This window comes from Cynocephalus volans, chromosome 13 (assembly GCF_027409185.1).
Source record: "Cynocephalus volans isolate mCynVol1 chromosome 13, mCynVol1.pri, whole genome shotgun sequence".
NCBI lineage: Eukaryota > Metazoa > Chordata > Mammalia > Dermoptera > Cynocephalidae > Cynocephalus > Cynocephalus volans.
This window is the reverse complement of record NC_084472.1, coordinates 52,595,261-52,656,208: the sequence shown is the minus strand read 5'-3', so window position 1 is coordinate 52,656,208 and position 60,948 is coordinate 52,595,261. Positions and strand designations below refer to the sequence as shown.

The 60,948-nt window shown below is 42.0% G+C and overlaps 1 protein-coding gene across 1 annotated transcript; it reads left to right on the top strand.

The window, feature by feature from the left end:
• Positions 1-5,363: 5,363 nt before the first annotated feature.
• Positions 5,364-41,763, top strand: FECH (ferrochelatase). The gene is made up of 11 exons (XM_063076973.1): positions 5,364-5,586; positions 10,661-10,775; positions 17,313-17,432; positions 18,714-18,862; positions 24,716-24,850; positions 27,411-27,517; positions 30,758-30,856; positions 33,997-34,104; positions 34,530-34,694; positions 37,323-37,382; positions 37,797-41,763. The coding sequence occupies exons 1-11, from the start codon at positions 5,367-5,369 to the stop codon at positions 37,929-37,931; spliced, it is 1,413 nt and encodes a 470-aa protein (XP_062933043.1). The 5' UTR covers positions 5,364-5,366; the 3' UTR covers positions 37,932-41,763.
• The last annotated feature ends 19,185 nt before the right edge of the window (positions 41,764-60,948 follow it).

Genomic DNA, 60,948 nt, shown 5'->3' with positions numbered 1-60,948 from the left:
AGGTCCAGGTCCTTAGCATATTCAGGCTTGGCTCCCAGCTTCTCTCCTCCTCCCTCCTGTAACCCATGTGGTAGCCAAGTGAATGTTCTGTTCCCGGTTATCGTGGGCTCTTTCGCCTCCATAGTATCTGCCCATACTCAGCATATTCCAGGCCTACCTTCTTGTAAGTTCTATTACCACCTTCATGAAAAAGCTTTCCTTTATCCTCTTTTTCACCGAAAATCCTTTTTTGCTTTCATCAGGGAAACTTATCACCACTTGTTCCCCCCACAATATATGGACAAATATAATATTCTGCCCCCCCCCCTCCAAATCTTATCCGAATGAGAAAGTAATATCTCTGGGCATCAGAATTGGAGGAGAGCTAGTAGAGAGGGTCTCAAAGCCAGGGCTGTTAGCTTAGGGATGGGGGCTAGGAGGAGAACTGAACCAAGAGAAAGCCACTGAGGGTTTTTTTTTTTTTAAGTTTTATTAAAGTATAACATTCATACAGAAAAGGGTGTACATCATAAGTGTGCAACTCCATGAATTTCCACAAACTGAACACATCATGTATCCCTGGAATCCCCCCGCAGGAACAGGAAGGTGGAGCTAGGGCCAGACCCCTGCACGAAATGAGGTCCTCAAGCCCAGAGAAGGACAAGGAAGCTGGCCATCTTCCCAGGGCTCTGGGTAGGGAATAAAAGCTTGGGAAGAGTCAACTCCTCAGGCTGTGAATTTATACACCTGCAAAGAGCAGGACTACCAAGCTGGGAAATGAACACAATCCCCATCTAAGAGTGGTGAGACCCCTGGATCCAGCAGAAGCAAACCAGAAGGGCCCTTAGAGACACTTTCACCACCCAAGGAGCAGAGAACTCCCTGGAAAAAACCTTTCTTGCTGAGTATGAGCTCAAAAAAAATCTCAACTTGGGAGGAAATGAATGCATTTAGTCACGCAGTATGTGTCTCAATACTGGCTTAGGGGCTGACCAGTCAGCTCAGTTGATTAGAATGTAGCTTTATGACACCAAGATCACGGGTTTGGATCCCGGTACCGGCCAGCCAGCAAAAAAAAAAAAAAAAAAAAAAAAAAAAATATATATATATATATATATATATATATATATATATATATATATATATATATATATATATATATATATACTGGCTCAGGAGCTCCAGTTTATTTTACACACTGCAGACAAAAAATCTTCTGAAACAGAAATGTGTATCACTCTGCTAGAGGGAGATCACTTGAAATACATAGCCTTTCATTACCTACAGCGTTCTACATCAATCAGCCCAGGCTTCTTGGCCCCCTCCCACCCATGCACTCTACTCAAACCACATGGCCTCCTTGCTGCTCCTGAATAGCCTTGATAAGGGTTGAATTATGTCACTTCAAAAGATATGTTGACATCCAAACCCCTGGGTACCTGTAAATGTGACCTTATTTGGAAAATAGGGTCTTTGCAGATGGAATCAAGTTAAGATGAGATCATTAGGGTCCAATATGACTGGTGTCTCATAAGGGGAAGACAGCATGTGCGGATGGAGGTAAGATGGATTGATGCGATGCAAGCCAGGGAGTGCCGAGGCTTGCAGCCACCACCAGAAGCTGGAGGAGACAAGGAAGGATCCTCTCCTACAGGGTTCAGAGAGAGCAAGGCCCTGCTGGCACCTTGATTTTGGACTGCTAGCCTTCAGAACTGGACAACACACTTTTATATGTGGTTTGTGGTACTTTGTTACAGCATACCTAGGAAATTAATACAAGCCTCAAATGTGTTCCAGCACCTGCTGGTCCCTCTGCTGACAAAGCCCTTCCCCAGACAACCTCTGTCACTCCCAGAAGGTCCCTGCTAGATGCCGCCTTTGCAGAGAGCTCATGTCTGACCGCACCACCAAAACCAGCAGTTCTGGCTTCTCTTCATTCCTTTGCCTCCTTTATTTCTCTTCATGGTCCCAGCCATACCTGACATTATGTTTTATTTCTTGTGCTTATTGTCTGCCTTGCCTTTTAGAACATATACTCCATGAGAGTAGAAACCATCCAGTTCATTGCTGTATGCCCAGTGCCTGTCATGTGCCTGACATAGAGTGGACTCTGCACGTTTGTTTCATAAACAAATGAGCTACTTGAGAGTATAATTTACTTTTCCACTTTTTCACTCTTTTATCCTCCACATTACCTGATATACCACTTCGCACATAGTAGACGGTGACTACGTGGAGATGGATTAATAAGCCCGTCACCACCAGTGGGCTTGAGGCTCTGAATGGTTAAGAAGGTAAGTCAAAATGCATGTCATGTTGGCCTGGATTTGGTGGTCTTGTAAAATGGATGTGGGGACAATCGATCAGATTTCTCTGAGTAATCATGATAGCTTGCTATTTGTCACACACAGCCACTGTTTCTCTTGCACTGAATCCCCCTTCATCTCCCCCTCCCCTTGTTCTTTTTCTGATTAAGGAGACAGAGTTGAGTAATCTAAATCTAGTTTGTGTAGCTCAGGGGTGACAATCATGGCAAATAATAAATTAGGGCATTCTCCCCCTCCTCCCTGAAGCATTGAGCCGAAACAAACAAGTTCGTTTCATTGAGGACAACAGGGCTGAACTCAGTTTGTCTGACAGGTGAGGGCTTTATTCACTAATTAAGTCATCCAGGCTCAGACAAACCCTCTCCCTCGTGGTGGGGGTGTCGCTTATCTGAGTTGGCCCAGAGATGGTGCCTTTTTAGCTTTCTGTTTGCTAATGGAATTGGTATATAATTTTGTTAAAAATACATAAGCCAGAAAAAATGCATTTATATATATAAATCATACAGTTCTGCAAATTTCTTTAGCCTTTCAAGGATTTTTCTGGTATACTCATATTTAGAGTTCCCAATTTCTGAGTTAAGAACTGTGTTTCCTATAGGTTTTGAAATGGACCAATATAAAACACATTTTACCTACTTTCATTTCATAAGAACATAAAGATTTACTTGTTGGAAAGCTGTTATATTTCATGTTTGTAAGAAATAAGCCATAGAGTAGAAATAACAATGTTATGGTACTCTCTGTTGGGGAAAAATAATGAAGTTCTGTTTCACTTATAACCTTAATATGTGTATGAGGAGGTTTTATACAAGAGGAATTTTGAATGAGATTTTAAAAGTCAGTAAAACTGAAAGTACAGGGCCGGCTAGTTAGCTCATTTGGTTAGAGCACGGTGCTGATAACACCAAGGTCAAAGGTTCAGATCCCTGCACTGGCCAGCTAACAACAACAACAACAAAAAAAGTACAAGGTGCAAATAAAATGAATGAAATGGTGCAAATTCATTTTTTAAAATGTTATTATGTTCATATATTTAACAAAGCATGGGGCTGGCCGGTTTGCTCAGGGTTCCATCCCTGTACTGGCCAGCCGTCACAAAACAAACAAACAAACAAACACAAATAAATAAATAAAAAATAAAGCATGTTTTGCTAGTTCCTTTCTCCTTCCTGGTCAGATACAAATTTAACAGTTTTAACTGTTAATTTTGTACTAGTGAGATTTGGCATCTTTATGCCTTGTCATTAACCATCAGTGTTTCCCTGGGAGGGGCCAGCAGCTCCTGTTATCTCCACCTTGCAAGAGGGCAGCACCCAGGATGGAAGGCGTGACTTATCCAGGGCCTCCCAGAGGTGACCCAGAACAGCCTACATAGCTGAGACATCTAAAACCCCTGGCCTTTTCTAATTCTCTGGCTTTGTCTACACTTCTTCCAGCACAGAATTTCAAAATGTGGAGCCTTTTTTATGTAGTTTATTTAGAAGGAATGGATTTAGGCTTTAGGTGGAGAATATATTATCCATAAAGATCACTTGTTTAAAGGTCAACTTAAAACATATAATTTTGGTTATCAGAGTAGAGAATTAGCAAAATGTATAGGAAGGCAGTTTAAGACTTGGAGCAAATTTTACTATCACTTTCTCAGGGAACATTTCCTGCTCGGATTTGAAGATCATCTAGGTAATACGAAAGCCAGTTCATTTAATTTGACATTTTACATTTGAGTTATAGCTATAAGAAGGACAAACTTTAATAATAAATAAACTAATTCAATCAAGAGCACAAATTTTACCTACAGAAAACTTGATTTCATCTCAATCTAGACTCCACCTTTCCTGAATGTTCCACACAGCTTGCGCCCTTACTTCTTTAGGCCTTTGCCCAAATGTCAGTGAGGACTTCTCTGACCCAACTGTTTCAAACTGCATCAGCACCCCGCTCCCCAAACCCAACTCCCTTACCTTCTTGCTTCATTCTTCTCTCTAACAAATTCATTGTCCAAAGTACTACATATTATGATTATTTTCTGTCTCCCCTGACCCCCATGTAAGCCCCTTGTCTGCTCTGTTCACTGTTGTTTTCCCAGTGCACACAGTAAGTGCTCAATATTTGTTAAATGAATGAATGATGCCTGAGACCTTTCTGTACCATGGGCTAGTCTACTCCACGAAGCACTGAACATATATGGGCAGTGGGCTGGCAGAGGTGTAGGACTGTAGGAATGGCTAGAAACAAGAGGGCACTCCTGGCCTCCTTGTGCGAGGTTGGGGGCGGGCAGCTAAATTGGGAAGGTGCATCTATATGCTACTACAAACCTCGCCACACCATCTCTCCAAGAAATGCATTTGCCAAGCTGGCCTTCACTTTTCCTAATGCGCTCACGTTAGCAGTAAAATCAAACTCTGCTACACAGAGACGCTGCAGAGAAACTGAATAATTGCATGAGTGTCTAATATAAAATATCCCTTTTTCTATTCTGCTTTTTCTTTTTGCAGCTGGCCAGTATGGGGATCCAAACCCATGACCTTGGTGTTATAAGGCTGCGCTCTAAACAAATGAACTAACTGGACAGCTCCCTTTTTCTGTTTTGAAAGCAACGCAACACAAAACAGCGTCTGTACAGTTGTGCTGTGACTAGGCAGGCAAACTGGAGAACTGAAGCAAAAACATCCTCATATTTAAGTAACAGTAATGGAAATGTCTAAAAAGTCCTTTGCTGAGTCATGGTTGCCGTTCCTGCCCTGGCCAGGTTGGCAGATGCAACCAGGGCATCTATCCAGAGCAACCAGGAGCTTTAGTGTACTGACCTGGGGTGACGGTGGAGAGGGGGCCACCAGCTCAGCCCTTGCTTATGAAGGGAGCGGCCTCTAGCCGGGGCTGGCTCTCCGTGAGGGGCGTGTCTTCTCTTGGCCCGCCCTCTAGACCACGCCCCACCCTGGCAGCGAATGAGCGAGCGCGCCGCTAGGGCTCAAGGGCGGGCCCGGGCCGGGGCGGGGTCTTCTCGAAGGGCGTGTCTTCGTCTGGCCACGCCCCCGAGATCCCGCCCCGGCCCGGCGGCAAATGAGAGGCGCGCCTCCAGGGCTTCGGCGGCCGCTGCGCGAGATCGGGCGGCCTGGGGCTTCGAGCGTCCCCCGGCTCGGCGCTATCCCGGCAGAGATACCTGAGCGCTCCGCCGCGGTTGGAACCCAGGTCCGGGCCGACGCTGTTCCGGGAATGCTTTCAGTTTGCACAAACATGGCTGCGGCCCTGCGAACTGCGGGTGCCCTGCTCCGCGATCGGCGTAAGTGGGGCTGTCGCGGCCACCGCCGAGGCCGGGGTCCCTGCGGCGCGGGGGCAGCGGGCAGCTCTCGCCGGGGAGCCCCGGGCTGGGGAGTTACGGGACGGCGGTGGGCTGCGCGCCATGGGGCGAGGGGCGTCGCGGCGAAGGGACCGGAACGGGCCGTCCCATGGGAGGAGCGAGGGGACCACATAGGGCATCTGAGGGCACCGGGAAGCGCGGGATCACAGCTGGGCCGTGAGCAGTGGCTCAATTTCTTGGAGCCTTAGCTATTGTCATCTGTAATAACAAGATTGTTGTGGGGCTCACGGGAGGGAAGGTATGTTACTATGGGCATCTGTCCTGCGGTTTCCTCCCTGCTGATGGAGTTAACAGGGCGCCCACTGTTGCTGTGCCCTAGCCCACGGCATCACTCCGTGCTCACTTTTTTTTTTTTTTTTGTCCTTTTCTGTGACCGCGCTCAGCCAGTGAGCGAACCGGCCATCCCTATATAGGATCCGAACCCGCGGAGGGAGCGCTGCTGCGCTCCCAGCGCCGCACTCTTCCGAGTGAGCCACGGGGTCGGCCCCCGTGCTTACTTTTTGGCAGCAGGACCCACTGCAGGGCAGCCCGGACTAGCGTTTACTAGAGATATTTGGAGAACAAACGAGACCCATTAACAACTTCACGCGTAAATGCAAACCATGAATATAGGTTGTGTCCACAGGATGAGCTTATGGAACTCTGGATCAGACACACCTGTGACACCTTGAACAAGGCACCCAACCTTGCTTGAGCTTTGGTAAACATAAAAGGAGAAAAATAATAGGCTTGCCATGGAGATTAGCAGGATACAGGGGAAGCCCGTAGCACAGCGCCTGTCACACAGTAGGGACACAGAAACCCTCAATGTTCCCAGTTATTAATGTAAAAAGGCTGCCACAAATATTATTATTAGTATTTATAAATATTATTATTTAATGCATTTGAAGTGACCGGACACAGATCTGATTATTTTTTCTTATTTTTCTAAGAAGTTCCCTAATTCATCAGTCTGGCACCTACTGAGTGGAGAGAATCCACTCAGAACCTCCATATCTTGTTAAAGGTGTCTTTGTTAGGAAAATAATAAGGACCCGATGTGCAATGAAGATCAGCTTACTAGGGGCACTGGGAAACAAAAGGCATTCTTTTAAGAAGGGGCAGCACAGTGCCAGTAATGGAGCTGAAAGAAGTACTGAATTAATCTTTTCTTTCACCGACCTTTTCTGTGGCAAATAAAGTCTGACAGCTCTAGATCTGAGGTCATGGAACAGTATGAGAAACTTTAAATTATTTGTTGATTTTTTTGTCTAGGTTAAAAGTAACTAAGTAGAAGGATTCAGAAACCATAGCAGAAGTAGATTTGAAGTCTTGTATTACGAACTCTGATTTTAAGGTGTATTTATAATACTTTAATCATTCTGGTTGATAGGAAAGAATTAATATTATCTGGGTTAGGAAAAATTGAGGAGTATTTCTGAAGATGGATTCTGAAAGTCAAAGTGGAAAAGCAAAGTTTTATACTCTATGTTCTTAGCATATTACAGAATTAATAAGAAGCTTCCTGGGATGGGCCATATACTACATATATGTGTGTGTGTGTGTGTATGAATTGTTGTTTATCTTTGTGCCTTTTTCTTTCCAAATGTTTTTAGACTGAACATAAATGTCTTTCATAATTAGAGAAATAATTTCTAGGATAATAAATAAGAGTTCCGGCATTTAAATAAAATAACATTTTGGCTCCATATCAGAAAATAGCAATTTTTTTTACACAGCCCCTGCTCAGTATTTATTAGTAGTCACAATATAGAACCTTATTTCTATTGATAATCTTTTATTTATTTATTTATTTATTTTTTAATAGATGACCGGTAAGGATATCTTAACCCTTGACTTGATGTTGTCAGCACCACGCTTTCCAAGTGAGTTAACCGGCCATCCCTATATAGGGATCCGAACCTGTGGCCTTAGTGTTATCAGCACCTCACTCTCCCAAGTGAGCCACGGGGCCGGCCCTTTAAATGGTACATATTTTTATAAGTACCTTTTGAAATAATTCTCATCTCCTATGTGATAGAAAAGGGACTTATTATATATTTAAGTACTTTGTGTACCTTGCCTTCTACCCTCCTCTACCCATGCCCAAACATCTAAAATATTAAAATAATTTGGTTTTGAAGAGTTGATACCCATGAACTTCTTAAGTCACAGATATACTTTTGAATCATTCACCTGTTGGGTTTGTCCAGGTGTTAAGTTTTGTTTTCTTACATCATCTTCTCCTCTTCTGCATATCCCTCAATTTGATAGCTGTTCCTGTTGTAGGCCTTCCAAAGGTAAACCAACTGTCCATGTAAGGATGTGGAGCAGAATTCCCTGGTCTTAGTTTAGAAGGCGGCAAGTCCGTACTACTGCGTATTCTTAACTTCTTTGCTTCACCACATGCAGTGTGCCAGGCACTGTTCTTGGGGCTGGATGACATCAACTTTTTCCCCCTAATCTTCACAACAGCCCTGCAAGGCCTGTTGGCCTTATCAGCGTTTTACAGATGAGAAAAGTGAGACTCACGGTAGCTAAGTGAGTTGCCCATGCTTGTTGATCTTTTGCAGAATTTCTGCTCAGATCTCTCTGGCTGCAGAACACATATGGTCTATACTACACAATGCCACCTGTGCCTTCACATTCCCTTCACCTATGAGCTGAGTCTATTCAGGTGTCTCAGTTGGTTTGTTTGAATGATTACTTTAAATTCCTTTAACTGGACAAACACTAATCACTTGGTAAGAGACATTCTTCATTTCTCTAGAACCTTCAGATCATTAGAGGAGGGGAGTGCTTTAGAGAAGTCCTTGAGGGGAGAGTGTATTAACCCTAAATCCTGAGCAGAAAGGACCTCATTTTAGCAGCAGCATCCTCTCAGAATTTGATCAACCATGGAGAAGAGAATTTTGTAAATAGACAGGATGGCAATAGTTAAGCAATGTGAGAAACTACCAGCTCCCAAATTGTGCTAAGAAATCCTAATGTACTAGTACATTGGCAAATCTAGTCCCACCCCAACTTCCTCCCCTGTCCTTTTTTTTTTTTGATTGAAGAAGAAATTTTATTTTATCACCAGAAGTCAAATTATGGAATGCCAAAATTCTATTCTCATACTCGTGGAATCTGATATAATCTCATTCATATAAGGATTGGGGACATTGTAGCATGATTAAGAACCTGGCTAAATCTCATCATGTAGTTCAGAATTAAATTTGTCTAAAATAAGACATTAGTTGGTTTGAGACTTCATCTGAGTGGAATTGAACTTCTTTATGTCAATATTTGTACTCCCACTTTGAGTTAGTTAGGATTGTTCAGCATAAGGCTTGTGGACAATCAGGATAGTTAGAAATACAAGTGGCCCGGAGATACCATTCTCCTGTATGTTACTCATATGGACATGTTGGTGATAAAAAGAAGTCAGAGCGGGTGTAGCCGCTATCCTCTAGAAATTTACACATGAAACTAATGCTAGCACTAATCACTTGGTAGACACCACACAGTGCTTCTCTCATCTTAACTGCTTTAATCTTCACAAGAATCCTGTTAACAAAGTGTCATCATTTTACAGCTGGGGAAACTAAGGCTCAGAAAGATTATAACCCAGCCCCAGATCATATTGCTACTAAATGGCAGAGCTGGATTCAGTCATATCTGCTTGGTCCATAGCCTGAATTCCTCACCAGGATACCTTTGCCTCCCAGCAGGAGAGGGCAGGAGGAGACTGGTCTCAATCTGGTTTCTAAGCTGTGGGTTTGAGGATGGGGAAGGAGGTTGTGTGTACAGCATGGGGCATGGTAGTAACCACTGTCCCACACTGCCATCTTTAATACCTACGATATGGCTTCAGTTTAATTTTACTGTATGTTTAAGGACCAACACTTTTCATACTACAACTGAGTATGGCACATGGACTCCTCAATTCAGGTGGGTTCTCCAGGCTGCCACTAACTCTTGTGGAGACCAGGACAAGAGCATACGTGGACGACATATATCATATGTGGGATAGCAAGCTAACAAACTGAAATATGTTCTGTGCTCCTACACTGCCATATAGACCATCATAGTGACCTGGAAGGGTAAGCTCTCAAAGTCTCCAGAGCTTCTGCAGAAATGTGGAGACCTTGGGAGAGTTGTCTCTGACCAGCAGGCTTTTTCCTACATTGTGAAGTCTTGTGCCCACACATATGTGGACACTCTAGTCTGCATGTCCCAGCTCCATTCCTGCCCCAGTAAACAGCCACCCTTTGGCCACCCTTCAGATCAAGAATTGGTTACACTGATGGCACGATCTGCCTTCAGGTGGATGGATCCAGGAAATATGCCTCTACAGATCCTGGCAGTGGGTGTGGGGCTTTCTGGGGTCCTGGTTCCTGGAGCCTGACCTGGCATGTGGGATATGGACTCTGGGGGAGGCATATCTCCTTGGTCTCATAGACTGCACACCCCATGAGGTAGGATGCAGTGGGAGAAGGGCCAGAGAGGGTCCTCTAAAGCAGAGGTCCCCCTTGTCAGGGTCCAAGGGCACTGCTGGGTTCTTAGCACAGTTGCTTTACTGGAAAAGGCTTGTAGGCAGAAATGAGATCTGCTGCTGGTTAAAAATTGGTCCATTTTCCACTCCCTAAATCAGTGGCTCTTCACCCGTTCTGCATGCTCCTTGTCCTTCATCTGAGCAGCATACTGCTGTCAGTAACGTTCGTTCATAATGTGCAGTGGTTCTCCTGAGGGATCATAGCAAAACCCACTGCTAAAGCAGGGAGAGGAGGTATGTGTAGCTTCTAAAACGCCTCCCTGCAGGTCCTCATTAGCCATCCTAGGGGGGTGAACCTCCACCCTGGTCCTCTTGGAGAGTCCTAAAGGGCCTTCACCCGCTTGCAGAGAAATGCTAGAAAAATCACCTCTGCCAGAGCATCTTTTTAAATTTTCAAGCCAGGAATTATGCTTTGAGGACCTCTTCAAAAGAAATTACTTTCCAGCTAAATTTCATGCCAGCCCTTTGATTTTGTCGTAGTGGTGCCGGGCAGCGTGGCCCATCAGCCATGGAGGTGCAAGTCAGATGCAGCAGTGGCCGCAGAAACAGCCCAACGTGCCAGAAGTGCAGAACCTCAAGTCCACCCGGAGAAGAGGTGAGTCTAGTATTAGGTGCGAATGAGGATTTCTCTTTATTGATGCAAACACCAGTAGATACAAGCTACCTATGAGGAGAGGTGCTGGGAAAACCCAACATGTAAGGAGTAGTGTGTTATTTTCTTAGCTGCTTTTCAACAGCTTGTTAAACTACAGATTTTACCCCCCTCCCCCACACACCCCCTCCATTCAGCAGGGCATTGGTTAAAGGACATATAGTTGAGTACAAACAGTCTGCAAATCATGTAAGAATTTGGTTCTGGAATATGTCATAGAACACAAATTATATGTATGCTGGAAATGTATTTATGAACCTAACGTAATTATGCCTGTGAAATGTATGTCCGGTAGAGGATAAAGACTAACTCATGTACCAGGAATTTCTATAGGAAACTCTACCTTTGTTTTTCATCTGTGATCACAGTGAACATAATCATAAATGACATCATGTGATTTATAATTTATTAAAGAAAGTCCATGTATCGTACCTCACTTGGTTTGTGGTGGGTGACAGCAGGCATGGCCTTATTGCTGTGTCCTCTCGAGTAACAGCAACCTCAGCTGGTCACAAGTCCTCCTCTGTACAGAGGCAGCAGAAGACTTTGTAAAGAGAAGTTATGAGTATGTAGAAACAGCACTTTTTAACACCAGGCAGAGTGAGAGTAGCTGTGACCCATTTAACCCCTTGACCTTTCTGCTAGACCAGACATAGTTCTGTGAAAGTTATACAGCTAGGAAAATGTTTTTATTTTGTGTTTGTTATTTTTCACTGTGTGATCTTGGGTATGTTGATTGAATGCTAAGTAGACTGAGGTTTGTTGGGGATAGGGCATTAGGGGTGGGGCCCAAATCATCTCCTCTCAGCTCTCTGTCCTCCTAAAAGGTGGAATTAGTGAGGACGTAGGAAGCCCAGACATCCTCTCTGGCTGGCAGTGTGTCAAGCAGGGCACTGCTGCTTGTCACCCCCACCGTCCCTCTTCTCACCTCAGCCACAAGTACTTAGGGGTCGGAATAAGCATTCCACTGGTTAAATGTGGAACCCTGGAAGAATAATTATTTCATTACTATATTTTCCTAGTGGCAAAAGCTAATATAAATAGCTTTAGTATTAAATTATTAAAATTAAATAAAAATCTAGAAAAAACTAAGATTCTATTAAGTGACTTTTTAGCATATTTATACAAAAGAAATGGGTTCATTTTGCAAAATACTCACAGGCAAAAAAAAAAGACAAAATCACTGATAATCTCATCCATCAGTATTTTGTCTCTGTATCTACACCTATTAATAGTTACTTAGTATATATAAGGGAACTTTGAAAAGTTCATGGAAAGATTCATTTTATTTATTTATCTATTTTTCTCTTAAAAAAGATGACTGGTAAGGGGATCTTTTTTAAAAAAAAATTATTTTATTTATTGAATCAAAATCGATTATACGTATTTTGGAGGTTGAACATTGAGATATGTTGATCAAATCAATATTACTAGCATATGTATTATTACAAATCATAATTAATCTTTATGCCCCTTGTCCAGTCTCTCCCCATCCCCCATTCCCTCCCCCTCCCCCCTCTAATTACCCTAGATTTCTTCTCTCCTTCTGAAAGAATCATGGTTACTCTGTTAATTTGTTGCCTAGGTGATATGTCCAATGCTGAGAGATGTGATCGGGTCCCCCAATATTATCATAGAGCAGATGCTGATTCTGTCACTCTGAAATGGGCTTTGTGGAGAGAGACATCCTCTTCATTTCTTTGACTCTGCTGATGACTCTCCTTGTGTGAATGCACTCCAGTGGTTGTGGACCATTTGCGTGGTGCTTGTTCTGTCTAGTTGCTTTCGTGGCAGCCATGATTATTGTGAAGGCTGCAGTGGGCCACCTACACGGAGGTGCTGTTTCTGGTATGCTCCTTGGTACTGGCGGTATGCCTGGTTGTGGGGTGTGTCTGGTTCCCTTCTCTACGTCTCTGGTCTGTGGGCAGGCCCCAAGTTGTTGGTGCCATGTGCCAGGTTGTGGGAGGTGTGTCCAGTCCCCTTCTCCATGCCTCAGGTCACCAGGTGAGACCCAAGGAGCTGGCTTGGTGTGCCTGATTGGGAGAGGGGGGTCCAGTCCCTTTCTCCATGCCCCAGATCCCTGGGCATGCCCCAAGGCGCTGGCACAGTGTGCCTGGTTGTGGGAGAGAGGTCCAGTACCCGTCTCCGTGCCCTGGGTGGGCCCCAAGATACTGGCATGGTGTGCCTGATTGTGGGAGGGCGGTCTGGTCCCCTTCTCCTTGCCTCAGGTCACTAGGCAGGCCCTGAGGCACTGGCATGGTGTGCCTGGTTGTAGGAGAGAGGTCCAGTCCCCTTCTCCATGCTTTGGGACCCTGGGCAGGCCCTGAGGTGCTGGCACGGTGTGCCTGGTTGAGGGAGGGCGGTCTGGTCCCCTTCTCCATGCCTCGGGTCTCCGGGTGGGCCCCGATGATAAGGGGATCTTAACTCTTGACTTGGTGTTGTCAGCACCACGCTCTCCAAGTGAGCTAAATGGCCATCCCTATATAGGGATCCGAACCCTTGGCCTTGGTGTTATCAGAACCACACTCTCCCAAGTGAGCTACGGGACAGCCCAGATTCATATTATCTTATAATTTGTTTCTCCACAAGCTTTTTGAAGTGCCCTTGTATTTACCAAAATATGACAATACTGTGCACATTGTTTTATAACTTCCTCTTTTATTTCATAATATGTCAGCATATATAGTCTTCTACATTGTTTTAATAACTTAAGTGTATTTTATTAAATTATAACTTTTTTATCCAGTCCCATATTATGGGGCATGTAGATTATTTCTAGTTTTTCAGTATTAGAAATGGCGAAGCATTGAATGTCTTTATAGATGATTCTTTTTTTCTTTCTTTTTTCCTTTTTTTAAAACTAATTTTGTTGTGGATCATTCTGATGCCAGACATTGTACAGGCATTGGGCTGCTTCATGCTTAGACTGGACTAACCAGAATACTAGACTAAACACTAGACTAGACCACGCGTCGACACACTTGTGCTGTAAAGTGTTAGGCAGTAAATTTTTTAGGCTTTGTAGACCATACCATCTCTTTTGATGCTATTCAGCTCTGCTGTTGTAATGTGAGAGCAGCCATAGATAATGCATAAACAAATAAGTATGGCTGTGTTCAATGAAATTTTATTTACAAAAACAGCAGTGGGTGGGTGTGCGTGCAGATTTGGTGCGTGGGCTGTAATTTGCCTAACTCTGTTCTAGAGGCAGCATAGATCCACAGGCCAATTATGTCTTGTAGTTTTAATGAATAGCTGGAATTTTTTTCTTGATGCTGACTATATACAGTAGAATAGAATTACTGTTTCTTTATTAATTGATGAACTTAAATTTCCATTATGTACATTTAATTCTTCAAATGGAAAACCTCCTATTTTGAGAGTACCAGAATATAAAAATTGCAAAATGTTGAAACTATTTCAAGTGAGAAGTTTTAAATAAGTTGTGTTGTATACATTTTTACATTCAAACAAAGGGAACACGACTATTCAGACCGTGGTCTCAGGTGTGCTCTGTCTGGAGGGGAGAGGAGACAGAGGCCCTTGACTAAAGCTTTGCACTTCACATTCTGGAATAGAGGGGGATCGGACTAGGGCTTACTAATGCCCCATTTGTCATGCACAACACAGTTTTGAATTAAGTGCATGCACATTTAGGCATTTTCAAATCCTGTGCGTCTCTTTCATGTGTAAGATCAACATGGGTTTGCAAAACCCTGAGTAGGGCAGAGTAACATCCCTTTAAAGCCACTCTTGTTCTGAGCTCAGGTGTTAAGATGAAGACACAGTTCTAAATCCCGTTTGCACATTGATACCCTCTGTGGCTTAGGTAAGTCTTCTAGCCTGGGGTTTCTTAACTGGTAATCTGTTAACTGGCAGCAATCCATGGGAAAATGCACTTAATTTATTGTGAGTCACAGATTTTGAGGGTGAAAGACAGGATCCCAGGAGAAGGCTGGTGATCTAAATAGAAAGATTAAGGGAATATTACAGTCTCACAAAACAATGCATCTGAAAATTTCAGATATCAAGGAAAGAAAACCAAACACCACTGTTAATGTAGTGGTAGGATTTCTGTGTGGAAAAATTATATAATAATGACATTTTTAATGTAGTGACTTGGTTTACTAAAAAGGGAATTAAACCCTCTTTCTCTAAGACAGTGGTTCTCAATGGGGTGGAGGCATTTTTGCCCCTGGGGACAAATTTGGCAATGTCTGGAGACATTTTTGGTTGTCACAACTAGAGTGGAGTGTGTGCTATTGCCATCTAGTAGCCAAAGGCCAGGGATGCTACTAAACATTACTATATTGCACAGGACAGTCCTCTATAACGAAGTATTGTCCAGCCGAAAATGTCAGAAGTGCTAAGGCTGAGAAACTCTGGTCAAGACAATGATGTGAAAAGTGATTTTAGTTAATCTTTATAATGGGGTCTAAATTAGAAAATCCCTGACTCCATTGTTATGCAACATTTTCCCTTCCCCAGGAATTGGTTCTTATTCTGAAAGTTTAGGTTGAGAATTCAGATTTCTATCTCATTTGTCTACAGTGAATGAACCTATGGTGTGTTTGATCAAGAAAATTTCCACCTGTACATATTTGGCACAGCCTGCTGCCTAACATTATTGCCAAATGTTAACAATTGTTTAGAAGTTGCCAATTAAGCTGTCATCATAATATTATTAGTTTTAGAACACATTAAGGATGGTAAGTGAGAACCAGCTCAGTAAGGTTGGTTTAGTCACTGTGGTAGCCAGAGGTGGTCTGATGTAGGAGATTTAGGAAATGACCCCTCAACGTTTGTAATGATGGTATTTTAGATAAATTTCAGGCTGGTTATTTCTCAGCTGTTTTATCAAGAGTGAATGGAGGATATAGCCATAAAATGGAATATTATTTAGTAATAAAGGAATGAAATACTGGTTAATGCTACAACTTGGATGAACCTTGAACATTTTATGCTAAGTGAAGAAGACACAATTGTGTGATTCCATTGCTGTGAAATATACTGAATAGGCAAATTCATAGACCTGGAAAATAGATTACTGGTTGCCAGGAGAGAGGGACAAGGGAATGGGGAGAGGTTTTAATGGATATGAGGATTCTTTTGGGGGTGATGAAAATGTCCTGTAATTAGATAGTTGAAATGGTTTCACAGCCTTCTGAATATATTAAAAACCACTGAATTGTGCAGTTTTTAAATGGTGAATTTTATGGTATGTGAATTATATCTCAATTTTTTAAATGCAAAAACAATAGCAACAAAAGAATGAATGGAAGAAACATTCCTTGTCCTTTAATTTCCCTGTCACTGCCATCACATGCTGCCTGCTTGTGGGACACACAGACCTTTGGATCTCCATGGCCCGGCTCAGACTCTGACCTTCTAATTCCAAGTCTCTAGTCACCATCTTCCGGTGGCTCCCAGAAGCACGTGGGGTCACTCGGTTCCATTCGGGCTTCCCCTTGCCCCTGGTGAGGTTAGGAGTAGAGAGCTAGCCTGGCTCGCTTTGGGCTGTGTAGGCCCTGGAGCTGTTCTGTATTTTAGATGTGTACATTTTTGAATAGTGCTTTCGTTTTTAATTTCCCAGAAGCTGATTGACTAGAAACTTTTGTTATGGAGTTTTGCTTTCTTCTTGCCTCCTCCTACTCATTCACGGCTTGATTCTTTAGCCTGGGACTGATTTGAATGTTAGCACCATTTCTTGCAGGGTGAGCAGTGGATTTACACGAGCGTTGGAGAGGTCAGTGTAAAGCGAGAAATGTGGTTTGTCATTGTAGGGGACACTGAGGGAGCAAAGGCAGCCAGTGGAGAGGGAAGCCAAGTAGCAAGAAATAATTTGTCAGTAATATTTTAATTTAATAATTGACTAAAGAGAAGGGAGCAGATGAAAGAGTAAGAGATGGGCTGGTATTGTACTTTGGAGGTTTAAAAATGATAGGGGAACCTTTCTGTCTATAATATAGCTTACTGCGTGCCAGGACATGATAAGTGACTAAGTACATTACCACTGAATTCTCAAAACAACTTTTTGAGGTAGGTGGTGGACTCTGTTTTACAGATAAGGAAACCTGATGTTTGGAGAGGTCATATAACCTGTGTATTTGTAAGGCATTCACATGCACAAGTACTTCAGCCTCAGGACAATTTTAGATTTCTACTTTGACTCTCAGTCCTTAAAGAACTAGATCTTTGTTCAGGACTGACAGTTTAATAGGGAAACATTTCAAGCCAAGTGAAAACCAATGTCACGGATGGAGCTAAGAGATGAAGGTCAGAGTCAGAGCTGGAACCATGGAGAACTGGAGGTCTCATACATTCCCTGATAGGTGGCCATGTAATAACAGTGGAAAGGTCTGTGGATTTTTACCTTTGCACCCAACAGATCAGATAAGAGTTTATTAACTGAACCAAGATTCTACCTTAGAGGAGAATAAAAAGCATGACAAGTCAACTGTTGCATTTTACTGGATATAGGAAGCCAAAAACTGGAATATTAATGATGAATATGGGAGGCCCTGAAACCCTGGGAGAAGTTCACGACTTCCTTCTGAGGCTCTTCTTGGACCGAGACCTCATGACGCTGCCTGTTCAAAAGTAAGATACGTATACATACCTGTACTTTTTAATAACGTATGCAATGCATTTTGCCTTACATGTATCTCAACTCTACAGTTTCATAAAAATAAACAGTTTTAAAGCATGTCTGTTAGTGGTTAGGGCAGCAGGGTTACTTTCTGTTGGATATCAGAAGGATATGATATTGGAAGAATTGCAGGGAAGAGAGAAAAAGCAAGTTAGTGAGGATTCTCCTTGAGCCTGTTCCTCCCCGGAGCCCTGGAAATTGCAGTTGTCTTGACACAGCTGAAGTGCCTTTAAAGATTTTTAAAGATATATTTGTACTTGGCACTTAACAGCTGATTAACACTTAGGGAAACGATGATATTATTCATTTGTACTGTGAATATGGATTGTCACTCTCTTCCTACTCTTCCTTCAGCCTTCCCTCCCTCCTTCCTTCTTCCCTTATTTCTTTAAAAATAGGTTTCCTAATGAAGAATCAATACATGTATATGGTAAAAAATGCAAATAGTATAAAAGTTTTTACAGTAAAAAGCAAGTGTCCCTTTCACCTTGAACTCAGTTCCCACCCGGAGGTAAGCACTATCACTATCCAGAAATAGTCCCTGCATATCCAAGCATGTGTACATACCTTTAGATCCTCTCCCCCACTTTGTTACACAAATGTGAGGATACTCACATTATTTGGCACTTAGCTATTTTTGTCTAAAACTTAACACCATATCTCATTTCATAGCAGATTATATAGATCTGGCTTATTTTTTGCATGACTGTTTAGAATTGCATTGGATGGCTGTACCTTAATGTACTTAACCCGTGCTTCACTGACAGACATTTAGGTTGTTTACAGTGTTGGAATGAACATTCTTGTACACACATCTTTGCTCACATATGCAAGTATATCTTTAGGCTTAAGATACATTTTTTTTAAGTTAAGAGGAATGTATGCTTCCTTTGTCTTATATCCTAGTTCTTGTTAGGTGCAGAAACAAAACATATTAAGATAGGAGCTGGCAGATAAGGTTCTCTGCCAGGTTGTCGGGTGTCCTGAACCTTCAGTGTATGCTGCTAGAATGGCTAGTGGAGCACAAGTGGATATTCCTCAGAGAGTATCTAGCTTTAGCTCTAATCAATGCCAAGACGTGGCTATGGTCAGTGACTCAAGCTTCTATTTTTAAAGGCTCAATCTTGTTAGGCTCTTCTTAAAATTTTGCTTATCCTTTTTTATTGAGTAGAAAATATTTCCAGGTTGCTAAGGTGGAATAAAACCACTTGCCTACATGTTACATGTTTTAGTAAACTGGCACCATTCATCGCCAAACGTCGAACCCCCAAAATTCAAGAGCAGTACCGCAGGATTGGAGGGGGGTCCCCAATCAAGATGTGGACTTCCAAGCAAGGAGAAGGCATGGTGAAGCTGCTGGATGAGCTGTCCCCCAACACAGGTGTGGTGCTTCTTTACTGACATGTCACTAGGTTTGTTCTTCCAAAGTTTAAAACAGCATTGGAAGCCAAATGCTGTTGCAGGTACCAGCAACTCTTGACTTGTGGAGGTTTCTACATAATACATGGTCACTTAATTCAGTTCTTGAGGCATTACCTTTGACTGTATAGCCTTTTCCATTATTTCCTGTGTTACAAATAAAAAAGTTAAAGATTTGGAACGTTAGTTTTAAAAGGAACTTCAAGATGTTTGTTAAATTGAACTAGATTATAAGGCAGAAGTGACATACCATGAATAAAAGATGCATATATTGTTGCGCTGGAAAGAAGTCTTTGGAAAATGGATTGAGGCTGCTGCTATTGCCTTTTCTTTCTGGTTGGATAGCTAAATAGATTGACATTTAGAGCAGAATCAGCTGGCTACCACTGAAGCCACGAGACACAAGCAACTTGTAGTGAATGCTTTCAGCTCTCAGCAGCGCCACCATCGTAAGATATTGAAGGACCATGTTGGATGCGCACTAAAAAGAGGATGGTACACATCTGGTAATTGTCCTCTGAGAACCTCTACACAGAATAATAATGTGCAGAATAAAGCACTAAATACATGAATGAACTACAAGAGCCATATTTAATCACATCTAAGACAATTAATTGCAGGACACACCATTATTTTTGTATAATGCTAAGTCACAAAAAGCACTGCCAGTTAATTTTAAGACACCATCTATTGTAGATGTGCACCAATATGAGAAGTGTTAATATTTTTAAAATGTGTATCTTAGGGCACATGAAATACATTCACTGCATGAATGGGATCAGGTCAGGAGCGTGGCACTGGAGATTCGCAAGGAAAATAGCCCTGCTAGGCAGGACCAAAAGGAGCGTTTCATCTCTGAGGAGACATTATTGAATGTCAACTTGGGTTGCTCTCAGAATCCGTTTCTTGTTGCACAAAGGGGCACAGGGCTCTAGCCCCTTAGGAGATCATCTTACTCAGAAAAGTGTTCAATTGCGCATCTGAATACTAGATTTGCTTCCTGACTTCAGCTGCGGCTGAAGGGCATTCCTTATACAGTTTGGCCACACATGCCACAGCATAGCTCTTCAGATGTCACTGAGGGAAACTTGGCTGCCCACCATCCGTACCTACTTGATAGAGAACAAACTCTGTAGTTATTAACAGTTTATCATGATGAAAAGGCTGAGCGTGAATCAGATTTGTAACTGCTATGCTGTCTTCAGTGGAAAGATGCCACATTTATGTTGCTATAGTACCCATCACCATAAAGAGCCCTAGTAGAGTTGTCAGACTTGACAAGGGACTCAGACAGAAAGACATCCCTCCCATCTCCTCCTGTCTCTGTGGTCTCTATGGTGAGGCTGCTGGCTTGTCCAGACCAGCCAGGCCAGCTAGGTCTCAGTTTCTCAGGTTGCCCTGGGAAGATTCCCATGGAATGGCATGGGTTTAACCCACTCTCCCACTTGCTATCAAAAGTCTGATCGTTTTAATATGTAGTTATTTAGTGCAAAGAAAGAAAGTTACAAGCGTGTAGATTCTAGGATTAGTTGTTCTCTGCTTTGGTAGGAACCAAAGAATAATAATATCCACTTCATATTTACATAACCAAAATTGTTGTGAAAGTGATTAAAAAAATCAATGATTAAGCATTCTATCCTATAGGGACTTAGTTTTGAAGGTCTGTTATTCTTGATTATAACTGAGGATAAGTTTTGGGTATTCGGGGAGCACAGATCAGCTCAGGGGCTTGCCTGTCCAGTCACGAAATCATTCCTAATGCACAGGAGATTGTCTTTCCACCTTTACTCATTCTTCTCACTTGCTTGCTTGCTTCCGTAACCACTTACCCACTCTTTCATCCATTCATTCCCACATTCATCTCTCCTTCATCCATCCAGCCATCCACCAGATATGTGTGGGCACTGTCCACACATGGTGGGTGTAGTGCTGAGGGATCCAGGAGTGAGTAAGCCTCACCCCAGCGTTCATGGAGCTGAGTTTTCCTGCTGGTTTTCACAGAGGTAGGAAGTCACTTCTCTTGGGGGTGACTTTTAGTTTCTCTGGATCTTGGAAGCTTGTCCAGGGTCCTGGTTCTGGGTGGGCATTGGTACTCATGACCCTTTGGCATATCACCATCCTCTGTAGCCCACACTTGAGATCCTCTGAGGTAGGCATGTTAAATTTTGGCTTTCTCCTATATAGCAGATGACCACCTAATCATTTCAGTAGGCCTGCTTGGGGGTATGGTAGTGGTATTGGATAAGGCCCAAGACCACCCATTCATTCATTCATTCAGCAGTGACCCACTGAATGCCCAGCACTGTCGGGTGTTGCTATTCAAAGTAAAAAACCATGGTTTCTACTTATAAGAAACTTCCAGTCTAGTGGGACCTTGCTGTTTCAGGCCATTCTGCTTAAGGAGTGGAGAGCAAATCTTTTGGAGATGTATTGGAGAGATGGTACACAAAACCAGCTGAGGAATACACACAATGTGAATGTGGGGTACATGAAATAGTCTCAAGGCCTGGAAACTTCTGCAGGGGAGTTTTGTACTGAAGACTGAGAAGATCACTAAGTGCAGCTCTGTGGCTGCCTCAGGGGCTCCCCAGGTTGTACAGAGAGAGGGTCCTCGTCCTGCTGCTCACACTTTGTTGAGTGGGCACGAAGCTGGGGGATGAAGGCCTGGGTGCCTCGCCGGTGTGACCAGCACAGCAGTTCCGTGCCTCCCTCACCCCTTTCTTGTTCTCTGTTTCCTTTGTTTCTCTCTCTCCATCTCTTTCTCGTTCCTCCTCCTTTCTTATTCTTTTTTTCCCTACACAATTATAAAGTTAACTTTTGAACTACATCTATGGGTTTATTTCTATTAGGAAAACTTTAGGTAAAAAAATGTGATGATTGCAAACAGATAAAAGTGTTTCATGCTGTCATTGAGGAAGTAGTTGTTGCTTGGTAGCCAGTATGGAAAATTTGAGACTTGAACTGGCTTTGCGTAGAATTGAGCAATTAACTAACACAAGTACAGCGAGCTATATCAGGGGACATGGCTTGGCAATGGTCTCTCTGGTCTTCCACTCCATTGCAGTAATGTTGAGAACAGAGAAGGAAATAGATGAGAAGTGTAATCATTTGATGAAAAGTCTAAATCTAAAATATGTTTTTAAAAATTATAGTTTAACTTTTTGGCTTGTGACTGCTTTTAATGAAGCTGTAAGTGCTACTCAGTAAAATAATTCAGTTCTTTGCAGGGTACATAATGGGTAGGAACAGGGGTTCTTGTTCAGATGGCACTGGCGTTGCCATTCCTGAGTATAGGATCTCAGGCAGCTTACTTACCTCACCAAGCCTCATCTCCAAATGGGAATGATAATAGAACCCAACTCCCAGGATCCCGGGTGAAAATTAAGTAAGAGGATCGTGAAAGGCATTGGCATGGTATGTGGTTATATGGCAAAAATTACATAAATGTGAGCTTTTTTTTTTTGGCGCCTTGCCGGTGTGAGGATCTGAACCCTTGACTTGGTGTTATGACACTGCTCTCTAACTAACTGAGCTAACAAGCCAGCCTCTCATAAATGTGAGCTTTTATTATTATTCATCGTTGGCATAGGGTTCATGACCCGATACAAATTAAAAATGTACTTCAAACCTTTCTGTTAAAGAATCATGTACAAATGAGACATTTGAACTGTTGTACATGCTAATTTAATGAATTTTCCTGTTTAAAACATCCAGTTTCACTGTCTTTTCATAGTTCTCCCCAGAGTGTTCACTGGGCAGCCGCTCTGAGGGTAGACCAGGCTAGGCCAGTGAGTCGTGCATTTTGGGCTCACCCTGGCCAGATGTGGTACCCACCAGATGTGCTGCTTAACCTCAGAGAGACTCCTTCCCCTCCCTGCATCCTGCCAGGACAGCCAGCTGTAGCGTGAAGCCCACCCTGCCAGACAAGTGTCTTTCGTGAGCACTGTTGGTTCCTCAGGATAGGCCCAGTTAGAGAGTGCATTGCCGTTCTTTGTGAAATATGTGTTTACAGGCCGTCTTTGGAAACCACTTAGAAAGCATTATCTGTTCTTTCCAGAGTATTTTACTCTCTTTTGCTTTCATATGTGGTCATCCACCCTGACTTTATCTGCAAGGGCGGCCTCTCCACCTCTTAGTCTACACTATTTGAGGATCTCCCAGACCCCAGGTATTTGGCCTGCAACTTCCAAATACTGGACAGGTGAAAAGAAAATGTGAGAAGCTGGCTGACTTGCAGCATTGGGAGATCTTAGTAGGTAATCTGATAATTGTATTGCCTCAAAAATAGATTAGAAAGTAATTTTCACTTGCTTGCTACACCTCAGCTCAGATCACCAAGAGTGGCTTTGCAATGGACTTGATGGTATTGTGGTAGTTGGCAGTTTTAGCATGAAGCACATAATCTTTGAGCAATCAGTCATTTGGAGTTTGCTTACAGGGTCACGTTCTCTGGTGGGTTTTAACTGCAATTCACCATATTTTATGCAAGAGAGCATAAGATTGGTGGCCTAGCAGCAACAGAGAGCTGAAAATGATTTCGTTTGTACCCCTTCCTTCCTCTTTTTGCAGTCCCCAACCAGAGAATACTGAATCAGACCATCTTTCCCATGCACGTACTGCTTCTCTCACTTAATGACATCCTGCTCTGTCCTTGGTAACGTGTTCTGTTATTTCATAATCCTTGAGTCAGATTATGAGAAATGTCATTCATGTATCTACCCATGTGTATATGTGATAAATTCCTCATCTTTTCCTTCACTTTGGCTTAAATGTTTCTTGTGGCAATTTCGTGTCACTTTCTTCGTTGCAGCCCCTGCTAATGTTTTGGACAGTAGCATCATGTTGGCTTTATTATTACTCAACATTTATGTAGTGTATTCTCAGTGTCATCCCTGAGTACAAGTTATGTGTGATCCTATGAAAAGGCAAGGAAACAAGATCTGGTGACTTTAAGAAACATTTAGTTTTATGATTTTATAAATACCTGAGAAATTGTATGATGTGGATACTTTTGAAAGACAGGAAAGAAAGATGCAGGAGGATAAAGGAGAAGATAGAAGAGGGATCTGGTGAAGCAACAGGGGAAAGAACAGAGAGATGTGCAGCAGACTGGGGGCATTTAGGTGCCAAGAACAATTCCTTTAAATCCCACTTGGTGCCTCCAACTTAGGCAGTTGTGTGTGTGTGTGTGTGTGTGATAAGAATCATTTGAATTATTTGTTACCAGTGAACTTTTATCATGTTTCCCAGAGCTTTTTCATCGTTTATATAAAAAATAGGTGACCTGGGGTCTATGGGACCCGGGTGATGGGAGCGGGCTGCGTTGGGGGACCCAGGTTCTAATTCCAGATTGACCACCTGCTAGGTGTGCCTTTGGGCAGGTCAGTTAACCTTCAGAGTCTCTGTTTCCTTGTCTGAAAAATGGCATTTAAATGAGGGAAAAAAAAATAATGCAAAGTGTCTACCATATGTTTAGTATGTAAAAGGAAGTTACACTTTAAGAATGAATATTTTTTCTTTCCTCCCTTCTTTTGAGTCTCTCTTATCCTGGCCAAGAACAGAGAATTAGGAACAGATGCTAGAATTTTAAAAACCACGTGCTAAGTAAAGTTTTGTGGGTGGGGATGTTGATCCCAGAAAATACTAATTAAAAGTTGACATGCCAGCTGCAGATTGGATAAGATACAAGGAATATTCTAAAGTTGTCCACATTATCAGCATTGTAGGAAATTAGGTTCTTTGTTTATGTTTGGTGTCTCCTAGGAATCTATATAAAGATGAATCTTTTCTTCTTTTCACATGTGCATCCTCTTAGCTCCTCACAAATACTATATTGGATTCCGGTATGTCCATCCTTTGACAGAAGAAGCAATTGAAGAGATGGAGGGAGACGGCGTGGAGAGGGCCATTGCTTTCACGCAGTACCCACAGTACAGCTGCTCCACCACGGGTGAGGGCGTCTCTTTGATAATGGGAGGGGGTATTGCCCTGGCAAAAACCCCAGGGAGTCCGAGCTCTGAAGGAAAGGATGAGTCACTTGCAATTTGAATGGCAAATCCAGCATGTCTCCTTTAAACATAAGAGTTCAGGTCAGTCCATTTGAGATCTCATGGTTCACCTGTCCCCTGAGTTATTGGCCAGTCGGTTGAGAATTACAAATGGTGAGTGGAAGGTGGCGGCTGCGAGCGTTCAGTGCTTCAGTGCAGTTGTGTAATGGATCAGGAATGAACCTGAAGCCACTTTCTAGGTTTGTGTAATAAGCTTTGTTTTTATGGCTACCCTGATTTTCTTATTAATATAGCAAAGGTGATAGCTGTTTCCATTTTGAAAGCTCATATAACATGGGAAATATAACATGGGTATTTTTGTTGTTGTTGTTGTGCTTCAGTTATGGGTTGGTTGCTGGTTAAACTAAGGCCCTGCTTGGGGTTCCCTTTGCAAACTTCTCTCAGTGTTCTTGATTTTGGAAAATGTGACTTCTTGTTATTTCCTGTATATTTAATTGAAGCTGGAGTGTAGTCTATGTTTGGCAAACTCTGTATCATGCATTGTAGGCAAAGCTTCTGCTGTCACCCACAAATACATCTGTTTGCATTCGATTTCAAGGATTGAGGTCAGCACATTTTTACTCCCAAATTGCTTTTGACTATTAATGCATATTATTTCTGTAACTATGAAGAGAAACAAAATGCTACTGGAATAAATATTCACAGCTTGTTGTGTGCCTTAAATATTTGTTCAGAATACCTACTAAAGTGCCTGAGTTCTCAGACACCCTCAAGGGTTTGAGTTGTGATTTCTTTTGGAAAACTACCTCTACTACTTCAAAATACCTGGTAATATATTATTGTAGAGTGAGTTGGATTTTATGAAATTTTAAGCTATATTTTTGCCTAGCTTTAAAAAAAATCCCTCAACATATAAATGTCTGCTTTCAAAATTAGATAAGTTAAGAAGCTTGTTATTTATAGGACAAAGGATTGACTCCTGTTTTTATTCACAGCTCTGGTAATGTGTTCAGAACTTCAATGTGTGCTCAGCTTTTCTCTAGTGTATCTCATATATAAGGATGGGTACATCTTCACTTCCCAGCGGTGGAAGCCTTTGGGAAGCACATTTATTCTTTGAGGCCATCGAGAGTCATTCATCTATTGTGTCTATAATGTGGCAGAGCCAGTGTGTTCTGTGTGCCAATCACAAGCACATTTATCAGTTGTATTTCTCTTTCTTAATTACTTCTTCTGGTAGTTTATTAAATGTTTTTGAGTGATCTGGAAGAGCTAATGTAGTTTCCAGTATCCCTTTTGCACATCTGAAAATGGTATCCACCTGTCACTGTGTTTTTTGATGTGGATATGGTGGTGACTACTTTGTGATTCCTGGAGAGATGGTTTTTGAACCTTGAATGGACTCAATTTGTGTTCTTCTGATTCACTGTATTCTATTCACCAAAACTGAACCCTTTTATTTTTTTGAAAGTTGAGTCTTAGCCTAAGAGTATATTTGATTTAAAATATGGCTGTTTCCTGACTAGCATTTTTAATTGGAAACCTAACTGACTAATAGTTCTTAGAGAACTCAGTGGATTGGTGATGAGAGGAATGGGGATGTTTTGGGACTTGTTGTATGTTTAGACTGAGGAAGAGGCCCTGTGTTAAGACTGGGTGTGTAGGATTAAGTTTGGGTCCCAATGCCAGCTTTCCTACGCCTGGGAAAAGTTGCATTGGGTTGGCACCATCTACCTTCCTTTAGGCTTTAAATTTTTATGATTTCCATCCCTCACTTAGAAATACAAGTTTTGTTAGATTACTTGTAAGCTAGGGAATGATGATAATTTTGTAGAAGCAGATGAAAATAGAGTACTCATAGAAACTTCAATAAGCTGCTCTCCTTATTCTGAAGCCATTAAAAAGGATGGTTATAAAGCTTTTATTGTAACATGGAAAATATTTATTTCATAATGTTAAGTAAAAATGCTATAAATACTCAGTATGCAGAATTGCATGTGTACTAAAATTACATCTTTGTAGAATGAAACAGCTATAAAGAAAAATAGCTGAAAAGACCTATGCTAGAATAAAACAATGGCATTAGCATGCTGGGATAATGGTGGTTTCTTTTTTCCTTTCCTCTCACCCCCTACATTTTCTGTAATGGGGTTGATTACCTTCATAACTAAAAAAAAATTAACATGCTTTCAATTGTAAGACTTGGCCCCGTGCAAATGACGACTGCTTATGTTTCATAAATCCATGGCCATTGTGTTTCTCACTAGCAATGGCCTTAATAATCTTTGGAAGTCTGTTGAAATTGATTGCTTTTTAGTGATCTTCATTTGCAGGGTAGTTCAATCTATATACATTTTAGAGTATTGAAATAATCATAATTAGACTGGCTCAGTATATAAGCAGTTACCTACTTTAAACTTATATAGACTGGCTTTACTAGTTTGTTTTTCATTTTCACTGTAACCAACCTGCATCTACTAAGTGGTCCCCTTTATATTTCAGGCAGCAGCTTAAATGCCATTTACAGATACTATAATGAAGTGGGACGAAAGCCTAGGATGAAGTGGAGCACTATTGACAGGTGGCCCACACATCCGCTCCTCATCCAGGTAAGCCAGTGACTACCAGCACCCTCTGTCACCCCACATCTGGTGTGAATTAGGTTCTTGTCCCTGCTTGGTTTGTGGGTATTCTTCTGAGCCTTACCATTCTTTTGCTTTAGTTGTGTTCTGGGGATTTAAAGAAAGCATTAGATGCTTGATTTATTATGAAAAGAGTAAATAAATTTAAACATTAAAATGGTTAGACTCTTTTCTTTCTTCAGATTAATGCTGTTAGTCCCAAACCATAACAAAGTTATGTATTTTGAATTTTGTGTTTCTCAGTGATTGGAAGAATGTTAAGGATTGCACATGGCGTTTCAGCTAATTTACATTCATAGATTGAATGACCAATAAATTAAATTGTTTTCTAAATTTTTTTAAATGTCAAAAGATTTAAAAATTTAAAGATCATGTTTGAGACATGAAAATAAATTTAACCTTTCAATTGAGAAAGTTTCAAATATTAAAAGAAATTTCAAATGTTTCATGTATCATTTATATTTATAATATTTATTTTACCAGATGCTTGATTTTAGGAGAATCAGTTCAAACCACAATTCTAAAGCCAATAGCTTGGAATTGGTGTTGTTGTATTCTTTTCTGCCTGTCAAATATGAGCGGGCAGTTATTGCCCCACATCATGCAAGTGTAGTTTTGTTCTGCCAGTAGAAGTTTCTGAGTTTGAATTATTTTAGGCAGGAGAAATATAAGTGATTTAGATTTCATGCAGTTTATTTTCCATTCCTGAGTTCTGGCAAAATACCCTGTTAACAGCTTCTGAAAAAGCCTCGTGTCACTTAAAATCAGTAACCACTAGATGGTGCTAGACATCATTAAAATCAGGCCAGCTCTCCCCAGAGCTGACACTGTTCCTTGGGCATGTGGAGGGTTAACAGTTGGGTTGAGTTTTAAGTAAAAAGTAAAAAGAAGGGGCCCACCATGCCTTACACCTGTGGTCTCCGTGTGCCCCACCCCCACCACCGTTTTGTGTTTGCGGTGCTGCTGCATCCACCCAGCACTGTGTGCAGCACTGGCGTCTCCTGACTCTTTCGCTGTTGGAGGCCCATGACTGGGAAGGAGGGGTGTTTCAGGTCAGCACTGACATGTGGTAGCAGGGAACAGAGGGATCTGCATAGCATCTGCCTGCCCTGATCGAGTGAGTAATTAGATTTGCATTAAAATTCAGCCCTTTGAAAAGGAGGGAAGTAGAAAGATGGAAAGGTCTCTTAACTGAGGAAGTCTCTGTTCATAAAATGAAAGGGAATTTTAGAGGCATTTATCTGCCCTCCTAGATGGTGCGATTGAAGGCTCTGAGAGCCGCCGTGCCTCTTTCATTCTGCAGAGGACTGTGCATAGAAAATACCGCAGATGGGATTTAGGTGATTTGTACTTGCCCACGGCTCCTCAGTTTTGAAGATGGCTTAAGGACTGTTGTAAACCATCACGGATTGTGTTTTTACTTGCAGTTTTGCAAGTTGAGAAAAGGAAAAGCACTAAACTCTGGATAAGATATGACATTTTTTTTTTAAATGAAAAAACAAAACTAAAATCCTAAACTAAATTAAAACTAAAAATATAGTTAAAAACTAAAAATATTGTTTTTAATCCACACTTCTACTGGTTATAGGCAGTAATGACTCAAAATAGTCGTTTTATTACTATTAGCTCTAACGTTGCTATTTATCTAGCTGTTGGAGAAATTGGGGTCAATTTATGTTCTAGGCTTCTGTAAACTTTGCAGTGGGCCTCCTTATTTAGGTTTTTGTTCAGCAACAACAAAAGATCCTTTCCTGAATATCCTTTGTTTCCAAACATTGCAAAGACCATTAGAAAACATTATTTTGTTTGTATCTAATCCCATCACATTTACCCTATAGGTAAATTATACATTCTGAAAAGGGTACTTAACTTTAGGCACCATTTTCTGCCTTAGGGCATTTATTTACCAAATTTTGAGGGTTCTGGAAAGATTAGTAATATCTCGGAAGTTATTAGGGAGTAGATTGCTTGTCCTATTGTACCGACTGACCACTGATATAGCAGAATACCAGCAAGTGTAGGTTTGCATGGTTCTGGTAAATTGTCTTTTATGATATTTTAAAAACCTTTTTATTTGGAAGTAATTTCAGACATGCAGAAAAATTACAAGATTAAGAACAGTATAAGGAAATCTCATCTACTCTACCTTATTTATGTATTATTAACATTTATCCCAAGTGCTTTATCATTTGTGTGCTCTGTGTGTGTCTATAATATTTTTTTCTGAATTACTTGAGAGTAAGTTATATATTTCACCACTCACTACACCTAAATACTTGAGTGTGTATTTCCTAAAATCACGGAAATTCTCTTATATATCCACAATGCAACATTCAGCTTCAGTAAATTTAACATGGATATTTTTATCTAATTTACATTCCTATTCCAATTTTGTCAGTTGACCCATTCATGTTCTTTGTAGCATTTTAAAAAACAAATTAAATGATAAAGAATGACTAAAGTGTGAGATGAAAGAAAGCCTCTCGGATCTGGTGTTTCAGCACCTGTCGAAGTGAATCAGAAAGCACCGACTCGACAAAGGGAGTTCACTGATCTGGTGGACAGAGATTTGGGGGAGGAGGCGGGACCCATGTTCCAGCCCAAGCTCCACAGATGTGACTGAGTGGGCCCCCACTTCCACTCCGTCTTTTCTCCCCTCTGTGAATTTAATGTGGGTTATACAACCTGTCATCTGTTGTTACGAAGGTTGTTACAAAGATTGACTTAATGAGGATATTGGGCTCAGAAGGAAAATGTCATAAAAAATAGAATATTTTCTCATTTCTTTACTATTTCTGGCTAATGTATTTTAATGTGATATGCCTGAAAGCCAAACTAAGGAAGATTTAGAAAGACCCTGTAAGCTGTTTTCCTGCTAACAGAGCAAATGAGAGGTCTTAAAACAACTTCTTCCCATCTGTGTTTCCTTTCCATCTGGAAGTGTGCCCTGTTCTTCCCGAGGGAAAGCAGATCCACAGCATTCATTTGCAGTGAGCCATTAGCAAGCTTTAGAAGTTTCCCATCAAATTCCCTAGGCCCCTGAAACCGTTATGATCCATTTTGATGATGAACCAAAGCAAAGAGACAGTATTGTTTGCAATTTTTAAAAAAGGAGAGTTCCAATTTTTGAGGGTTGCTCTGAGATTTTTGGTCTAGCTCTCGTTTTAAAAATATTTTTCTTTTCTTCTTTTCTTGGTATTCCCACAGTGCTTTGCAGACCACATTCTGAAAGAACTGGACCATTTTCCACTTGAGAAGAGAAGCGAGGTGGTCATTCTGTTTTCTGCTCACTCACTGCCAATGTCTGTAAGTAAGAACATTTGGTGGATGAGACCTCGTGGTGGAGGATTGGGTTGTTTCATTTTCTAATTGTGTAAAATGAACCCAGTTTCCATTATGTCCTAAGCCCAGTGGAAGAATTAATTCTAAAATCCCAGACTTAACTCGGTGCTAACTTTAATAGACTCATTTCTTGAAACCATATAATATTGTAAATAGATCTTTTCTTAATAATCCTCTTTAAAATGATAACATGAAGACATTTTCATGTATGAGAATTTCCAATCAGTAGGACAGTTAAAAGAAGACTGCGTTTGATGGCCCTGTTGAAGGTATTCAGCCTGATGTTTCAGTGTGTTGATTTTACAGTCTCCATTCAGACTAAGCACTCTCGATCCCATTCTTTCGTCCTCAAGACATGGTAGAGGCTGTTTGAATTCCAGGAAGCAATTACAGTTGTCAGCTAAGACTGTGAACTACATTTTGGCAAGTGAATATAGAGTGAATCAAGTTGTGATCTGGTTGCTTCTTAGTTCATCATATTATACTAGGTTGTTCATTAAAATACTGCTATCTGTGCCATAGATGTTGCATTTTTGGAAGCAAGAGAGATCAGGCTAGTGTGCTGTATGATATGTGGAAGTGCTTGGAATAAGTAACCAGTTTCATCAGCTCTGAACTAGCATTGTGTCCTAAAAACATTGCTGTCCGAGCCAGAGAGGTGGACAGTTACATTTTCTTAGGCATTAAAGTTTTAACTCCATGATTAATGGAGTCAACCTGGATGGCCGGGGCCACTCTTCTAACTGGTCCTTGCCGCCACCTGGTGGCCATCAGGGTCAAGACCTTTGCAGTTTTTCCACTCCCGCCGCTCAACCGGGCAGCTGCCGTTTCAGCAGGAGGTGGCCCTGGAGATAAATTTCTCTCTTCTGGAAGCCTGCCTATTTTATTTTAACAGGTTCCTGTTCTCTTTTCTGGTGTCACGCAGCTTCTCTTCACATGTTTGTCCTCTGCCCTGCCCTCGTCCTATGTGTGATGAGACCATATCTGAAATACCACAAGGGAAGCTCTTAAATCGGGCCAGGAGGAAACGCATTTTTATGCATGAACGCTACAAGGTGCCCCCTCGCCTCCTCTCACCCTGGGATCACGTCCCTTTCTTTTTCTCAGGGACTGAGCATTTTGCTTCCAGGTTATTTTGCTGCCTGAGAGTCCTGTGTGAGACTGAGGAATGCCACAAAGTCGTGAGGATAAGACGGGTGGGGAAGATAATGGGATTGTCGAGGAGGAAAACTGATCTAGCAAGTTCTTCTTTTCCCTTACATTCACTTCTAATGATGTTTTGAACTTTTTATTTTAAAATAATGTTTGGACTTGTAGAAAAATAACTAAAACAGTACAGAGCACCCATATACCCTCTACTCAGCTGCTCCTGATGTTAACATCTCACATAACCATGGTCCAGTTATCAAAACTAAGAAATCAGTATTGGTATAATACTGTTAACTAAGCTCCAGGCTTTATTTGGATTTCACCCGTTTTTCCACAAATATCCTTTTTCTGTCCCCGGATCCAATCCAAGATCACATGCTGCATCAAGTCATTATGTCTCCTCAGTACCCTTCAATCTATGACAATTTCTCATGCTTTCCTTGTCTTTCATTACCTTGATATTTTTGGAGAGTTATTTTGCAGAATGTCAGTTATTTCGTGGCGTGTTCCTCCATTTGGATTTGTCTGATGTTTTCCCATCATTAGATGTGGTTATGCAATATCACCAAGAGCACCACAGGGGTGAAATCCCTTCTCAGTGTGTCATAGCAGGGGGTCCATGATGTCAATACGTTTTACTGCTGGTGATGTGATCCCTGGTCACTTGTTTAAGGTGGTGTCTGCTGGATTTGACCATTGTAAAATTAACATTTTGCTCTTCGTAATTGCAAATATCTTGGAGGAGGTACTTTGACGTTATGTGAATATTTTGTGGTTCCTCTGACTATTGCCACTAATTTTAGCATCCACCAGTGGATCTTGTCTGTAGCAATTATCGCATTGCTGTCTTAATGATAACTTTGTATTTCCTTTATTCCTTCTACATTTAAGCTTCTAATGTCTTTTTTTTTTTTTTTTTTTTTGGTGGCTGGCCAGTAGGGAGATCTGAACTCTTGACCTTGGAGTTATCAGAACCAGGCTGTAACCAAGTGAGCTAACCAGCCAGCCCCTGAAGGCTTTTTAACTAACCACTAGTAATATCATAAAATAGTACGTCAGTATTTCATTTCAACAATATTTATTGAGCACCTGCTATATTTCAGGCACCATTCCATCTACTCTTATAGGATATGAGCACGAAGAAAACAGACAACCTTTGTCCTCAGCGAGTAGGGGGAAAAGATAAACATAATACAGAAGAAAATAGTATGGTAGATTAGGAGGTCAGAGATGTTATAGGAAAAAATAAAGTAGGGTAAGGGGGTTAAGGAGTCAGCACATAACTAAATATTAAAGCAGTTAAAATAAAATTTGAACTGATCATTTTCAAAAGCATTAATAAGCTGTTCTGTCAGGAACATGTACCAAACATTTGCTGTACCTAAAGCATTTACAGTCCATTGTTATGGGAAGAAAAAAAGAAGTAGAAGGCACAGGTCATGTTCTTGAGGGGCCTGTGATCTGAAGCTATAGGTTCCTTCTTTCCTCCTCATATTCCACTAGTGTTTACCATAAATTCAGCAATTCTATACAATGTCCATACATCACTCTTTCTATTCCTGTTTTAAAATCAACTGCTCATGTGACTACCATGGTAGAAATTCCCATCCCACATTGACTCTTCCTGCCCAGCTGTCTGTGTCATTTCCCTATTTCAGATGGGGGGTAGGGTGGGAAGAGAACTGTCCTCCATAGTTAGACCTTGCCATTTTCCAATAAATAACATGGAACACAGAATTTTACATCTTCTCAGGGACCTTAGAGATGATTGAGTACAGTGGAAGAAATTGAACCAAGGAAGTTTGGCAATTGAGCTCAAATCATATTGTCATTACTGCAAGAGACAGAAAGGGAGGGCTCTGGTGCAGGGCTCACACTATGTCACCATACAGTCAGAGGCTCTCAAAGCCCTTCACAGTGTTGGAGACTGAACACCCATTGTCTCTCTGCTGCAGGTGGTCAACAGAGGGGACCCCTATCCTCAGGAGGTAGGTGCCACTGTCCAAAAAGTCATGGAAAGGCTGAGTTACTCCAACCCTTACCGACTGGTCTGGCAGTCCAAGGTAGGTGACTTCTACACATTTGCGGGCAGTCAGCTCTTTTGAAAAAGTCTGTTTTAGAACTGGGTTATGAAATGATTATATTTGGCTCTTTCACATAGGCCATTTTGAAACCTGATTGCTCACCACAGGCAAAAAGAACTCTGTAAGCAAGACAGAAAGGGGAAATCAAGTGACTAGTTGAGTTCCATTGGTTTAATACTTTATTTTTAGTTTTAATGACAGAAGCTGTTATTTATTTATATTGGGCCAACTTTTAGAAGGGTTCAAATTTCGATGTGGAAATACCAAAACCCATTCAAGCAGGGTTAAAGGGTGGCTGTCTCCCTTAACAGGCAGGTGTGTGTGCCCAGGGTGGGGGTGGTGGGTGTGCTACAGACAAGTCAGGAGAAATGATCCATTTACACATTCATCTTCCTTTCTCGTAGGTTGGTCCAATGTCCTGGTTGGGTCCTCAAACAGATGAGGCTATCAAAGGGCTTTGTCAGAGGGGGAGGAAGAATATCCTTTTGGTACCAATAGCATTTACCAGTGATCACATTGAAACGCTGTATGAATTGGATATCGAGTACTCTCAAGTTTTAGCCAATGAGGTAAATGCTCCCCTCTAGTTTATTAATCCCACCATGATTTGTTTTCAAAGGGAACTTTCTCTACAGCCATCTAATTGTATCATTCAAAAATATTGTTTACCATATATGTCTGCATTTATTCCATCCTCCTTGTTCTGAGTAATACTTCATCTGAGTAATAACCTCAACACATCAAGTTGATTTCACATCATCAGTGGGAGAGAACATTTGTACCTTTGTTAAACCAGGTGGCCCAGGGATCACTGTGGCCAACATCATTTTTAGTTCAGGTTACTGTACCACTTGAAAGAAATAACAACTCCATTTCTTTAAGAAAAAAGAATTGTATTTCTCACCAATTCTAAGGAAAAAATTTTATTGTTCCATAATTCCTTTTCTTTGCCTAATAGTATCCTTTACTTGGGCTATTCCACTGCTGTTTCTCATGGGTTTCAAGGCGTATAGGAGACATCATTTCAGAGAAGAGTGTGGAATGAACATGGAAATAGTGTGTGCTGCAATTTCCTTGAGCCCTTCATGCACTCACTTAATTAGCTGTTTTCTCCCATGTTGTGATCAATCTGATTATTGAAATGACAAATACCAACCTTGGTGTCTTGCAATGTAAGATGGATGTGAATTGTCATTCAGGGTGGAGAGAAACTATTGTTCACCTGTCTCGTGGCTCCTGCAGGCTGGCCTGAAACCTGCATCTGATTTATAGCTTTGTTTTTGTGGGAAGTGTGGAAGCGTTGGGACCCAGGAAGCCCATTCCTCCCTCTCATCTGCCAGAACTCCTGGCGGCCTGGCCTTGCGGGATACTTCACCCTCTCTGGGACCAGGTGGCAGGTGTAGGGCAGGGTGGGGGCAGAACATGAGCCAGCACCTGACTCCCCCTGGGTTTTGTATGTCCATGCTGGTCATCAATCAAACATAGCTGAAGTTAGTACCTAAATTACTTGTCAGTAGTTCTGATAAAGGATTTGTGGGTGAGTTGTAATTGGCTAAGATGAGGTTGCAGCATTGTCTGTGGATTTCATTTAATGATGTCCACCATGACCTTGGCTAATTGTGAACTTGCTAAAACGTCTTCTGTGAAAGTGTGGTTTATACCAGGGTGTTTGAAAAATGCAGTTTTGTCTATTGAATGACAATTCACATTTATTCATATTACTAAACCAAGGTTATTCTTTAGTAATCAAATGGATTACTAGTGACTAATAAATTATTCCATCTAAGGAGTAAGGAAAAGCATCTAGCTACAATTTATTTCATTATTTTGATGGGAGAATATAGTATGTATAAAACAACTAACTTACTTTAAAAAGCTATTTGGATTTTTTCCAAAATAGGAATTATTGTTTTTTGATAACAAAAATAATAATGATCTCAGACAGTTCAGAGAAGTAAACATAGAAAGTAGAATGCACTCACAATCTTATTCCTCAGAGATAACATCTGTTAATATTTTGAAAAAAATTGGTCCCTTTTTTCTTCTAAATGTGTATATGTTAATAAAAATGGTATTCTCCTACACATTTAACAAAAATGGTATCTTATTCTGTTTTGTAATCTCCTTTTTTTTCTCTTAAGGATATATTATCAATCCAGATCAATAAATATAATTAAATCTATATACTTATTTGTAACAGATCCCTGATTAGTATTCATTTAAGATATTTCTAATTTTTTACTATCATACACCACTCTGTAATAAATATTTTGTGTTTCATTTTTCCAATTATTTTCTTAGGAGAAATTCTTAGAAATGGCATTTCGATATTGATACATATTTTCCTGGATTGCTCTCTAGAGATCTATCTGTTGGCTCTCCCATCCACAGATTCAGAGAATGCCCTTTGCCAACGCTGGTTATTCCACAGTTACTGACTTTTGTGTGAACTTTAGTTTAAGTTGAGAACTATGTGTTTGCTAAATCTCAACATTTTCCCCATACCAGCCTCCTGATATTAATACTAATCAAAAAGATAAAGCAGCTGAAAAGCTAGCAGCAGGAAAGGGAAAGAGAAGATCCTAACTACCTGAGTAAATCATAATGAGATAGTTATTTGGGGGATAATTAACTGGAGCAGAGGTGGTACTGAAATAATCCTCACATTTTTTGTCCAGATTTTTCTCTGTAAGAATACATTAAAAACCCAACTCTGAATTGCATCCAATCTAGGTCCACTATACATTTTATAGTCCATAAATTAATTTACTGTATTTTAGTACTTGGGATCAAAACCATTACAAAAATTTAGTTAAATGAAGCAATATTCTACTTAGAGTCTGTAAAAATATGCATTAGAAAAGTAGAATAAAAAAAGAATGATTTAAATTGCTTGAGAATTCATCAATTATAACCTCAAAAATTGTTTGGAGACAAACCATCTGTGGAAAGGTGTAATGGGGTGGGGGAAGGACATAGAAATTTAAGAGCAATTGATGATAATAGAATCATATAGCTGGCCCCATAACTATTTTTCATGCATGAACACTTGAAGTCAGACTTTGGTTGTGTATGTATATCTGTGTGTGTTTATTTATTTATTTTTGTAGCAGTCAGTTGCTTTAAAAACAAAAAAACAAAGAACAAAAGGAAAATAAATGTCTGTGTTTTTTCCTCCCTTTTCTCATTTGATTCAGTGTGGAGTTGAAAACATCAGAAGAGCAGAGTCTCTTAATGGAAATCCATTGTTCTCTAAGGTATCTACAGTGTTACAACCATTTTAGTAGAACATACTGAGAGTAATCCTCTGAGAAACTTGCAGAATATTGGTTTTCTCACATATTAGAACATTTGGAGTTCCAATTAATTACAAAAGTAAAATTGAATTCTTTATCTACTCACTCTTTTTTCCTTAGATACCCCCCAATTTTCTTATTTCTACCCACTTGTAACTATGTCTAATTTAAAACCTACTTTTCAGAGAGAAGGTTCAGGGGGTGGGGTAAGAGGATTTCACTTTCTGTAAGCTGAGGATTCTCAGGAAAGGAAGATATTGTAGAATTTGATTCACAACTCCGATTCAAAGAAACCCCAAACAAGAGTGACTGATTATCTGGGCAGATGGGTGGGAGGACTGTTGGCTGCTGCTGACTGTTCTTGTCTGTCTACAGGCCCTGGCTGACTTGGTGTCCTCGCATATCCAGTCTAATGAGCTGTGCTCCACACAGTTGACGCTGAGCTGTCCTCTCTGCGTAAACCCTGTCTGCAGGAAGACTAAATCCTTTTTCACCAGCCAGCAGCTGTGACCTCCGCCTGAAGACCACATGGGATTAGGCAAATGCCCAACTTTCAGATACCCCCAATGGGGAGGGGGACATTAGAGATCAAGGAGCAAAGCCACATTAGTACATGTGCCAGCCTTTAGGCACAAATTTCATGATTTCTTGAGGAGCTGACTCTGAAATCCTTATTGAGGGATTTCTATTTTTATATACCTGTACAGTAAGCATTTATATTCCCTCTGTCTGGGTGAAGTTACTAGTTTGGAATGTCCACGAGGACATTAAAAAAATGAACTTTAAAAATTTATTTTATGAGATGCACATCTATTTTAAATACAGATTTTGGTTTTATTGCCCAAAAAACCTCCTGAAAGGGTATGGAGAGTCCCCTGTGTGTGCTGTCACGATGAATGAGATCTGTTTACAGTTCCATGCATATAGTTGTAGTTCTTTAAATGAACATAGTTGGGTATATGAAATGTAATTTGAAAGAGAAATGTTACCTGGTCTTTCCCCACGCCTGTGGGTTGCAGAATGGCAGTGAGGTAGTTTGGTTACCTACAATGTCTGCTTTTGTCAGTGAGGCCACCATCAATTGTCGTTTTGGCATTTGTGAATGGGTCTCACTTTCCTCACCATAAAACTGAATCAAGTACAGATTTCAGAAGTGCTCTGAGATTCCCCAGGCACACAAGGCTAATAAACTTGTAGAAAGCCAGCGTTAGTTATCCATGCCTTGGTAGGAGTCAGTGGTGCCACAGGGAAGGGGTTCCCGCTGCTTTCTGTCTCCAGGGACAGCACTGCTGGGAAGTGCTAATGTCTTTAAATCTCCTCCCGGACTCTAGCAAGCCTTCTCAGCCGGGGCCAGCATCATCTTTATCTTAGCTGAAGTCTCCTTTCTGCACATTTAACAATTATTTTATAAAGCCAACTACATTTTGTAACCTTGAAGTCTTTCTTACTTACAATTTTTTATTATAAAAATTATATAGCCATACAAGAGGACATTAGGAAAAAACAAAAAGGAAAAATAACCACTCCAATGCAACAAATGCTGTCATATTATCTTATTTTATGCCAGTCTTTTCCTGTGGATATATTTAATGCCATTGCCACCTTGAATTTGTGAGTGAAAGGTTGTTCTAAAAATGTAGAAATAATGTTGGATTAGAATCTGATCTTCTATATTTGAATTTAAATGGATTAAAAGATCTCTGATGGATCCATGAGGAAACTGTAATGATCACTTTCTCTTTCCTCCAAGCCCTAAAACTTTGCTCTTCAAAAGAGCATTTCATTTTTTTTTTTTTTTTTAAAGCCATTTCATAAAGTGGAAGTATTAGGGGATTCATAGATTTTCTATATTCAGGATTTGCTGCTAGTAAGTGTTAGGACATCACTGAGGTTTTAACCAGTTTGATTCATGCTGTCTGTTTAATCAAAACTGATCAAAATTAATCAAAATGGTTAAATATGAGGAATTTACATTGTAGTACAGGAAAGAAACACATCATTCACTTTAGTTAATTTGAGGATTCTTCAAAAAGTTCATGGAAGTATTAGCATTATCTTTTAATTCTGTTTTTCCATGAACTTTTTGAAGTACGCTCGTAGTTTTCCTACACTGGCAATGACACTTAAATTTGAGTAAGTGTCTTTTTTTTTCTTTTTCTTTTCAAATTGGCTGTTACATTAGTAGGTTCTGTTGTTTCTGGAGGCATAGATCATTTGGAATTTTCCTCTATCCGTTTCCATTAACCTTTTTGGGGATTAGGTTCAAAGTAGACTTTGAATGGCTGTCGCATAGTGGAGTGACGTCTCTGGGTTAGTGGCATGGCGCTAGAAGGCCGGTTATGCTGGGAACCATTCTCCCTCCTTAAGGAAACTTGCTGTCTGCCTCACTTCAACTGCTTTAGTAGTGAAAATATAATTATTATGGAGATGTTGCAGCAAATTCTAATTCAGAAGTCCTTGCTAGGGCATCTGAAGCCCCTCATTTGCTAAGGAAACTTCAAATCAACAGTGACTGGGCTGTCTGGAATAGTATCCTTGGTACTGAGTTTGGACCAGACTGGCCTTTGTAGTGAGAGGCAAGGGAGGATTTAATGGGATCACTGCCGGTGGTGTTACCTTTGACTGTTATTTATTTTTTGGCCACTGGCCAGTACAGAGATTGGAATGCTTGACCTTCGTGTTATAACACTGCACTCTAACCAACTGAGCTAAGTGACCGGCTCCTTTGACTGTTATTAACTATAGATGGGTAAGGGGTCATATGCGAGGGTAGCATTTGATAGGACAAAATCTTTCTAGAGCTAATAGTCTTTGAGAATTGTTTTCCTATTTGTCCACTTTGAAATACAAATGTTTGCCCTGATAATTAGCAATGAACTGCCAGCAGTTTCTTCAAGCTGAGCTTATGTACAGACCTGGCTTTTAATTGATGAATGAACTTCTGCAGAAAACTTGAAGGGGCCATGTTGATGAGGCAGTTTAGCTTGCCAAGGGGATTATAAGGCCAGGTCCCTGCATGTACAGTGCAGGAAGAGGAGCTCTTCTAGAGAATATGTATTCTTGAACTACTTACTTTTTTAAAATTAAATTTTTGCAATCAAAGAAAATTTGCTTCATATCAGAAGAAATGAACTGCTTCTTAAAAGCCCTTTAAATTATATCAGTGGCATGTTGGTGCTGACTAAATAGTAAAAATCCGTGACTTTTCCTGATAATACCTCAGATATTATCAGGAAAAGATATCTTTGTTCAAGAAATTCGTGAGCAGAATGCAATATTTCTCTACGATTCCACTGAATTTTTTTTTTTATGGCTGAAACTATTTAGACGATGATTATGTAGGTGTGAAGAGAAAGTGGAATTTTCTGCTCCAAATTGCCCAAACTAAGCCTGTCAGAAAGTACATTATATCAACAATCCTAAAGTAATATTTGTGTTTTCAGCCGACCTTAAAAATAAATCTTTCTTTCTCATTTCAGTTTCTTTTTGGGGGAAATACACCGATGTGATGGGATAGGTCTCAGAATGAAGTCACTACGTTTGTTTCTCTGAGCTAATCTGTTCTCATAAATTGGGTATTTAATTCAAAAAACCGTAGTTTAAGGCATGTAAGAACATTTGCTCAATCTTATAGTTCAGGCATGTAAGAGAGCGTTTGATCAATCTGATACCCCTGTGTTTATTCAGACTGTTAATACACTTCCAGGGTGAGCGGATCAGGCTGCTGCCACGCCCTAAGTAGCGCAGTAAGACCTGCACCTGCTCAAAGTGTAGATGGCCACGTGGCACTGGAAGTTCTGGCGGCTCCGCTGGTGACGGGCCGGGGATGTAGCAATGAGCACCTTGCGCAGCTGCAGCGGCAGAGCCAGATTTAAAGCTGGCGGCCTTAAGAACGCATATCCGTGTGTGCACGTGCGCATGTGCGCGCAGGTGCTTACGCCAGGAACCTCTGACCCTTCTTGTGCCTCTCACCTCTTCACCTAGCCTGAAAAATCTTTTTTTCCCCAGACTCCTGAGAATGGCACAGAAACAGGTTTCCCAACAGTAGGTGGGAATGGGAAATTCGTTGTGTTGTCACAAGCTAGGAAAAGAATATTCTGAGTTGACACAAACTAGTGCCCTAAATTCAGATTACTCAGTTTCTCAGTTGTTAATAGCAAGATAGGGATTCCTCAGAGGAAGACAAAAGCTCATCATTTCTTTTATTATTTCTGAAAATTATAAAATTGAAAACATTTAATTAAGGTCGTGCCCTGGAAAGACTTTGCAAATATTGTTCACAGGAGTTTTGTTCTAATTGCCAAATAATTGAGATTCGTTTATAATAAACCACTTGTGCAGTGACTTCTCTCAGTCTAGGTGGCTTTCTGTGACACTCAAATCTCATTTTATAAAAACTAGCATCATAAGGTTTCAGGGTACTTATGTCAATGGATTAAAACTGAACACCGGGATGGCTCAAGAAACCTGAATTATACTTGAATTGTTGCCATTTAAAATATTTATCATGTCATAATTATGTTGAGGTTTCATGCCCTTACCTCCCAGCATTCTTGGTTAATTCAAACAGTGGCACCTGAAAACATGATTTTTTTTTTTTTGCCAGATTTTTTTCCAGCTAGACAGTTGTGTGGTATGGTTATTATCTAACCTTTGCCTTAAAAGTTGTGCTTCTTTTCAGAATGCACTTATTTTGGAGAGTATAAAGTGCAGAGCTATATAGCACCGAGCGAAGTGGCAGGTACCTGCAGGCACTCAAGAGAGATAAATGGATGATGGTGATATTTGTTGAGTGGCACGAATATGATGAGTGATAGCAGGTGGTGCCCTTTAGCTGGACTGCCGCTCCCTGCGTGTGATGAATCCTACAAAAGAAGAGCTCGGGGAAGTGGTTGCCTCTAGAGAGCACATTCATAACATTTTAGGGTCCCAGGAGAAGAAGAAATGCTTTTGCTTTTGATGTGAGAATCTTATTAAGCCTTTCTGCTGGGAAAAGTAAGTGAAAAACAAAGGCACCCCATGATAATCAGTTTCTTACCATACACTTTGATAGTACTGGCCTAGTTTTTAGCTGAAATCATTAACTTCCATTTTTAGTATAACAGCTATTGGCTAAATGAGTCTACAGTAGGACATTAAGATGGATGTTGGAATTAAAAACATTTTTGGAAAAAAGCCTGGTTTGAGCTTTTGTTAATAAGTCCTTGGGCAGGGATCTGGCTCCTGTTTCTGGTTGCTTGCTGTCACTGACGTTTTCGTTTCCAGACATACACTCTTAGGAGCCTGCTCCCGAAATGGGAACACACAGGCCAACTTTCCCCTTCTGGTCTCTCCTGTAGGTAGAAGCTTTTCTTTTTTGTGATGTTAAGAAATAATAAATTTTACCCTGAGAATTCGTGAAGTATTCTGTATTTTTACCTTTTCCTCATTTAAAAAAAAAATTGTATATATGGGATGGAATTGACTGCACAGGGATATTACATGGTGGCTTGCAAGCCAATTGTTAAATTTTCACGTTGTTAAACATCATTAAAATTATACAACTTACAATTATATTGAAAGCAAACATAACACTCAAAATTGGTCATTTCTTAATTTTAGTATATTATTGTTTCGTTAATGATCTAGACTAAAGAAAGTGGAAGAAATGTTAACAAAGTTTAAAAGTTGTCTCTGTAGCCATTGCACTGTGAATAGCACAAAAACTCAAGTAAATATTCTTTCATTATTTGAAAACTACTGTACAATTTATCCAAATGAAGTTTTGACATACAAAGAAATTGTTTCATGTTTGCATTACTCATTAATGTAAACAAAAACAACATTCATGTCAGAAGTAGTTGATCAATTGTGACCATTGGTTGGCTACAGATAAAAATCAGCAAAATCATTCTGTGAGAATCAATTCACTATATGGAATTTACAGTAAGTATATTGTGTATTTTATTATAATTTGTAAATTGAGCCCCACATCTTTTAGATCAGCAAAATTTATAATAAACATACACTCATACATATGAGGGTACTCCAAAAAGTTCATGGAAAAATAGAATTAAAAGATACAGCAAATCTTTTCACAAACTTTTGAAGCACTCTCATATATGCATAAATAGTTTTTTCAGATTGCTGGTTGGTGACCATTTACCAGCACAGTACTGCCTAAAAGGGAACTTTTCTGGGGTGATGGTAATGGTATACAGTATATAGGCTGCCTACTTGTATTGTTCTCTAGATTCATTATACATGGAGGCAGCTCTCGGTAAATAACATTGTTTGTTTGGAGTGAAAGCTGTCCCACAGTGACTAGGTGTTTTAGTCTTTTTACAAAGATTTCATTTGTCTCCAACAAAAACCCGTGGGCCTGTTGTATTAACAGAATCCCTGGAAAGTAAATCCTAATCAACAGTTGCAGCCAGAGGGCTGGATGGGAGAAGATCCTTCTGATGGCAAAGGTCTGTTTGAAAAGCAGGTTTTGTTTACTTCTCATCTCACTGGACCGTGGAAAATTGTCACAAGTGAGGACCACACATCTCAGCTGGCACCTGATCGGCAGTGGCTCTCTGAGAGCCTGCTTCCATTTCCCAGGAGCTGTCTCTTCCCCCCGCTCCTCTGGTAGGGCCAAACCTTAGGATGCCTGACAGCCAGAGGGAATGAGCTTGAGCACTGTGTCCAGAGCTGCGAAATTCCAGCCAGCTCCTGAAGGCAGCCCAGTCTCACCCCTATGTCACCATCGGACACTGGTGCCTCTGGTCTCATGGTTCCTATTTTTCCTGAAGCAAAGTGATCTTTTCCCAAGGCTAGGGTCTGCAGACGAGCAGTTTCTTTTGTTTCTTTCTCATGTCAGTTACATGACAGAAAAGAAAAAACTTTGTCAAACAGTGAATTCCAACCTCTTCCTGTGCCCCAGAATTTGGCCATGATAGAGATGACTAGTCTGCAGGCACTTCAGCCTCTTGCTTCCTCAGACCTCTCTGACCCTTCTGAGCTTCCCTTCAGCTCTGCATTTCTGCGAGGCTTGCTTTTGTTTCCAGTTACAGAGTTATCCTTTGCTGCAATCCCTAGATCCTCTGGAGCTAGGAATATCTTCAGGGGTTTTGTGCCTGTTCCCTTCCGTATCCCCCAAAGGCCAAGTAGCAAACTGAGCCGTGGTGGCATCCAATAGAAAAGGTTAGCCTGGCATTACCTTCTTAAGAGCTGAATGTCTCCTCAGGAGCGTGATCAAACATTTTATTGCAGCTGTGTAACATGAGGTAGCATTTTGAGGGCATGTGGCTGCTTGGTTATAATCTCTTCCCAAAAACATTGCAGTGGATTCGCCCAGACTAAGGCTGTGCGCAGCCGAATGCCTCTGCCCGTTATTCTCTGTCTGCATTAGCACCATCTGCACCAAATCATCTCCTGATCCCATTTCACTCTCAGCTGAGTCGTCCTCAAGTGCAGAAAGAGTAGTGACTGTTCCTGAAGCACCAGTGGAGGTGGCCCGAGACTGGGAAGCCAGAGGACAGGGCAAACAAGCCACCAAGCCCTTGTTCACCTGAGTGAGCCTCACCTTGGGACAAGACTGTGGATTTGTCTGACACGGACCTGGGCACTGAACGGTGAGCAGGTAATTCTGCCCCCGCCCAGAATTTGGTTGTTTTGTTCCAATCATTGTTTGAGTCCATCAAATTTAGAGATTAAAGAAGTGTTCTAGATGGGCTTTCTTTTACTCCAAAGAAGATACAACGAACTTAAAGTGGCCTCGAGGAGGGTGGAGAGCCTGGAACTTGGCAAGATTTGTGAATACCAAAATAGTTTTCTGAATAATACGCTATTTTAAACAACATTCATGGCCTGCTGAGTCTATGCAGACGTCATCCCCCTTAAAGCAGGGGTCTGGATAGCTGGCCTTCATTTCATTATATGGATTTTTCTTTCTGAGACTATTCAGTGGTATGCTGGTAAATGTGTAACAACCAGCTCTTTAAGAGAAAAAAGAATCCCGATTTGTAGTGTTTGCTGGCTTCCATAGTATAAATCCTAACACCATGGCCAATTCCAAGCTACCAGCATGACATCACTGATCATAGGGTTGGGAAGAGATGCCAGTAAGTGGCCATCATGAGCCAGCACACACAGCTCCAGCACACCACTGATTCTATTCCTGGTCACAGACCTTGCTTTAGCTGTATGCTGGAATGTTCTCTCACCCTACTCCCTTCCTGTCCTGAGTAGAGCGTGATCCTAGAGAATCTAAGCACTAAGGGCCAGCAGGGGGTGGGGGCAAAGCAGGAACAGGGCAGATGACTTTCAGAACAGTTGGAGCTGCCTCCCCCACTGTGGACTGTGAGAGCTTAGAGCAGACATGCTGCGGAGAGTCACCAAGGGCAACCTCTCTCCAGAGAGGTCTGTGTGCCACCCGCCTGGGGGACACAGGGAGAGGCTCTGGGCTCTTTGTACCATTCTCTTTAAAGTTATTCATATGTTTGAAAATCTTCAGGATTATAAAACACCTCTACCCACCTGAAAACGCTGGTGTGAGAATCTCCTGAGGCAATGTGAGTAAAACCACAGTGTAGACTAGAAAGGGCTTTGTATGTGTAATGGGCTATTATTAGGTTAATTAACATCTATGCATATTTGGGCATAATACCTAAGTCATAGTTTTAAAAAATAAATTTTATCATAAATTATAAAAAAATTAGAAAGTAAGATAAATATAAAGGAGAAAATCATTCATAATCTTATGATAGCTTCGGGAATCTAATCTCACGTATCTTAAGCATACTTTAAATTTATAAAAATATTCATACTGTTCTGACTCTTCTATACTTTTATTGCTCACTTAATAATATTGGCTGCACAATATTATATGGCTATATTATAATTTGTTTAACCACCTCTCAATTACTGGAACTTTTAATTTTTACTTTTTGCTTATTACCAAACAATGATTTGATAAATGTTCTTATAGACAAAATCTTTGGACATATCCTAAATTGTTAACGTAGGAAAAATTCGTGGAAGTGAATTTTCTGGACCAAAGAATATTCTTGCAGAGTTTTTTTTAAAAAGGATTAAATGAGATCACATGTATAATGTATTTAGTACAGTGCAGTACTTGAAATATATATACCGTATGTGTGTGTGTTAAATGCTCAGTAAATGATAGCTATTATTAACACGTGTTGTTAATTTGGTTAGCAGACTATTGCTGTATTGTTCTCAGTGGCGACTTTAGGAGGTGAAATTTTAGTGTTCAGTGTTTCCTGGGGAGGTTATGACGCGAGAGTGATGGCAGAATGGATATTATAGGTTCAGAGCACTCACAGAGCCCCCAGGAATCTAGGGATCAGTTCTCTGGTCCCATTCTCTGTGTTCCTTGTTGCCATTTACTTTTGGTCACTTGCCCTGATGGGGCTGCAGGCAGAGGGAGAAGAGACAGACTGTAAATCTGTTGATCCTTATTCATCAATAACTTTGTAAAGAGTTTGAATGCTGGCAGGAAGTTGAGTTTCAGGTTAGAACAATTTGGGGGATTATGTGTGGATTTCACTTACCCTTTACGGGTCTGCAGGTATCTGATCATTGTCTGTGTGTGTCCCAAATGCCCTCCTGTCCCCGCATGGCTCTGAGCCGGCTCCCAGAGGGTAGAGCTGTCCATCAAAGCCAGGCAGGCCTCCAGCTCAGGTGACCACCGCACTTACACGATTGTCCCTTTGTGAAAGGTCAGCAGGGAATGTGTTCCTTCCTGTTTCTACTCTCCTGAAGGATTTCATATCCATGCTCACCCGCTGCAGGCCTGGGCCAAGGCCAAGTTGCCCATCAATATTTTAAAGTAGTGGTGTTATAAAATTTATGGAAGACGCACAAAGGACAATTCCCTGAAGTGACGAGCCCGCTGAGAAGGGATATTGGTTAAAAGGAGATTTCCCACTTGGAAACAGTGTGAGATCAAGTGCCAAGTTGGAGAGACCCTTTATATGCATGGGGCTCAGAGCTTGGTGGAAAATCTGACCTGGTTTCAAATCCCACCTACAACTGTTAATTTATTTGGTTATCTATTAACAGTCTCCCGGCAGCTTACTTTTATGTTTAAAATTAAGTGCTTGATTGATTATTTTCTAGAACAGTGATGGGATGTTGTTCTATTCTTAAGCCAATCCATTAATGGGCTCTCTCATTACTGATCTCTTTTCCTTCCTCTCTTGGTTCATTGCATGCGTGTGTGTGTGTGTGTGTGTGTGTGTGTGTGTGTGCATGCACACGTGTGCACCTAAGATTGGGGAAGTCAGAGGATGGAGGAAAGGAGCCTTTGTTCTGAAAGTGGAGGAAAGTGAGGCTTTTATATTCCCCAAAACTACATATCTATAAGGATTTTCAATGCCCAAGGAGAGGTGGTTATTTCTCAGCACAATTCATATGTGGAAGCAGTGTCCTAGAGAATTTTATATTATGGTGATTTCATTTTATCAAAAATCTTAGCATAAGCTTCTATTTTTAATAACCTCTACATGCCTTTTATCTGCTTTGGAGGCATCTTCAAATATTTCCATATTTCTAAGATTTGCTTCTGAGGATTGGGATTACTTTTTTAAAAACTGGGTTTATTAAATATTGAATAGATAGAAAAAAATATGACATATGTAAGGCAGAGCTCCTGACTCCTGGGCTTGGGCAGGTTTCTCGGTGTGCTGGGAGCTGATTGGTGCTTCAGCCTGTGAGGTGGCGAGGTGTGGCCTGCGCTGGCCTGAGGTCCCAGCCAAGTCATCTCTGGGCACCCAGAACAGGGCTGTCCTGGACTCCTCAGAGCAGCACGAGCAAAGCAGGATCTGACTTGTGTTCTACCTGGAAAAGGTGGAGAAACACTACAATAAAGTGTCAAGGATGACAGTCAAATGAACATCCTGGTCCCCAGTTCACAGCTTAAAGAGTAGGCTGTGCCGTTCCTTTCTTAACCTGCCCCCTCATTTAGGGTAGATGGTCCTTCCAATTTGTAGATGAGAAAAACAGGGGCACGTGGCTGATTAGGAACAATCAGGACTCAAGCCCGGGTTGTCCTTCCCCAGCCCACAGCAGTGGCTGCTCTAGTAAATACACTAGACACTGGTCCAGAGCACTGGCTCTTTGCATGTCATCTTGGTTCGTCTTTACAGCAAAGTTGCGGGTAGATGTCACCATCCACATTCTTAGACTGGGCTTCCAAATCAGAATGATACCAGGAAGGATAGCTGAGTCCGTCAGTAGTGAGGTGAGGAGGAGCATCGTCATCTCCTGTCTACCTGCTAGAATGTTCTGTCTCAGAGCCAGTGGGTCTCAGTAAGGAAGTCCAGTCCCCTCTGTCTTCATCTTATCACTTGAGTGCTCATAAGGAGCAAACAGGCCATCTGTACCGTGGACCACACTTTATATAGGATGAATGTTCTTGAAAATGTCTATGGAAATGGAAGTTCTGTAAATCTAATTTCATTAAACATCTAGTTGGGAGGGGTAGAAATCTATAGGAAACCTTCACTGAAGTAAAGAATCTTTCTCTGATTACACTCCCGACATTTGTAGATCTAGATTTTTGACTCAGGCTAGAATATGTCCTGCTCAATTCCCAAGACTTTCTGCGAGAAGGACACTGGCTTCCATTGGGCAAAATGCCTTCCATAAGTGCCCATGCACTTAATGATCACAAAGTGCATGGGCAAGACAGGGTGGGTTTGGGCTGGGGGTTGGCACTAACTTGCTAGGTGGCCTTTCAGCTTTTCTTCTTACCAGGAGTGTGGACACTTCAGTTCCCCAGACTTACTGCCTTGGCCTCAGGCTACATCTAGATCCTCACCTTCTAAATATGCGCAGGGCTCTTCTGAATGAAAACCCTTATTCCACCCTGTCTGGTTCCCTAGGGCTTCTGTAACAAAGTACCACAAACTGGGTAGCTTAAAACAACAGAAATTTATTCTCTCCCAGTTCTGGAGGCCAGAAGTCTAAAATCAAGGTGTCAGCAGGCCCAGGTTCCCTCCCGAGTCCCTAGGGAAGGAAACTTCCTCACCTCTTCTGGCTTCTGGTGGCTCCAGGAATTCTGTGGCTTGTAGCTGTGTCACTCCAATCTCTGCCTTCCTCTCCATGTGACCTTCTGCTCTGTGTCTGTCTGTGTCTTCTCCTCTTCTGTTTCTTATAAGGACACATACCATCGGCTTTAAGGCCCACCTGGATAATCCAGGATGAGCTTACCTCAATACCCTTAACTTAATCACATCTGCAAAGACCCCTTTTCTAAAGCAGGTCACATTGGTGTGTGTGGGGGGGCGTTGGATGTGACGTATCTCTCAGCGGGACCCATTAAACTCACTACACACCCCCTTCTCGCCTTCCCCAGAAACCATTCCCACACACTCCTCAGGTTCTGGGAGGCTCATATCTCCTGCTTATGAGGCACCATTGTGGGGGTAGAGCCTAGAAATGGGGTCTCAGGACTGAGGTGGGTGGTTACGAGCACAGGCCTAGAATCTGACAGAGCCTGGAACTCAATCCCGGCTCCTCATGTATCGGCTGTGAGATCTGAGCAAGTACCAAACCTTTCAGGAGTCCTCAACTCTGAGTTATCAATAGTAACATCTACCCACAGCTGTGTTGTAAAGATGAACCAAGAGGACATGTAAAAAGCCAGAGCTCTGGGCATTAGAGTAGCCATCATTATAGGCCAGGATTGGAGAAGCCTGGGCTTTAGTCCTTACTGTTCCTAACTAGCCCCATGACCTCTGGTGAGCCCCCACCCCTGAGAGTCTGTGTAATGGATAAGAGGCGGTGGCCAGGCAGGACAGTTCCCTAGCCTTTCCAGCCAGAACAGCCTTGTACCCTCCATCTGGCAGAAAGTATCCAGGAAGACTCTGAGACTCTGGCTTCTCTTATTTTTGGCCAGCTTTAGCACAATTTATATATATGCCTTAGGCTGGGATTCCAAACTAGCACAGAGAATTTTTGCAGAACATTTCAAAACAATGTTGGAGGCACAGGTATCATTTGGAAAATGGTAGTTCCTCCACTGGATTGTATTTTACTTCTCCTGAGAAAGAAGCAGGTTGTAGAATGCCTCAGTTAAAGAATGGGGGTAGAGAAGGAGCTGTTTAGCCCATTCTTTTCTGTCTAAATCAGATCTCCCAGAAACAAAGAAGTCATGTGGTGTTAAATCTGACAGGACAGAGGTTATCCTGGCACCTGGACAGAGCCTGTGCAGAGCAAGCCCTCAGAAAGTACATGTACAGTTGAATTTACAGATGAAAAAATCAAAGCTCAGAGAGGGGCAGTGACTTGTCCAAAGTCACACAGGGTCAGCCTTCCAACTCTAAGGCCAGAATTCTTTCTTCCTAGGGTTCTATCTGGGATTTTTATTTCATTTGAAATTTCTTTGGGGGTCCCACTGTCAGGGCACATTTTTACTAGATATAGTTGTGCTACTGTTCAGACACAATTAAAACTCTATTCATTGCTCCCAATGATATCATAACCTGGTACACAGTTCAAATGAAAGGAGGAGCCTGGGTGAGATAAAGCAGCAAGAGATTCTTCCTATTGGAATGTCTACCATGAGAATCTGGATGCACCTGCACAACTTGTCAGTGTCCTGTAGAAGAAGGCACATTTTATTTGCGAACCCAATCTTCATTTAAAAGGGCCAGATGCATCTATTTTTCTCTCCCCAGGGTTCTGGTCTCTGGCCAGAAATTTTGCTCATGCAGACTTATTTGGCAAAGTTCTTGAGATCTATTTCCCAGTGTCAGCATCTTCTCTGGGTGTCTGGATACACACACTTAAGTATTTCTTTTTTTAAAAAAAACAAAACTTTAATGGTCATGAAAGATAAGAGCAACTCCTTGTTGCTTTGCCTCCCACGGATTTGTCACCCCTTTTCCCCTGGGTGACTGAGCCACCAAAGATTACTCAAAGCCCATCTCTTTTGAGCAGTGAGAAGCCTCAAAAAGGGGTTAATCTCCCATTGCCCTCAACAGCGAAGTGCTTCTTCCATTGGGAAATTAACCATGAATTGGGGTTCTCTTCCTGCATTTATTTTCCAGATCAAGAAGTTACAGGAAGAGACATAGGTGAGGTTTTGCTAAGTACAGTTTAACAGGTTTAACAATAGAAGCTGGTAACATTCAGTGAGTCAAGCAAGGTGACCTTCTGTAATGCAATTTGCAACAAAGACTTGATTTTAGCAAACATTCTCTTCTTATCACAATTTCCCAGGATCTTTACATATCAATCAGTAACTTGTCTGTCTTTGAGCCAGCAACCTTGCTGTGTTACAATTCTTATCTTGCAACAGAGACTCAATAGCCTGCGGAAAATTTCCTGTCCTTTGCAAGGTCAATATTTGAAACTGTAAGGCTTTGGAACACCAGGCCCTGTGAAGTACATTTGCCTTATGAATCCTCTACACCTCCTGCTCAGCTCCCTAACTATTGGAATAGTATTTCTCATCAATTCTGAAATTAGTCTGACCTTTGCCCTGGGGACATGTGTGCCAGGTATTAAGAGCAGTTGAGGGATAATTTGTGGAGTATGGGAGGTGACATCTGTTCTACAGAATGTGGCCTTCTTTGTCTGGCCAACCTTTCACCTATATGACAAGTCCTAGACTTTCTTATCAGCTGCCTGCTCTACAGACTTTCAGCCTGTCTCTGAGGATGATCCTGGTGGCCAATGAGAGAGCACTTGGCCTTTGATGGGCCTCCTGCCTCTGTCCATGGCAGGCTTTGCACTGGGAAAAGCTTTGGAAAGGAAAATGCTTGATTTTCCAGTGGTGGCATTCTATTGACCATCGTGTGTGTGAGTGTGTGCTTGTGTAGAAATGGAGTGGGAGGAGAGGGGAAACCAATTTATAAATCACATCTTGCAGATCCTCTCATTCTTAGCCAGTTGTAAACTCATTTCTTTGCTTTTATCAAGCTTTGATTTATGTATTGGGATCATGGGGTTTGTGTCCCTTCTTCTGGCTGTAAGTTTGGATTTAGCAGAGCACTCCATAAAAATGTTAGGTGATTTGCATGCTCTGGGCTGATTGAGTTGCATTCTTTATAGGATCATTTTTAGATGGATGGTCTCTGTGGGCCTCTGTTCTTTTGTTTTCTAGGGTTCAGAGGTTACATCAAAAACCTCCCAGCCTGCTGCCTGATGTAACCTTTGAGCTCCAAAGGGCACAAGATCATGAGGCCATAAAACAAGGCACAAACACTAAAGGTGTCAGTCTGATTGTCCTCCAAGGACGGGAGTTTAAGGCTTGGTCACATGATTCAGGGTAGAGAAAATACTGAGAGAGCAAAAAGCAGGGAGCATTGCAATCCAAATCTCAATCTATAGCCAGGAAGGGTGTAAAAGCACCTCTGGGAGTGGACTAGGCAAATTGCTAAAAATGTCAGCTGTCCCCTTCTACGGCCATTCCTCCTAAGACAGCCCTAAGGATGCTCAAACCCAAACCTGCAGACTGTCAGGTGTCAAGTGTTCTTTTTCTATTGTGCCACCATAAGCAGGTTCATTTTCTGTAGGTTGCCTGTGCTGGCCAGCAGGAAGACAACGGCAGGTTATCAGGAGGGTCTATGTGCTGTCACGGCAGAGTTCAAACTCACAGGAAGGACGGCAGAGCCAGGCTGAAATCTGAGAGCCCTGGCCTGCACGGCTTGGAAGGAAGAGCTCTACATTAGCCGTTGGTTTTTGAAATGGGGGAGAAGCACTGGCTCTGAGTCAAACCTCCAAAGAGTATGTCATTAGCAAGGGGAGGATCTATCTGGAATAATGATAAAGGTCTCCTTGTGGCCAGCTAGCATTTCAGGGCCAACCAAAACAAACACGCAAGGGAATTGAGCGCAGCCCTGCAGGGCCCAGGGCGAAAAGTGGAGGCTCGGCTCAGGATCCTTGATACCAAATAAATTATCCAGAATATTCTAAAACCATAAATGAACATCTACTGATTTATGCAGAGGTTTCCAAGGTCTTTCAAAAATGCATGTGCAGAGCATTTACACTCCCCAGTGGCATGGAAAATGTTCCACGGCAGCAGAAAGGAGCAAAGCAGAGCACGGCTGAAAGCCTCCAGCTGCTAAGACGCTGCCAACATGGATAAAAAGCCCATAAACAGGACCAGGAGCAGGGAGGGCTGTCCTTGGAGAGAGGGCACAGAGGGGAAACTGAGCTCCATGCTGGGGGTGACTCAGAAATTTCTGTCCCCAAATGTTATTCTTATGCCCAAACAAGTGAAGGGAAGGGATGTTTTTAAAGGCCAAGCGAATATGTAGAAATCTAAGCCCCTCCCAGGGGCAAGGAAAAGGGACACTCCTGACCTGGAACTCAGTCCCAAGGCTTTGGGTTTGAAGGCCTTAGCAGGGCCAGGCAGATATTCAAGAATTTTAGGCTAAGTACTTGAAAGTCACCTGCAGCTTGAAGAATAAGGGGTTCAGCAGGGACGTGGGGAGGGAGAATGGGGGAACTCAGCGGGAGGGAAATGAGAAATGTGGAGGGACCTGCAGATGTGGAAGCAGAATAGACGAAGGACATTTTCTTTGGAATGACTGGTGTTTAGGGATTCATTTCTGGGAAGCTCTGAGCATCTCAAGGAAAGCTCTTATCTGCCGCCATCTCCTTAGAGTAGCTGTGTTGAAGGAGGGCGCGGCTTGACTGTGAAATGGCTCTGGGTTTCCAGTGCTGGATGCACCTGTGTCTGTGAAAGGTGGCATCCGTGAGGGGTGAATCCAGGTCCCCTGTCTCCTCTAATCACCTCCCTTGTCTCCTGACACCTGCTCTCTGGGAGGTCAGAGGATCCCCACTTGGGCCCTTGCGATTGTTTGGAGTTGGGCCACTGGTGGTTTAGTCCCTGAATTTCTCTGGTTTGCAAGACAGAAAAAGAAGTCACCCTGTGGGGGATGGCGGACAAACCCTGAGGCTTTGGGAGAGTAATGAGTGGAGGACAATTCAGATGGAGGATAGCTGCTGGGATCAGGTTGGGGAGAGGGCAGAGGACACCTTCTGAGGGGCCTGTTTGTCACAGGGGGTGGGAAGGGTGGTTCTCTGTCACACACCTACAGAGCTGGTTACCCTGGTCCATGGGCCTGTGATATCCTGCCTGCCTTCTCTGCCTGTTTGAAACCTGCCTTTCTTTAAAAGACCAGGTTCAATCCCCCCACCTCCAGGAAGTCTTCCTGGACCACAGCCCAGTGCAGTCTTTCCTTCCTGATCACGTGGAATACCATTCATCCAGTGTGTTTTGTGCTTGATTTCCTGCTGTTAATCAAATAGACTACCTGTGTGTATGTATTCATATGTTTACACACCTACATCGACATCGAAACCCCTTCTCCAGCTAGTTTAAAGGCTCCTCCAGAGCAGGAACTTCATCTTTCCTCTCATTCATCTCCCTCTCTAAAAATATGTCCTGGTTAATTGATGAGTTGATTTCTTGAAAGCACTGTACATCTTCTTCTGAGGGACATGCATTTCATTAGAAGTTTGGTGGGAGAATGTTGATTAAAATACTCCCTAACCTTCCTGTTGCCATGCTCCGTGCCTCCATGGATGTGTAGAATATCCATACCCATTGCAGTAGAGTCCCATGTCACCTCCACCCAGCAAGATAGGACAGAGTCTGCAGACGGTTCTCTCGGAGGGCTGAGACCCAGGAGAGTTCAGTTTTGATGGGTAAGAAGAGTGAGTCAGGCCTGGGCCATGGGCTCTGACTACCTGGGCTGCAGCCTCAGAGACTCTAGTTTAAGTGGTCTGGGTTGGAACTGTGGCATAAGAATTTCTTCAAAGCTTCTTGGATGACTCTAATGCTAGCCAGGGTTGGGGATCACTGGTCTATATGGTGAAGTCAGATTGTCTCCTGGCTCCTGTGTTTACCTGTCACAATTTCCGCACACACAGACCTGTGGTCTCTGAATCTCAATCCCAAATTAGTAAGAGAGGAAATCTGATCAGTTGAGCTTAGGGCCAAGTGTCCACCTTGGTCCAATCAGCCATGGCCAGGGTGTGGGGTCGTGAATTATAAACCTGGCATCATCGTCCATTTTTCTGCTGATATGAAAGAATACCACAGACTGGGTAATTTGTAAAGAAAAAAAGTTTATTTGGCTCATGGTTCTGGAAGCTGGGAAGTCCAAGATCAAGGTGCCATACCTTGTGAGGGCCTTCTTGCTGCATCATGCCATGGCAGAAGGCAGAAGCAATCACACGAGACAGAGTGGGGGCCAAACTTCTTCCTTTTGTCAGGAGCCCACTCCCACAATAACTCACCTCAAGACCTAATTACATCTGGCAATTAAATTTCAACATGAGCTTTGGAGGAGACATTCAAACCATAGCACCTGGCTACTGAGGAGCCTACCCCTTTAGATCTAGGGTGTATTTCCCAAGAATGGGAAGGTTGTATGCTGAAGAGAAGTCCCCAAAGGTGACTAGTACAACCCGTTGTGCCATTATAGATCAAACTCTACTGTGGTTGTTTGTTTTGAGATCTGTGAGCTCTTTGAGGGCAGAGGCTATCATTTTTTGAAACCCCATGTATTAGTCATTTTTCTATATTTTATGATGCTTTGACATCTTGGGGCCTGTGGGCCCAGGAAGGGATTGCCCCTCCCAGGGTTAGCTAATTCCTAGAGATAGCAAACTTGTCTGCAAGACGCCTTTGAAATGCAAACCAACCAATCCCAAATCCATATTCTGTCTGTCTCCTTTCATCAGGCTCCGGCAGACTAGGACACTCTCCTCCTGCCCTAAATCACCCTGGGCCAGGTACCAGACAACTGGAGACAGCCCCCACAGCCCAGAGCCTGCCAAAATTATTCACACTGTGCAATTTTAAACTTGCTTGGCAGCTTATCCTGCCTTGCCCATGCCTTCCCTTGAGAACCACCATAAAGACTTTTGCTCACAGGTTCCCTACACTCCTTCTTGTCACGTGACCGACCCTGGTGCTTCTGTGTGGCCCTGCATGGTGTGGCATGGCGTGTCCCCTCCTCTTGCAAATTGTAAGTAACAAACTATCTTTTCAATGGTGGTTGTCTCCTAATCTGTTGGCCTCACCCACCTGAATAAAAACAAAATTCCAGGTATATTTTAAAACACCCAGCACTTGGCACAGTACCTGCACATAGAAGGTAAGTGATAAATATTTGCCGAATCACATAAATGGAAGGACAGATGGATGATGGATGAATGGATGGATAAACAGATGAACAGGCCCTTGAGAATTGTGTAGGGCACGGTGTAACGTTCTATGCCTGATCCAGCCTGGGGTGATGGATGCCGGGGCCTCTCCTCTCATGCCCCTTCCTCTGTCATAAAAGGAGCCCCAGGCAATTACAGTGGAGTTCCAGAATGCAGGGACCAGGTGACTCCCTGAAAGACAGCAATCAGACTGAAGACCCAGGGTAGATAGAAGAAAAGGTTTGAATTCCTTGTCCCTGCTCTTGTGGGAGCCCTTCACAGTGTTTGTGAGTAGAGTTGATGAATGGCCGTGCTCTGACATTTACACCTCCGTGCTGGGGCTTTCCCTCCCCTTCTCCTCATATTCTCTCTCCAGGATAAAAGATGCCAGGCGCCAAAGAATTGTTGTCCCTTCTAGTCACAACTGGGGGGAGCTGACAAACTCAATCCTGGTTCATTACACCTGTGGATGAATTATGGGAGGTGGAGGAAAACCATGCCTGGCACACACGGAATGAACCCAGGCTCTCCAGTGATGGATGGATGGATGGACATGAACATTAATCTGCTCTCACTCGCTCTGATGATACCATTTTTAACCAACCATGAACTTCTCCCAGAAGCCATCCTCTGGGAGACTGAGCAGAGATGATGGGGGTGAGGTTGCTGAGGGAGAAATGTTAACCAGATTCCAGAATCCCAACAGTCAGTCCTACTATGAGTTCATTTAAATGCTCTGTTTAGCTCTTGAATTAAAACAAGACAGGGCTAAAACTTTAATCAGCCCAGTTCATGTGCCACACTCAGGCATGAGCAGAGAATAAAATGAAGGTCACAGGAGAAGTCTGGGAGAGAGAATTTGACAGTCTGTGCAGATGAATGGGGTTATGCCAAATGGCTTTCAAGAGAAAAGAAGGCCCAGGCTGGCAGTTCATTTAGAACAGGAGAGGCCATCTGTTGATAGCTGGTGCCAGATTCCCGATTCCTGTTTTTCTGGAGTACATAGGGGAGTGTGTGTGTGTGTACGTGTGTGTGTGTGTACATGTGTGTATGTGTACATGTGTGTACGTGTGCTAACCTGCCAGAGTGGAAAAATAGGTAAGAAACTGCTAAAAAGAAAAAACTCCTCTTCCATGTTCACCTAGTTAGAGACATATTTATGTTAGTTAGTGACTCGCTTCCACAGAGGGTTAATTCATATTTCAATGCACACCTTATTTCTTCACATAATCAGATTGCTTTAGTCTGAATTCTTGAGCTTGTGGCTTTAAGCAAGGATGCAAAGCAGGGGAGAAGGGGGTGCCAGGTTCTCCTCTGGACTTTGCTTAGCACCCTGCAAGCAGCCTCCACAAGGTACAGGGAAAGCCAACTGTCTGCTGTGTGTTTAGGAGAGCCCAGAGGGAGGCAGAGGAAGGTGGGCACAGAGGCTAGCGTGGGGGGCCAGAGGATGCAGGGATCAGCTACATCCCTGTGAATATGGCTCAGACTCCCTCCCCCTCCTTCCCCATGGCACCCCACCCTCATTGCTTTGGCCCTTCAGACCCCCCTGGGACTTAGACACACCCTTGAAAAGGAAGATGGAGGCCCTGTGTTAACTAAGGCTGCCTCCATGCTGCCTGCCCAGGGACCTGATCTGTTGTGCCCTGGCCTCCCTGTTCTCTCTCTGACTTCATCTCTCCCACCATCCTTGCCTCTCTCTCATCTGCTCCAGCCACACTGGTCTCCTTACAATCTGATTACGCCAAGACTCACTTCTGTCTCAGGGCCTTTGCACTTGCTGCTCTTACTTTCTAGAATGCTCTGTGCCCAAATATGCTCATGGCTCCCTTCCCGCTTCACTGTTCAAATGTCACATTTTTAGAGAGGCCTTCCTTGAACACCTTATTTAAAATAACATCACCATCCATCACTCCCTGTCCTATTTTGTCTTGAGAGTACTTATCACCACTGACATTATACATGTATTTGCATAAATATATAAACACACATGTACACATATTTGTTTGTTTGCTAATGTCTATTCTCTCCCACCTCCCCCATTAGAACGTCACTCCACAGAAGCAGGGACTCTGTCTTTTTCATTCGCTGCTGTATGCACGTGCCTTCATGGAAGCTTCCTGAATAGGAGAATCTGCACAGCTCTCCGCTGCACTGCTTGGGCATGTGCAGAGTGTAGGGGACAGGCTTCCGTCTGCCTTTCAGGGCTCCTGTAACAGCCCTCTGCCTTCAGGACCCACCATTTAAGCCCTCTTCTTCCCTCTCTAGTTCTCTATACCTTGGTCCAGAGGAACTTTTTCTAGCCTGGGGCAGAGCTGCCTGGCTCTGACTGATCATGTATTCTTCCAAATCTATTATTTATGCCTAAATCATATGCCCCAGGTCCTTCAGGCCTAAGGCTTCTCATGCTCAAAAGCCAGGCTTTGAAACATAGAAAGCTTTCCCCCCCTTAAACCTATAGTCTCTGCTGTGAGTTTCCAGAAGCCTATTTTGTAACATAGAAGTGAAAGCTTCATTCCTTTTACTGCATTTTGCAATATTATCACTTCTCTAACCCAGGACATGGGAATGTCCCTGTGGCTGCCTGTATCAGAGGGCAGGCCCAAGGGCAAAGAGGTAGGGTAGGGTTGGTAGATCAAAATATTATCCACCTCATACCCTAAGGTAGAGAAACTCCTGCTAAGCATGGCAAGTGTAAATGACCCCAGGAAAATCTCCACAAAAGCCCTTTCTAATTGGTGCCACGGCATTAACAAACATTACTAAAAGTAACAAAACCCAGTGTTGCTGGCGATGTGGGCAAACACCAGGCATGGTTGAGGCTGCCCTCATTTGCTTCAATATTTCTGGAGAACAATCTGGCAATAGTGTAAAAAGAGCTAGGAAACAGTTTATCCCCTGATAATACCCTTCTGGGGAATATACTCCATGAGTATAAATCAGAAAGAGCAAATGAAAAACCATAATTTATTCAAAGATAATCAAGGCATTATTTAGAAACAATGAAACTATCAAAGATAGGAAAGTGGTTAAGCAGACTATGTATGGTCTGTTAGGACGATGGAAGAGTAGCTGAGTCTTTAGGCTTAGGGTAAGATAACTGCTTTAACAAACAACCCCAAGCCTTGGTGGCTTAGCATGATAACAGTTCATTTCTTTTCTTTTTTTAAAAGATGACTAGTAAGGGGACCTTAACGCTTGATTTGGTGTTATCAGTACCATGCTGTCCCAAGTGAGCCATGGGCCGACCCAACAGTTTATTTCTTGTCCATATCACAATCCAATGTGAGTTGGTTGGGGAAAGGGTTTTCTCTATCTCACACCACCACTTGGGGACCCAGGATCCTACATTTAGTAGCTCCACCATTTCCTTTCTGTATCTTATAGGTGGATGAGGGAAGAGAAGGAAAACAAAGCATTGCAAGGGAGGTTTCATGGACTAGATCTGGAGGTCTGGAGGCAGCACAGAACTCAGTCACGTGGCCACACCTAACTGCTAGGGAGGCTGGGAAATGTAGTCTTGCTATATGCGCAGGGTGAAAGGGAAACAGTTGAACAAGTAGCAATGATTGCCACATTGTTAATGTGATATGCATGTTGACTAGGATGACACATGAAAATTTAAATATTAAATAATATTAAATAGAGCAGAATATAGAAGCATTAATTAGGACTAATTATAAATAACTATGTAATCGCAACTAAGAATATTGACCAATTCAGAAGTGATTTTAGAATATTGTGGGCTTTGTAGTTGTACGTTTTTTTTCTCTTGTAAAATGAAAAGGTGTGATGGGGTGGAAAAAACAGTGGTTATGAAATCGTGTGATCAGAGGTTGAGTTCCATTATGCTGTAGCTTATCTGTGACACATGGATGAACCCAGAGGACATAGGCTAAGTGAAATAAGCCAGACATGGAAAGACAAATACCGCATGATCACACTTACATGTGGAGTCCAAAACAGTGGAACTCATAGAAGCGAAGAGTAGAACAGTGGTTGCCAGGGGCTGGAGGTAGGGGAAATGGAGAGGTGTTGGTCAAAGGCCACACCTTTCAGTTATACGCTGAACACGCGTGGGGATTTAATGTATGCAGGGTAGTGATGAATACATTCATTAATTTGGTTGTGGGAATCATTACACAGTGCATACATACACCATCACATGGTACACCTCAAATATATTCAATCTTTATTTGTCAATTAAATATTTTAAAATAAAAAACTAAAAAAAAATGGAATGTTAGTATAAAACATAAAAACAGGCTTTTTCAATTTTTTTCTACTTGTACAATAAATGCCTCTTGTTGTATAAAATTAGAAATATATTTTTAAAGTATGTGTTATTATTCAACTCACTGGTAACATC

Excerpts from the sequence above, each read along its gene's own strand:
- FECH (XM_063076973.1), top strand. The coding sequence starts at position 5,367 with ATGAGAGGCGCGCCTCCAGGGCTTCGGCGGCCGCTGCGCGAGATCGGG. Across the intron at positions 17,433-18,713 it reads ATGACGCTGCCTGTTCAAAA|TAAACTGGCACCATTCATCG; the intron begins GTAAGATACGTA and ends TACATGTTTTAG. Across the intron at positions 27,518-30,757 it reads CACATCCGCTCCTCATCCAG|TGCTTTGCAGACCACATTCT; the intron begins GTAAGCCAGTGA and ends GTATTCCCACAG.